General features: G+C 47.4%; 1 protein-coding gene across 1 annotated transcript; it reads left to right on the forward strand.

The window, feature by feature from the left end:
* The first annotated feature begins 3,022 nt into the window (after positions 1–3,022).
* Positions 3,023–57,094, forward strand: NTSR1 (neurotensin receptor 1). The gene is made up of 4 exons (XM_040080401.2): positions 3,023–3,731; positions 39,525–39,726; positions 49,800–49,890; positions 52,352–57,094. The coding sequence occupies exons 1-4, from the start codon at positions 3,063–3,065 to the stop codon at positions 52,599–52,601; spliced, it is 1,212 nt and encodes a 403-aa protein (XP_039936335.1). The 5' UTR covers positions 3,023–3,062; the 3' UTR covers positions 52,602–57,094.
* The last annotated feature ends 14,099 nt before the right edge of the window (positions 57,095–71,193 follow it).

The raw sequence follows: 71,193 nt of genomic DNA on the forward strand, positions 1-71,193 counted from the left end.
GAATCCTTCATGTGTGGCTGAGGCAGATTTGACAAGGAATTAATAGAATTGACTAAATTAATGGCTCATAGAAAGGCGCTGCTGAGGCCTCTCCTGATGGGAGTACTCAGCCCATTCTTGGGGTGGTCCTCACCAACTTTTGGGGTGGTACCTTCCCCATGCACTTTTAAACTGCACCAGCGCGTTGAAGCGTTGATTGTGGATCAACAGCCGCGTTATTTCCAGGTACCCGCTATTTCAGTTTGCAATTAAGATTATTTTTAAACGATATCTCTTGATATTCCCTGCCAGCACTTGACATGGAGGGAAAGTGGAGGAGGCAGCACATGGAGCGCTCAGGAAAAGCTGCTGGGGCAATTCTCCCCTTGTCGTCAGCTGTGCCTGTGTGCAGAATCATGAGGCAGCAAAACCCAGAGCAGAGCATTTCTGCAGACAGCTATTGATATAAACGTGCACACTCACACTGCAAAATTAGACCAGCAGATGGGTATCTTGTTTGTGGGAATAGCAACTGCTTTTCACAAGGCCAAAAACGAAGTTACAGCACCAGAAGGGACAATAACTCGTGGTTACAGATAAAGATCCCAAAGGAACTCACTCCCTGCATCTGTGGGAGAGCTGCTTTAGTCCAGAACTGTGTGTTTGTGATTAAATCGTGGGGCTCTGAGCTCCCCCCAGCCAGGGGGCTGAGGGCTGGGGACAGTGGGTAGCCAGGAGAAGATTTGCATCCCAGCTGCAGCTCACATCGGTACACCCCACCAACTCACCTCACGTTCCACTTTCCTTTTCCTGGAAAAATACTCTTCATCCATCCCAAGACCTTGTCCAAGGGTCAGCATCAATAGGGGAGACAGCTGGAAATGGCAACTCTGACAAACTCCTCTCAACTGATAGAAATTTCATGACAGAAGAGCTTAAATGGAAGGAACATGGGTGTTGAGAGATTATTAGTCATTCTATAAACTAGAGTGGGATGAGTGCCGGAAAATATTTCTCTCCAAATTGGTATGAATAACACGACTAAATAATTCTGATTTTGGTTAGTCTTCCACGGTGTTCTTATTGGATGGATGTAAGAGGAGCAAAACTGGGGGGAATATTGACTCTTGGTGAATGGCTGGGGAAAGTTTGCTGTTTGTATTCAAGAGATGATTTGACTGACTGAAGAATTAGACATCTTTCATCAGCTAAGTAAGCAGTCTGGGTGAACACCGAGCCCACTGGCTGTTGGAAATAAGGTACTCAGCATCTGTTAACGAACACGAAAAAAATATAGCTGTCTTTAGATAAACCGGTGATACCCTGAGTGGGATTTTCCTCCATCTCCTCTCCCAATTTTAAAAGATTTTTATCTCAAAGGTGATTGAGTGGACAAAGAGATTATCTCACCAGAGTTTCACAGGGTGGCTGAAAGAGTAACGCCATCACAGACCGCTCATGCTTGGGGAACCTTTCCCTGTGGAAGATCCATTTGTCACCTTCAGCATCACCACAACACCGCCACAGCCCCTGTCCCTGCAACAGGGAAGCTCACAGAGGAACCCACATCCCCAGATATGAAGATAGTAAGGGAAAAGTCCCTGATAGGGAGCAAAGCAAAGCAGCTGTGCCATGGCACTGAGGGTGCCCCAAGCAGATCAGGGCACAGGTAGGTATTTTACGTGCATTTTCCCCTTCATTTACACGCATTTATCCTAGCAGCAGCAAGGGCTGAGTGGATATTTGGGAATCAGTAGCACCTACAGAAGTACAAGAGTGTCAGAGCACCTCTGATACCTCTCCTCACCCTGTGGGGGATGAAGGAGGGGGCTCAGACCCACGAGCAGCCCCTCACCAGCCCCCAGCTTCCAGCCGTGCCTGTCTGACTTAGTGAGGGATGGAGAAGGTGTGGGGGGACTCTCGGTGGGGAATGGCAGCACAGCCCAGCCCGGGACCTTCTTCCTACCTCTCTCCCTACACGGGCCGCACTTTGGCAACCGAGCTGGGGCTGCAAAACCCCTCTGGCGGCGGGGCCGGGGGTGGTCTGCGGTGACCGGCGGGGAGGGCACGGGAGTGCGGGGCGGGCGGGTGTGTGTGTGTGTGTGTGCCTGTATCAGTGTGCGGGTGTGTGCCGGTGTGTGTGTGTGCGTGTACGGGTGTGTCCCGGTGTGTGTGTGTCCCGGTGTGTGTGTGTCCCGGTGCGTGCGTGCGTCTCCCGGTGTGTGTGTGCCTGTGTCGGTGTGTGTCCGTCCCGGTGTGTGTGTCCCAGTGTGTGTGCGCCTGTACCTGTGTGTGTGTGTGTGCGGGTGCGTGTGTTTATGGGTGTGTCCCGGTGCGCGTGTCCCGGTGTGTGTGTGCGGGTGTGTCCCGGTGTGTGTACGGCTGTGTCCCGGTGCGTGTGTACGGGTGTGTCCCGGTGTGTGTGTACGGGTGTGTCCCGGTGTGTGTGCGGGTGTGTCCCGGTGTGTGTGTGCGGGTGTGTCCCGGTGTGTGTACGGCTGTGTCCCGGTGCGTGTGTACGGGTGTGTCCCGGTGTGTGTGCGGGTGTGTCCCGGTGCGTGTGTGCGGGTGTGTCCCGGTGTGTGTGTACGGGTGTGTCCCGGTGTGTGTGTCCCGGTGTGTGTACGGGTGTGTCCCGATGTGTGTGCGGGTGTGTCCCTGTGTGTGTACGGGTGTGTGTCCCGGTGTGTCCCGGTGTGTGTGTCCCGGTGTGTGTACGGGTGTGTCCCAGTGTGTGTGCGGGTGTGTGTCCCGGTGTGTCCCGGTGTGTGTGTCCCGGTGTGTGTACGGGTGTGTCCCGGTGTGTGTGCGGGTGTGTGTCCCGGTGTGTCCCGGTGTGTGTGTCCCGGTGCGTGTGCGGCTGTGTCGCGGTGCGGCCGGGGCACATCTGTGTGCGCGGGGGAGCGCAGGGCGGGGGGAGCCGCAGCCGCGGCCGCGGGCGCTCGCTCGGAGCGGGGGGCGCGTCTCGCCCTCGCACACGCGCGGCAGCCCCGGGACCGCCGGCTCCTCCCGCCGCCTTAAAAGCGGCCAAGTTCCCCGCCGGGGGCAGCGGCGGGTCCGGGCGGTGCTGCCCGGCGCCGGGGATGCACCCCAACGCCACGGCCCCGGCCGTGCCCTCCGGGCCGCTGCCCCCGCACCCCAGCGGCTATGCCAACGCGTCCAACCGCTCCGACCTGCTCCCCAAAGTGCCCGACGAGGAGGACCTGGACGTCAACACCGACATCTACTCCAAAGTGATGGTGACCGTCATCTACCTGGCTCTCTTCCTGGTGGGAACGGTGGGCAACTCCATCACGGCGTACACGCTGGTGCGGAAGAAGTCGCTGCAGAACCTGCAGAGCACCGTGCATTACCACCTGGCCAGCCTCGCCTTCTCCGACCTCCTCATCTTCATCCTCTGCATGCCCATCGAGCTCTACAACTTCATCTGGGTCCATCACCCCTGGGCTTTCGGGGGGGCCGTTTGCAAGGGCTACTACTTCCTCCGGGACGCCTGCACCTATGCCACGGCGCTCAACATCGCCAGCCTCAGCGTGGAGCGCTACATGGCCATCTGCCACCCCTTCAAAGCCAAGAGCATCATGTCCCGCAGCCGCACCAAGAAGTTCATCAGCTGCATCTGGATCGCCTCCTTCCTGCTCGCCATCCCCATGATCTTCACCATGGGGCAGATCTACGGCAAGGACCAGGATCCCGACTCCCTCATCTGCACGGCCATCGTGGACACCTCCACGCTGAAGACGGTCATCCAGGTGAGGGGCCGGGGGAACGGGCAGCCGCCTCCTCCCCCGCCTGCCCAAACTTCGCGGAGCCGGGCGGGGTAGCAGGGGGAGGCTGGAGCGGGGCCCGGCTCGGCAGTGGGGATGTCCCGGGCAGCCCTGACGGGATGCACCGGCCCGGGGTGCGCTCCGGAGGGATTTGTGGATGTCTCGGCTCCTCTTGCTGCGCCCCTCCCCGCAGCCGCTCCTGCTCCCCCATGCCGAGCAGAGACCTTGCGGCGGGGTAAATCCTTCTCAGTGGTTAATCCGGGCCTGTGCAACCCTCCCCGGAGCCCCTCCCCGTGCCCGGAGCTCCCCTTGTCCCGGTCCGGAGCTCCCGGTGCCGCACAGCCCGGGACAGCCGGTGCCGCTCCGCCGTGTCGCGCCGAGGACTCTCGGGTCCCCCCCAAAAGGTGGCAGATCGTAGCCAGAAAGCCCCAAATCTCCACCCTTCCTCTGCATTTTCTTCATCTCCTTCGCTTCTGCTGGAAAGCGGCCAGCAAGTTCAGGGGAAATAAAACCATCCCCCCCCACTCCCAGCTCCTTGTGTTGATCCAGAGCTCTTTTCTCCAGTGTAGTGACAGCTCCTAATTTGAGAAAGTTTTGGACAGAGGGTGTAGCTTAGGCTTCAGAAAAGGAGCTGCATCGTGGAGGCCAGAGGCTGCTATTTTTTGCTGTTTTGGGGAAATCCGTAGCCGGTTTTAGCAGCCCCTCCTGACTTGAGCAGGGCTTTGCTGCTCTCCGCACAGTGCTAAATCCAACACGCCCATGCGTGGAACGGATTTCAGCATCAACACTTGCCGTGCTCCAGCGCTCTGGCGGGTTGAGGCGTTTGTTTACTGGAGCATTCAGCTTGAAAAATGTAAGAGACACGGAAGGAGGGACAGAAGAGAGCAAGACACCAGTCTCCATAGTCCCTTGGCTGCCAGCCTTGCGTGTGATAGCTGCTCAATTTTTTATTTGGAACATGAATTTCAGGTGGGGTTAATCAGCGGGCAGTTGGAATTTAAAGCTGCATGTCTACTGAAGTCTTTGGGATGTTCCCACACTTGAAGGGAGGGAACTTAAACGGAAATGGATCAGAACCATTCCTTCCCAGTGAGAGCAGGTGAGGGTATGTGCATTTAGATCTAAGACCAGAGTCGGTAAATGTTTAGACATAAATCCCCCAGTTTCCTCTCTGCACTGTTCCTGTAAACAAAAATCAAGCTGTGATAGAAGCTCTGGATTCCCTCTGCGTTCTGTCACGATCCCTAACTTCCATCTGAGGTGGTGAGGGCTGCATTTCTCCTGTAGATGCCTGGAAGGTTTTGTCAGCGGCAGCCCAGTGTACTTAACCCAAATTCTCTGCTCTCTGAGGAGATGTGAGCCATCTGATTTGAGAACAATGGGACTGAAATGCATTATTTCCACTCATCTTCCTTCTAGGATTAAACTGATGCTCACTGTTACCATGGTAGGGCTAAAACCAGAGGATTATTTCCTATCCATATCTTTGGAGATTACACTTTGAAGAATTCTCAGTGTACCTTATAGTCTTGCAATTATTCAGGCTATACCTTATCCCATTAGCCAAGCCAGGAGTAGGAAGACACAAATGTATTATGTATATGTGAGGTTCACCTATGGGCTTTTCCTCATATATATATTTAATCAACCAGTGGATTAATTTAAAAGCTGAAAGAAAGAGGCAGCTGTTGAGGGAGAAGGAAGGACCAAACCCCAAACCGTGTCAATCTGCTCCTTCTCAGGAGATCTGGCTGCAAAAGCGGCTTTGCCAAGACAGGAAGGTCGTTTCATGGTTTCACTCCATTCCTCTGGGCACAGGGAAGCATCACACAACGTGAGGCAGGGCCCTGGACCGGGGAGGGCTCTGGAGTGAATAAGCAAAGCAGCTGCGAGTCAGGTTTGGAGTGCGTTAATGGAAACCATGGCACAGCGTGTGAGCCAGCGCTCTCACGGCATAAACTGTGCAGAGGTTTAAAAAAAGACAAATGATGGAAGATCCGGGAGAGAAAGGGCAGTGCTGATGTGCACTGTGACGTGCAGAGGTCTTGCTGGGTGGCAATCTGGAGCCCTGGTCTTTCGTGGTGGGTTCAAGCTGCCTTAGAGCATCTCTGCATCTCTTTGCATTCATTTTCTGTCTTTAAATTCAGGAGAGCTGTGATGCACTTGCTCGAGCTGGCAAGTCACTCGTAATAAATCACTCAACATACTTCACTCCTATTCCTGCTTGGCAAACTGTCCAAAGCAAACTGGCAATTTTATTTTTTTTTTTTTTTTAAGCCATTAGTTGTCCAAGTGGTTTTATTTGTTGTCTGATTGAAAGAAGTTCAAGTTCTGTCCCAGAACAGGGTATTGCAACCATTTATAACCTCAGAGAGCAGTGTGAGCTCTGGTTTTGCTGGGATCATGGCAGGAGAATGATCCTCTCTGAACAGAAGAAAGTATTTCTCCAGTAAATATTTTTTCCTGGAAAAAGTATTTCACAGAATCACAGAATATTCTGAGTTGTAAGGGCCTATTTGATTGTTGTAATTTAACGTCTCTGATTTTGAAAAAGTTCCTCTGTATTTGCTTTGGGTATTGAAATTTTAATGGACATTCCTGAGTGAAATTAGACGGAATGTGAACAACCAGGATTCCATGTAATAATAATAAAAAAGTAATTATTCAAACAAAAATCAGGATATTTGGCTCTTGCACATATTAACTCACACCACTTAAGCTCCACAACAACTGTAAGAGCTAATTACTGATATTTTTTTTAGCAATTACAAATTGTTAGGGACAGCAAATAATCATGAAGAGCAGTAACTGGGATGTTCTGCAGGGTGACACAGGGTGTCCCCATGATCCTTACACCAGGCACATCTCACCTCTTGCCATCGAGGCATAAGCCCTGTGTGGCCTCTAACATGGAATTCTTAGAGCTATTTCCCAGCTTTGCTCATCACTGTCCTTGCAGCTGCTTAAATCAGCCTGTGGACCTGGTTTGTTACATCTTCTGCACTGCCAAGTTTTCATGTTGCTTCTGCCAGTCAGGGATGTCTGCTTTGGATTTTGGCATCCACGTGGGATCTGGTACCAGCAGTAAGTCCATTATAGCCACATTATTTAGGTCTAGTAAACTCTTTAGCTGGCAGACATCCTCTGAAAAGCACTGCTGCCAGTTTTAGGTTCTTCTTCCACGTAGATTAAACACCTCTTAAAGTAAATTAACTTACAAGTAAATTCATGTTGTCATGGCATTTCAGCTGGAGGAGGTTTTAAAGCTCCTCGTTGTGGCAGCAATAGATATCAGAGTTCTGGGGCAGGATGAGAGGTTTTCCCTGTTCACTGACGAGTCTGTGCCTGTGGGGTTGGCTCTGGAACCAGCTCCCTCAAAACAGGATCCCCCTGAGTGTGCTGATCTACCACGTGCTGTCCTGTGTGCCATTAACATCTCACAGTCTCAGCCCTGATTTTCAGAAAGCTCTGACTTTTGCTGGCCAGATGCAGTGCAAATTGATTTTCCTGCTTATTGCTTTCTTACCTTTATATCTGTTTTCTGGAGAGGGTCACAGCAGAACTTGGGGAAAGAGGGGAAGCTGAGGGAAATACCTGCAATCCTGGTGCTCCATCAGTCCCCACGCACAGAGCGGGCAGCTCCTCAAGCTGAAATCCCAGGATTTCATCTGAGCCTGGACTGGGCACAAGTGCAAGGGGAGCTGGGTGTGGGCAGCCCTGGCACCCCAAAATTCACACTGGGTGTGGCACAGCCTGCACTTGGACGGCTCTGCTGCAAAATGTCCCCCAAGATGCAGCAAGTGCCTGGGTAGAGTGTCTGACACATGCTAATGTTGTATTTGCGTGGACAGCTGGTGTGATCCCATTTATTAAAACACATGGCACCAGGCCCTGCTCCTCCAGAAACCGCCACGGCTCCAGCAGCTCCGAGTTGCTCATTTTTTAGGGCAGCGCTTGGGGAACTCCTCTGGACCTCCTCAGCCTTTTGCAGGACCTCTGTTCTGCTGTGGATCTGCTCTGCCTCAGCCCACCCTGCGTGGCTGCAGCTCACTCATCCCTCCAGAGCCCTCGTTTATTATGTTTTATGAAGCCTGCTCACAGTTTGGATGATTTGTAGAGTAAATAACGCTGCACATGAAAAAAACTGTTCACCCAGTGGCTCCTCAGCTTTATTTCTGCCTACAATTCTTCGTGCAATGCCTTTGAAGGACCTGCCAAAGAGCCTCAGGTGTGAAGGAGATGGAAAGGAAGGACCAGAACTCTTGACATCCATTACCATGCTGTCTGCACTCTTCCAAGGTCATCTATTCAATTTCCTTTGAGTCTGAGAGGCTCACAGAGTTATAACTCCCATGGATGATGTTGTAAACACTCTCTTACACTTTCCTCTGGTGATGAGCACCTTGGCAGGGTGGTGGGATGTGCTCAGTGCCCTGGTGCTGTGGAAGGCAGGGCCCTGCGCACCGTCAGATCCGTCATGCCAAGTAATGAACATGGCAAGCATTTCTCCATGTTACGTGAAAATAGCGAGCCATAAAACTCAGTGGCTGAATTCTCTCCAGGTTTGCTGGCAGATCCTGTCCAGGGTGTCAGTGGTTCAGGAATCCTCTGTTTTTGCTGGTATCGACAAGAGGAACTGAAGTTGATTTCTCCTCCTCCTGTGGTTTTAATAACAGCGCTGCTCTAAATCACTCACACCACCAGAGGAGTCCCGGGTGCCACTCACCCCTCTGATGGCACCACAAATGGCACCTCTGTGGCAGGACTGCGTCCCATCAGGTCACGGTGCTGCCACACCCTCAGGAAGACAAGAAAACGAAGCTATTGGGGTGTAAATGTGTCTGGATCCATCCCCACAGCCGTGGAGAGGGACCCCTGCTCCAGCAACGACGCCCATCTGCTGTGGTGGGAGCATCCCTAAAAAACTGCCTTTTTTTCCATGGGCTATTCAGGGAACCCAGGGCTTTAACTCAGCATATGCACGACAGCCCAGCCTGCCTAATCCCAGCCCGTTTACACTCTGCTCTGTCTCGCAGCTAGATCTAATTTAAATAAGCTCTTGTGTTCATTGCTTTACATAACCACTTGGCCTGCTGTGTTTTGCCGGTTCTTACATAATTTCTTCTCTTTTTCCCCCCCCCCAATTGATTTTAATTCACTTGATTTCTTTTTTCCCTCCCCCTTCCCAAGATGTCAGCTGGAGAGATAATAAAAAAACGAGGAAGTGTGGCCAATCAATTAAGCTCTTGGGTTTTCCTCTTACCAGCAGTTTGTAAAGGCAGAAGAGATGAAGGTAATCTCGTAGCTGCTTTTCCCGGAGAGAAAAAAAAAATCTAAAAGCCTTCATCTGCCTTTAATCTTTCAGATCATTTAAAACAGCTATTTAATTGTCATCTCCCTGCTTCCCCCTCCTTTCCCTTGAAGACTTTCACTCTTGTCTCTGTGCAGCATCTGCTCGAGACTCACAGATGGCACTTTTGCATCCTGACGTTTAGAAACGCTTCTGCGTCCTGCCCGAGGCAGGCAGGGTGGGCAGCATCCCCCTGTGGATGCCCAGGGGTGCCTGGCTGGGGGACAGAGGGGAATTTGGGCTTCCAGGGTGTCCACATTGCTTTTTCCCTGCTGTGAAATTGCCCCTTGCTGAGGGCCAAGGGACGGTGCGTGAACAGAGGTGACGGCAGCGGCTGGGGAACGTGGTGGGGCCCTGGGCTGAGCAGGTGGGGAGTCTGAGCCTTACAGCAGAGAAAATTAAATGCCAAACCCCTCATTCCCAGTGCTGACAGCCCTCCTTTCCCTCACAGACAGATCTGGGTTTTTACATTCCCAGTGTGTCTGGTTGCTCTTTGCCCTCCAGGACAGGCTGCTCTCACCGTGTGAAGATGGAGGTGCCCCCAAGGCCCAGCTCACTCACTGTGTTCCACTAACACCTCCCCCATGGATGCCATTTCTTCTATCCAATTTCAAAGTCTCTTAGGTGTGGGATTAAAAAAAAAACCAAAAAAACCCCCCCATATAATGATGATAAATCAGTTGGGCTGATGAGTTATTCGGGAAAAAAGTGCTGGGGTTTAGAAAAGGTGGTGATGGTGGAGTACTAACCCTGGGTGGGGAGAGCAAATTTCTGAGCTGACAGTTCATTCCCAGTATTTTTCTGCATTCACTCATTTTCTGTGGATGGGAGGAAAATATTAGTGAGGCAGATTTGTATCCCATTATTCAAGTGAGTCGTCTGTGGAGGTCCAACCTCCTCCTCCCTCCCTGGGGTACCAGAAACTCATCATCAGCCCTGCTCCTGCCAGGACAGAGGATGCCGTGGCACAGGGCTCTGCTGTGTGGCTCTCATTCTCTGCCTTTGGAGAGGATGCATCTGGTGGGCTGGAGGAGCTGCTCACCTGCAGGTGCTTTCAGCATGTGAGATTTGCTCCTCGTCTCCCGTGGCTTTTTCCCTTCAGTCATTCTCCGTGCAGAGTGCACGGCTGGGCACGGCTCCACGGGGGCTTTTCCTCTCCCAGGGAAAGAAAGGTAGAATGGACAAGGTCTTTGTAGCTGAGCTTTTTCCTTTGAGGAAAAGTTCAGTGAGGTTTCTTTGAAGCTTTTGTGTTCTCATGGGCTGGGGGCAATTGTCAGCTGAAGACAGGAATAGGAGATGAGATTTTCCTAGTAGAAATGGAAAAAACAAAACACAAACCACAAAACAAAACAGAACAAACAAACAAAACACACACACACACACACAAAAAAAAAAAAAAAAAAAAAAAAAACCACCAAGGAAAAAATGTAAACTTTCATAAAGCCTAGTATTTGAAAGGGGAGAAAAAACATCTACTATATGCAAAATTCTCATGGAAAAGCTGGAAATACCTTTGAACCAAAGAGTCATGGACGGAGCAGAAATCATATTTCAGAATCACTAAACCAGGGAGGCAAGGGAGGGGCAGCTGTGCCAGAGGCTGTGCCCTGGCCTGGGTGGCACTGCCCGCGGCTGTGCTGTCCCCTGCTGCCGGCGTGCATCCATGGATGTATCCATGGGCGTCCCTGCTGCCTTCCCCTGGGCAGCTCAGCCCTGCCAGGCTCAGCCTGAGGTGCTCCCTGCTGCCTTGGCTCTGCTCTCGGGGCTTTGGGAGGTGTCAGGCAGCCAGAGGAGAAATCTCACCCCTTAAGCGTCTCATTTGCTTCCTCCTTTAACCTTGAAAAAACGGGTTCTTCACTTTACCAGCTCCACCCGTCCCTGGGAGCAGGGACCTGCTGCAGATCTGCCACGAGCACTGGGATGCAGGATGACATCTGCCTCAGCAGACCCCTACTTTTGATCAGGAGCTAATTAATACAGTCATTGCAATGCCACATCGTATTCATTTTAACTTAATCAAGAACAAAGGATGTCTGCACTGCTGAACCAAGTAAATGTGGTCTTAATATGTGGCAGGACTTTTGTGCCACCTTGTTCCCTTGGAGAATTTGCTTAATAAGTCCATAACTATTTGAGTATGTTCAATAAGAAATTAACCCACTTTCCCCTCCTATTCAATGATTTTTTTCAAAACCATCTTATAAAAATGCAGCCCACACAGCTGCTGGGAAAGTTTAACTCATTGCTCGCATCACTATTGATTCCTCCTGCAAAGACCTCACATTTTATCCCCACGGGGGTAATTTATACATTTTAATATACCCATTTAATTCAAAAAAAGAAACTCAATCCTTTGAGTTCCCCGTGTTTCATTTCTTATTGCTGTCAGTCATGGGCTTGTGACACTGTCATACTTGTTCCTTAAATCCAAGTGTGTCAGGTTTGATAAAGCACTGTAGGCAGGAGAAGGATAGGTTTAGACTAACAAAGAGATTATTTGACCTCAAGGTACAATGATGGGGAGCTGTGCATGCCCCAAACACTTAATAGACTGCACTCACTAACCCGAGGAGCAAACTCTGCCTCAGGCTTCTCTCCCTCACAGCATTCAGGGGTTTCCTGGCCAATGCAGGAAGGAAAATCCCTTGAAAGGGAAACAAGAAAAGGCAGGAATTTGGCCAGTGAGTATCTCAGAGCGCAGCAGTCCAGAGGAGCCAGGCACATGGCCAGCCTGGCACTCTGAACACAACCTGGAGATCAAATTGTGCCAGCAAACAAATGTAATACCTGAGGCTGCACGAGGCTGAGAGGAGCTGCACAGAGAAAAACACTGGGAAAAGCAGCAATAAAGTAACCAAGAAGTTCACTTCTCCTTTGGGATAAGTCCTTTTCTTCTCCCTTGAAAGTCTAATTGAATTTTCTTTGCTCCCATCCTCAGCTGCCCAAGGGGAGGCTCCAGCACAGCCTCCTGCCTGCTCAGCCTTGATGGAGAAAATCCTGAAGCACAGTGTAGGGATGGGGAGAGGGAAGGAAAAGCCTCCACAATACTTCCAGCACTCACAGAGCTTGGGCTGACACCATTAACCTCACAAAACAGATTAATTTTGCCCCAAAAAACAATTTCTCAGGGCACCAATGATGGAACTTGCCACCACTTTTCCCTTCAGCAAGTCATGCAGATGAACAGAGCTGCACAGTCCGCTGTTAGCTGCTCTCACACTTGGGGCTGCAGTCAACAGGGGGACAGTGCTTGACTTAAATACGGCCTTTAATTTATTTATAACTGCATAACCACCACTGAGTATCATATTTAATGCAAATACCTTTCAAGTGAAATCCCCACTGAGAGGCACATTATGAAGATTAACAGCCTGGCTTTTCTATTACTCTGGTTTATACACTGTGGATTTGTGCCCTGTGCTTTGTAGGCAAGTGCTGGCAATATTTGAATCCAGAAATCTATATCTAAACTTGCTGTTCTGCAAAAATCAGTGCCCGAGAGCCTGCTTGTGATTCCACAGCCAAAGAAAAGGGCTGGAGGCATGAAAACCTCTGGGAGATGCTGACATCCAGGTAGGTGAGAACCTAGAAAGGCAATTTATGCTGATCACATGATTGGGCATTGGAGAGGGGTTTATTTCTTTTAATCATACAACCCACTTTTCTCTTAAACAGGCTGTCAGGAAAATTAATTTCACCAAGATTAAGACCACACTGAACATATTCTCGTGCCCTGAAATTATCTGGAGCTGGTTTATTCCTTTGGATCTTCGTGTGGTGAATTTGTCAGGTGTAATGCCACGGGCACTGCACCCCTTTATGAAATTTGCCAGTAGGTTTGCCTGGGTTTGTGTCTGTTTTGGGTCTGTTCCTCCCTCTGTTCACCTTTCACGGAGGAGAAATGTCACCAACATCACGCTGTAAATGTGGCCAGAGCTGTTTGTTGCCCAGCAGAGTGGTGCCGCTTGTTCCCTGTGCCATCACACAGATACTGGCTCTGCCACTGCTGCACTTGTTGATTGCTGAGAGCTTTTCTCTTGTGGCAAAGGGGAAGGGAAACCTCTCCCCTCCTTCCTCCACGAGGGAGTCAAGCAGTGATGAGACTCCCAAGGGCAGCTGTTTCTTGAGGACAGCGTTGGAGTATCAGAAGGGAACAACCAGCCCAGCTTGAGCTGGAGAGAGGTCAGTGCAATGGCAGCATGGCCACAGCCTCTGCCTGATCTGATGGTTGTTTTCCAAGAGCATCCTGGAGCCAAAGAAATGCCATTTATTCTGTAGTAGCTAGCAAGAAAGGGAGTCTGTTTGAAGACAGAGCACCAGCAGCTGCAATAACCATTTTTCTGAGTCAAAGGAAACAGCAGACGCCTATTAGACCTTGTGGCACTGCTGAATACTCTGCTTGGGAGCAGCAAAAAGCTCAGGGAATTTCCAACTGAGCTCCATTATGGGTGCATTTTCCCTGAGTTCATCACAAGCCAAAGTACGGGGGTGTCACCAACCGCGTGTGTCCCAGGGCAGTGCTTGCAGTGAGAACAAAACCACAATTACCCGAAGGAAAGGGCTTTTCCAAGGGGCCAGGGCAGAGGGGGGATAATAACAGCAAAACAGAGAGGCTGTGGCTCCCAGCACCCACTGCCGAGCTCCCAGCCACAACCCCCCCCTGCTCCTCCCTGATCCCATCAGGTCCCACTGCTGCTTCCTTTATTGTCCCGTTTCAGCAAGGGTTCAGCTTGGTGCGACCCCTTGCCAACCTGCTCTTCCAATTCCCCCGCTGCAGGGTGCTTCCCTCTGCATGAGGGGCAGGCTGGCACCTCCAGGAGATGGCTGGAAGCAAGAGGAGAGTTTCAGGCTAAAAGCAGGGATGGGGCTTTAGGATAGAGCTGTGCCTGAGGGAGCTGCTCTGCTTTTTTTGTAAGAAGGAACAAACCTCTTGCTCTGCAGTGATATTAATGTTAGGGGTCCTGCAGGAGAAGAGAAGGAAGATGGAGTGTGGCAGGAGCCATTTATTTTTGAGAATGAGATGCCAGCTGCATTACTGCTTCGCAGTTCTCTCTTCCCAGCAAATGAGTCTCCCACCCTGCTCCTCCCTGCCTTTTTCTCTGAAAAGGGGTTAGAGATGTGATCTGCAGGGAATGGCTTCATCAGGGGGAGATGGGGCAGAAGGTCTTCCCCTTTCATGATTGCTTTTATCTTCCTTCGTCCCCCTGTTATCGATGGAGTTGCAAGGAAGGCTGTTACAAATAAAGTGAGCAGCCTGAAATAAAGCTTGCTGGCGTCCTTATTACTTTCAGAAGAGTGTGTTTGGGAGAGGGAAGATCGCTGGTCATACCCCAGAGGTTTTCTCACATCATGTCGTGCTGTGCTAAACTTCATCCCTTAAATACTGCCCAGGCAAAAGTTGCTTTTCAGGGCCCTCAGGAGCTGCCCCCCTCATTACGAGGTTATGTCTCTCTGCCCTTGCATAAACCAAGTTCAAATAATGTTTTTATTTTCTGCTCCAAAAGGTTGCTGCTTTCCTCCCCACCTCCCACCATGAAATAATGGAAAAATTTGTCTTAACTTTAATTTAAACTCATCAACTATTTAGGGAAAAATACAATTTACTCAGTTTCATTTAGAAGAAAACACCCAAAACAATAAAAAACCCACTGGCTGCCTGTAAGAAGTAGCAGCAAAGAGGCAAGGGCAGAAACAGGGCAAGAAATGACAGTTTTATAAACCTCCTGCTGCGCAGGGATAGAAGAGGTCTTTGTGCCTGCAAAACAAAACTGTTTTTTCTTGAAAGCAACTATTGACTGGAGCTCCACAACTGCAGCTGGAGCTGTGCACGGCAGCCACACGCCTGCAAACAGACTGACTTCCTCCCTGCTGAATTCAGGAGAGACAGGCAACGCTTTCCCTTGCTGCTCTAAATCAGAGCTGCGCTCTTAAATCCAAGAAAACACCCCAAAGCATTCCAGGTGGTGTTTTTTTCAGGTTAGTTCAGGTGATTTCCAAGACTTCCTTCTTTCCCCCCCCCAGTTTCACAGGGCTGCAGCAGCGTGGCTGTGCCTGGTGCCTTTTGCTGGGGCTGTGTCTGTCAGGGTGCAGTGTTTGATTTTCCGTGTGGATTTGCAGTGACACCTTTCCTGAGCCAGCCTCATGGCAGCAGAGAGGAGCTTGCTTAAGAGGCCACGTGTATCGATCGGGCTGCAGAGATGATCCTGACTTGTGACCTGTGGGTGCTGTTGAGACAAGATTGAAACGCAGCTGAAAAGCTTCTGGGCATTAATTCCATCCCAGCACTGGGCTTCTTTCCTCTTTGGGAGGCTGGTGCACACCTCAGTTCCTTACACTTTTGAGGGTCAGCCTCTGCTCCCAGGCAGTGAGTGATAGGATGAGGTGAAACGGCCTCAAATTGCAGCAGGGGAGGGTCAGCTTGGATGTTAGGAAAAATTTCCATACTGAGTGGCTAAGCAACGATGATTCTATGCAAACCTTACTAGTTAGCAGCTTTACCTCTATTTCTGTCCTAAAAACTTCACAAATTTCTCAGCACACTTGGAAATCCTGCTCGTGCTCCATGGATCCATCACGTCGAGCGACCAGATCCTCCTCCCTTGATCCACATCCTCAGGAGCAGTGCTGCTCTCCTGCCAAGACCCAGCCTGGGGCCTCTCAGGTCAGCAGCTCAGCAGCAGGGAAACCACTCAGGTGGAGAAAGAGCCTTTCTGCCCGGCTGCCTTCGCTGCAAACAGACACCAGTCCCAGGTAGGGGGCTGGTGTTGAGGTGGGTGAAGCTGGTTTCCTCCCTCGGAGCTGAGGTGACGCCAGTGCCCAGGAATGGGTTTGGCAATCAAAGACCCCTTCACCAGTGGTGAATTATAGAATCACAGGATGGTTTTAGTCGGAGGGACCTAGGGACTATCTCATTCCAACCCCCTGCTGTGGGCAGGGACAACTTCCACTAGACCGAGTTGCTCCAAACCCTGTCCAACCTGGCCTTGGACAGGGTTGGGGAGAAAATCCCCCCAACTCTTTCTGGGAGTGAACTTGATGAAAATTATTACCAGTGAACATCAAGAAAGAAGCCATGAAATATTACTTTCCAGGCTGTGGCAGTGGTTGTTTTGACAGGGTTTTGATGCCTTCATTCGATATTCCATTGAAGCTTTGCTGGAGATAAGTGATCTCATAGAAAACAGGGCTTTTGTGTCTGGTCACAAAGAACGATTTGCAAAGACTGCTGAGGGAAGTAGAGTACTTATCCAGGGAGACAAGAATATCAGCTGAAAATAACCCTGGCTTTTTCATTTACAATTCTAGCTGTGACTTGTCGGAGATCTGCCTCCATCCCAGCTGATTGGGCTGGAAATGGGGCAAACCAGTGATAAAGTGTGGACTGGTCACCACTACGGAAACAGCTTGGTCCAAGACTTACTCACAAAATTCTTCCAGCTTCTCCTTCTGCTCACAACGTGGTGTGCACCAAAGCCTGGGATGTTTTTAGGAGCACGTGGTTAAGGTGGTAATGTAGATGTGGAGTTGCTGCCCTGCCAGCCTCTCAAAGCTGTTGGGTGAAGTTTTGTGCTTAAGTTGTTTTAAGGTGAACGAGACAAACGAGCACCAAGCCCAGCAAAAAAATGGACTGATTAAATAAACAGAGATTTCCCTGTTATTAAGGCTGTTTAGATAACTTTGAAATGCTTATTTTTCAAAGTAAATGAATTACATAACCCTTTCCCCTATTTTTGGCTCAAGAAGGAGTCAGTGAATTTTCTGTTTCAGATCAGAACATTTGTGCTTTTCACCATGATTCAGGGAGCAGTTTTTCAGTCTGAAACTGCTGTGTGGATGATTCACAGTGACACATTTTGTGTTGGCAGCAGGCCCCGCCTCGAAAGCCTCGATGCACCATGTGGTCTGGGCTGTGCCTCTCCAAAATTTGGGCTTGAAGCTGCACTGAGTCTGGGGGAATCAGGCTGATCCCTGGTGACCACACCAGAGTGCAAGCTGGTATCAGAACAGGTCTGTGACAATCTTTCTTGTCAGAGTACATCCTTATACTTGTGAAAAGTTTCATGCATTGTCTTACTTCCAGTTTTCCCTTTCTTTTGTTCTACTTTCCATCATGGTTTACATGTTCTTCATTTTTGATGCTTTCTGGGCATCTTTTGGTTTGGAGCTCTGAGGTTTTTTTTTTTTTTTTTTTTTTTTTTAAGCAAAACAAGCAAAAACGTGGGCTGGGTCTGCTTCCCTGAAGGCTGTCCTTGCTGCACTGGAAGGAAAATCATCTCCCACCTTAGCTGTCCCTGGCTTCCATCACAGAAAGGGAGAAGAGATGGTGCAAAAATTGTTATGGGAATTGTGCTGTTTAACTCTCCCTTTAGTGTGATCCATCAAAGTGATTACACACAGCTAAGGAACCTCAGACTGCAGCAACAACGGCATTCTCCTGTAGCTTTTCTATTTCCATCTAATTAAAATGTTATTGTTTCACTCGCGTTCGTTTGCATTTTAAGTAAGGAGATAGGGGCAGAGTGGCTGATTGGTAACTTATTCTCCGTGTGAGTAAAGATTAGCACTAATCACCCTGTCATACTCGTGCTTTCCTCTTCCTTATGCATCTCAGGCATCAAATTGCAAAAGAAGGGGAGAAAGGAGCTGGGGTTTGGTGATGCTGATTAATTTCCTCTGCTGTGTGTCAGGAGGGGAAGGTGGCATGCCCTTGCCCCACTGCCTGGGTAGTCAAAGTCTGCACAAGTTGCATTTTGAGGAGCAAAGGAATGTTCATCCCAAAACAAAGCTCTGCTTCGAAACTTCACGGGCTTCCATCTCCTCTTGGCCTTTAATTTTTTGCTGTGTCTTATCCCCTGCCTCTTCCCTGTGCCAAGAGAGGCCAGGGAGGAGAGCAAGGCAGGGCACGTGTGGAAACATCCCTGTTGGAAACATCGAAATAATCTCTGTTAAAACGTGGCGTGGCTCAGCAGCGCCTCAGAGCCATGATTTGCTCCCAAAACAGCCAGGATGCAGCAGGCACCATCCCCACCACCGCCCTGAGGAGGCTCAGCAGCTCAGGCTCCACAGCTCTCCCCACTCCGTGGCCACAAAGCCCCTCAGCCACGGGGACGATGCTCGGTGGAGGTTTGGGCACACGGGTTGGGAGCAGGGGTGTGAGACCCAGCCCAGCTGGGCATGGAGGGGGATGGAGCTGGAATCTGGCCATTTAAAACCTCCCCTGCTCCCAGGGTTTCTGCAGCCCTGCAGCACGTGTGCTTTTGGAGGGTATTTTTAGCAAAGCTTCGGTTTGCTGAGGGTCACAGGGAAGCAGAGCATCAGCATCTGGAGGAGCTGTCATTCCACTTCCAGTCTTGCAGGAGTAACACATTGACTTATTTATGAGAGCAGTCAGCTCCCCTCTCCCTGTGTGTAACAATCTGCTTCACCTCTCCCAGCTCAGAGAAATAATTTCATTGTCAACCACTCTGTGCCTTTAATAAAACCTTAAAACAAGTTTAGCGAGCTTTGAGGGAAATGGAAATGTTCTCAGATTTTATTTTATTTTATTTTTTCATTTTTTTGTAAAAGAACCCACTCTTTCACTGTCTAAACCAGTGAGCAGTAATCATTGCTCTGGCCAAAAGGAGGGGGAGGAAACTACTTACTTTACAAGACAACATCCAAATACTTTGTGCCCAGCAGGAGAAGCTTAATCTGTTAGCTGAAAAATGCCAGTGTCAAAAATGACTAATCTGAGACCAAATGATACCTGGAAAATGAAGATATTCAAGGCTCCCTGCAGAGAAAGATCCATCAAAATGAAAGGACAGGCTGTTTCCTCCTCCTTTGTTCCAGTCCAGAGGAACTTTCCTCATTTCTACACCCCTTTTTTCTGGATGGGGGCTAGAGAGGCAAAATACTCCGAAGGCTCTGGTAGTTCACGCTCCCAAACAAAGTTGCCTTGCTCTCACAACCTCTGCACCCAAATGCTGGACCTCACAAAGAAACTGATACTTCGGGAGAAACCTTGATCTTCCCTGCCGTGGCAGGAATCCAGAGAAATGTTGGGTGAGCGAGCCCCAGATGAGGTCAGGGCAGGTGGGTGATCCCCCAGGGCACGGCGCTCCTGGGCTCAGTCACTATTTCTCCTTCCTCCTCCCTTTCCACTGCAGATGTTCCTTCTGCACCTGGGAGAATGGTGGGGTTTGTGGTTTCATAGTGAAATCATTTGTTTTCGAAAGAGGAAAAGAAGCTTGGGTCAAAGCAAGAAGAATGAGTTAAGAAATTTATCGGGGATGAGTTAAACGAAGCAATTAATTCGGGGTTGACCTACAGCACTTTGTGTGCAAATTAAGCTTCTAGTTCGAGCTGAGGTGGATCACTTTGGGCTCATAACCCATCTTTTTCTTCTTTCTTCTTTAGCTTCGGACTATTCTGAAATGAAGCAGAAGTTCAGCATATTTTCTTATTTAATATTTTGAAATGAAATGTGTTTCCAGGGAGAAAACAAGTGTTTATTTGAAAACACTGAAATAGTTCAACATTTCCCCCTTTTTTGTCAGTACTGTATATTGAATTATTACAAGTAGCTTTTGGTTTCTTTCCAAAAATTCATTTTGCATCAAATTCACCAGTCTCTTAAGGAGATTATTTGTATAAAACTGCTGCACTCCTAAGCAAGAGCTGTGTCCTGACCCCCCAGGTTTATAACTCCCCATCCTTCTTCCTCAGCCTTCGTGGGGTTGAGCTGCTGGAGCTTGAGCCAGACACATCCAGAAGTACAAGCACAGGGTTTTATCCTCAATTGAGAGGCTTCATTCTGCAGGAGGGGCCCAAAAACACACTGCAAAAGCTGCTTAGAGCAGCTCTAAGTTATAGCAGATAGTCAGAGTACAGGAGGCTTCTAGGGCCACAGGATTTGCTTCCACTTTTTCATTCTATTAGTTTTCTTAATTGCCTTTTTTCTAACTGTCGCTGTGATGAGTCAAAGCACATTTGATTTGGCTTCATCACTCCCTGAGCCAGGTTCCACTTCTTTTAAGCATTTTAATTAATGCATAATAAATAAGCAAACTGATACTTAAGTTGTCCCCTAGAAGTTAGGCACAATCTTCTTGGCATTCTGTCTTGATTCATTTTGTTTGAAGTATCTGTCTTCAGTGTGTCCTTTTATTTATACATTTTTTAAATTTATTTTGCTTTTGCTCCTTTGCTGCCAAAGATCAAATGTTTTTCCTCGCATGTGTCAGGTATAGACCAGAGAGGTCCTGGGGGAAGAGTTTTTAATAAGGTCTCTAATTTGTTCTAAATACATTAATCCAAACAGCACTCAAGCGGCTGGCGCCTCTCCCTCTTTATGTTTGGTTTGTGCTTTTTATTTTGGTTCTCAGGTTGTGAGACTGGCTGGATCATTAAAGATCAGACCAGTCCCCTTTTTTCACCTGTATGATCTCTGCTTTACTAAAGGCTGTGCAGCAAAGCAGAATTTCTGAATGTGTATGCAGCAACAGAGAGGTCCTCTGTGGGTGCCCCACCCCTGGAAGTGTTCAAACCAGGCTGGACAGGGCTTGGAGCAGCCTGGGACAGTGGAAGGTGTCCCTGCCATGGCAGGGGTGGAATGAGATGGGTTTGAGTTCCCTTCCAACCCAAACCATTCTGTGAGTCTGATTCCCACCAGATTTACCTGCAGTTCTTTACCTTTCCCAGCATGAACTGCAGCATGCATGAAGGAGGCAGCAGTTGTCTCCTTACTAACATCTAGTTTTGAAACCAATTAAAAGACAGGGGACAATTAGAAGGAAAATGTGCCACGACTCTTCCTCGTTTGCCCACGTGCCGCCTTTGCTGAGCGCCGCTTGCCTGAGACTGAGTCATTGCTACACACAAGAGAGCTCAGAGTTCAGCGTGAAACCAGCACTTTTGTTCTTGCACACTCTTATTTAACATCCCTCCTCCTCCTCCAGCGCTTCCAGTGCCAGTGGGATAATTGAGAACATGGGTGTTTTAATTTCCATGACTCGGTTTCCGAGCTGGCAGCAGCCGGCAACAGAGGAGTCCAAGGTACTGCAAATTCCTTTAAACAGCCATGGCAAGGCCCAGCTCTCTCTGCAGCAAAGGCAAGTTTTTGCCCTGAAATCCAAATTTTGCTTCATTCATTTATAATATTCATGCACTCAGTCTGCCAGCCTGGCATTTCAGCTCCCCAGTGGATGTTTTTATTGCCTTTAGTCAAGGCGATATTGCGCAGGAGTTAGATTGAGGCATGGAAAGTCAGACTCTCCAGGGTCACTTGAAGGCTTCATTTATAAATAAACTTTGCTAGAAAACAGAGAAAATCACTGTGGAAATGCTTGGGAAGAAGAGGCTTAGGCCAGACCTAGTAATTTTCTGCCTCCGTCTATTTACCTCAAAACCAGGAATAATAAAAACTTTCTTGTACCCAGAAGGGAATGGATGGTTTTGATTAATGAATCACTTAATATCTTTGTCCATAAAATGATGCATAAATTCATCATACTTCCACCATTTCAGCTCTGTGTATGCTATTCTCTTTCCATGAAAATTCATTGCACTACCTGAATGCTGAGTGCTAATGAGAATTCTCTGCACTTAAAGGGCTGAAATTAAAATACTGCAATTACCAAAGTATCTTCCATTAGATGGAATTATTTATGAGAACTTGTCACTTAAAAGACTCTCAGATTTTACTGAACAAAGAATCAAGACGTTTCAGGCCATTGTCATGTCTTTTTTTCTACCAGAGTGTCACAGGACATCTCTTCTATATTGTCATGAGTTATTTGGGAGAACAAAGTCCGGGTTTTTTTAATGAGTCTTCTCTAACCATTGTGGGGTCTCTGCAAACCATTCAGAGTTGAATCACTTCATTTCACCAGTTTTGGTGCTCATCCTTCTGGTGTTTGGTCCTTCATGGAAAGTGAATCTGGAAAAGGTTTGTTGTCCTGAATCAAATTTTTAGGCACTGACCAGAGGGAACATCGCCCCACCAAATAATTAGATTTTTCAGGATTTTTTGGCAGAAACAGACTTGAAATTGTCAGCCCTAATCTTCTATGGTCCATCTCTTGTCTTCAAAGCTTGGAGTTTCTAAGGCTACACTCAGATCCCAGCTGAAGGGGGCTTTACTGCCAGCAATTCCTTTTCAAATGGAGTAGGTAAATAATGTCAGAAATGACCCTGTCATCCACCGTGAACTATTATTTCGTAGGCAGAGAAAATGCCTTTTATTAAAATAATGAACTGAAATGAAAAGCAAGCAAAGTAAAGACCTGGGTGAGTTCCTGGGAAAGCAGATCCTTCTTTGATCTCGGGCAGGAGCAGGCACCTGGGTTATGTATCAGAGAGTCAGACTCTCGGTGTAACTGTGGTGCAAAGATGCCCGCACAAGAAGCCAAGGACACTCCTGGCAGCTGCAGAGGTACTTTTGAGGTACATATTTATTGTCCCTGGGGTAGGGGTGAGCTGGGGGTATCTAACATGTCATAAAAGCAGTGTCATATTCCGTCTTGTGTTAGTTGAAGCACTGGCTCATCTCAGAAGTAGATGTTAATGCTTGAAATAAATTCCTTGGTTTAAGAGTGGAAACAGACACAATGTATCTTGATTTTTTATTAGCCTTTTGCAAATAGAAATTATTTTAAGAAATGAGTAGAGATGGTGTTGCTTCTCTGTCCCTGCCTTATTGTTGAAAGGAGAAAAAAACCTGGAGAAACTAATTACATTTGAAGTGTACCTGATATATTAAAAAAAAAAAAAAAAAAAAAAAAAGAAAATTAAGAAGTCATCAGTCACTGAAAAGAGGAGAATGTTTCATTATGAAGCCGATTTGCCCTTTATTGTGACTGATGTGTGCAGGTGTTTGCCTGCTGTATCCCTCAGAGCTGGGCTCTGAGGCTCTGAGCCCTCTGCTCAACGTATGAGCTGATCCTGTCCCTCCTCCCATCCCACACTGACCCATGTTCTCACAACATCCTGGAGAAGAAGATGGAGCATCTTTAGAACATTTTGAGACAGAAATCGGCCACCAGAGAGACCCACTCCAGCAAGGGCAGGGGCTGGAGCATCTCAGCTCTTCTGCTTCTCCCCTGGGTTTCTGCTCAGAGAAGGGGAAGGGAGTTTGGTGCATCACCCCTGAGATCTGTCAGTCCCCAGCACAACTTTCTCCTCGGCCACTGAAATTGAGCCAAAGCCTGAATGGATGTGGGGGCTGCACAAGAGCAGCAAGAAGACGCCTTGCTGCCACTGCCACGGGGGTCAGGGACCCTCCCACGGCCTGGAGGCTGCTGCCTCCACCTGGGCCAGCTGTGGCCAAGGTGCTTAGGGCTGGCACGCTGTCACGCCGCGCAGGGTCAGCGAGCGCGCAGGGTCTCAGCCGGGCAGCACCAAAAACACCTTCCCCCCCATCCCTGGGCATCCTTTTCGCAGGCATCTCCCCTGTGCCAAACTGGGCTTTGTCCCCACCGCGGCCACGCTCAGGGCTACTGGAGCTGCTGTGATTGTGAGGCTGTGAAAGCCAACACGCTCTGGCTGCCCGGGAGCTGAGGCCGGGCACGGCCGCGCACGTGGCACCCACCGTGCCAGCCTTGGGCTGCCCTGGCTTTGTCCCCGTGCGGGGCTGGACGTGGCACAGGCCAAAACGACAGCAGCGCTGGCCAGCAGCCCCACAGCAGCTTTCTGCCAGGAGATGGAAGGAAAAGGTTCAAAGGATGATTTCGCGGTCGAGTTTTGTTCGGCGGCGTCAAACAGAAGCTGCTGCTGCGTCGGTTCACTGTTAGGTAGCAGGGCCAGATGCTCCCCGTGCTTCAGATAAAATGGGCTTCATTTCGTTCCTCCAGCTCGCGCTGGAGATGGTTTTCAGTGGTGAATTAGAAATCTAAAAAAAAAAAAATTAAAGACTACATACTCGATTCTGGGCTATGAATATTTATGGTGGTATTGGAGTTGTAAATCAAAGGTAATTTAAATGTCAAAACCGGTGTAAAGTCTCTTCTTTGGAGGATAAGTCAGAAAATTAAACTTGATTACAAGCCATAACATTTGGAAATTAGCATCTTAGGGTATTGGTGATAAACACTTCTGTACATCCCCTTTTTAAGTACTACATTTTTGAAAGATGTGAATTAATTTTAATAAAAAAAATGGTCCCATAATTAACAGTGAGGCAATTAACAGGGAAATCCTGGTTGCGCTCACGGCGCTGTGATTACTTCATCTTGCTAAATCACTTCCTCTTTTGTGAGGAATCTGCCTCCACAACTGCTTGGACAGGAATGGTTCCTACCTGAGGCAGGCTCGTGTCTAGGCAGCCTGCCTTAGGGATAAAAGCAGCAATTTCTGCACTGAAATTTCTGTGCTTCAAAGAGGAAATTATTTTGGTTAATGCATAGCAAAATGTAAGTAAGTGCCAGCAACAGCAGCTGCAACGTCTCTGTGAGCAGAGTGGGATGTGACCAACAGCCACGCTCAGAGCCTTGAACAGCTCCCGTGAGTTCCTGGGTGCCTGCAGAGGTTCAGCTCCCCGTCCCTGCGCCGCACAAGTCAGGACGTTGGAAGCTGATGCCTGCTCCAGGTCAGCATTCTCAGCCATTCCGCCACGGAGCTCTGTGGTTTTGGGAAAGGCAAACCTGAAAAACAACCCTCCCTGTTAAGAGCCTGTGAATTGTGCTGCAGGAGTTTGAGCTGCCTGGGGGAAATGGTTGGAGATTCTTCCTGACCTGCGATCAGGATCTTGATTTGAGGAACAGCAATTTGTACCTTTGCTCCGTACAGAATCCAAGGAAAAGTTTAACACAGAATCTCAGGCTTCCCTTATCCATCAGATTTTCAGCCAGCCTCAAATGCTGGCTACAGCCAGGTGGTTACCCCTACCCTTTGGGGTAAGGTCCAGAGAAATTTATAACAGCAAAACATCCTTCTCATGCCAGTCATTAGCTGGCTGGATTTTGCTTTAGTGCAAAGCAGGTTACATAAAAGTCTCTACTCAGTAATGACTCTTCAGCAGAAACAAATCTGACATTTGGCCTATTAGCCTCATCCACAATCTGGTCCGATAGCATTTGGTCTCTCACATGTTCATTTTGTACTTTAATTCGGCAAAAAGAAAATCAATTTTGAGAAACGGGAAAGCATTCATGGCTTGCCTGTGCTGTGGTTTGAGGAGAGAGCCGTGACCTTCTCGATCTGTTCTGCCTTGGGTTCATTCTCTGAAAGACCATGTGGATTTGGGGTTACGGGGCCTTCCAGCTGCCCAGTCAGGCTTTGGACCCACAGCTCATTAGAACCTGACCTGTTCATTGCAGTGGCTTTGAAATGGCCAACAGAGACTTTGTCACCAGGGCCAGGTGGCTCGTATCTCCTTTCCTCCCTACCTGTGCTAGATTTAGGATTTCTCTGCGTGTCGCTTGATCCAACGTGTCCCTCCATACTGTCCCCACTATCTGAGCATTTCCCTGCTGATTTCTCTTAATGGCTCTGTGAGGGGGCAGGGCAGCAGCCTGGAACCAGGAGATCCTCTCAGCTCCATGGAGATGCCAGGTCTCTCTGCAGCCCCTTGTTTGTCTCGTCTCCCTGGCAAAATGGCTTTTCTCCAAAAACCTGCCCCCCACACACACCTCCTCAGGATGACACCTGTAATTCTACGGTAAGAGCAGCAGAGTGCATAGTATTACTGTAAAAATATTAAATAGGCCCCTTCAAGTAGTCTGAAAGCCTGTGCATGAATAATCACCCTGGTGTCTCCTCGGGAGCTCATGGCTTTCCACGCAATAATGTTTCCAGACCCCAGGTGATGTCTCCACAGCAGCCCTGAGTGCCCATTGCAGCACAGGTGGGCCCACCTGGAGAGTGCTATTGGCTGTGGGTGGAGATGTCCAGGATGACTTGTGTCCACTGGGGACCCTCTCAGAGCAGCTGTTTGCCCTGAAAGCCCCAAAACTGCAGTGCTGAGATACCCGAAGCATTGCTCGCCCTTGTGCCCCTCTGTGGCTCCAGTTCCCAGCTGGTTCAACCCTTGTGTCCACCTTGCAGAGAGAACGGCCTGTCCCATGCTTCAGGCATGGAAATGGCTCACTCAAATGGAAATGCACCATTTCATCCAGTTCTTAAGCTTCCTTTGAAAAAAAAAAAAAAAAAGAAAAGAGTTCTGAATGTCTTTGGCTATGAAGCTTTTATTTGCATTCCTTTCCACATTTATCTGAGCCATTTGTATTTCATCCTTACAACACAGAAGAAAAAAAAAAAAAAGTGATAGACACATTGACTGATAGTGAATGGGCTTTTTTTCCACCCTCTGGATTTATTCCTTTTTCTCCTCCAGCTCTTCACATCTTCAGTTCCCCAGCTCTCTTTTTCTGTAAATATCCTCAACAATGAATGGACTCATGAAATGTACTCAGGAACACACAGTTCTGTGGAGAAACCAAGAGCCACGCTCAGATCACACAGGCTGGGCCAAGAAAGCACCTAAAAATCATGCTGATTATTAAAGCTGCTTCCCAGGACGAGAAGCTGTTCAGGATGGAGGCTGTTTCATCTCCTGAGGGTGCTGGGGATGATGGGGCCAGGAGCAGGACCAAGCAGCAGCCACCAAATTCAGCGGGATCCCTGGGAAGTCAAGGGGGCACAGTTTCCTTCTGACTTCCCTGCCTTGCCCCAGGAACGCTCCCTGGATTTGACCACGACGTGCACAAACGTCCTGCTGCTCTGTTTTTCCATAGCAGCCACGGCACGTACCCTGCAGGAAAAGGAGCTCATTTCAGCAGCTCCCAAAGTCAGCAGGAGCAGACCTGGAAAACAATATAATGACAAGTCTGTTGATTTAAGTGGCAAGTACCCACACATTCCCGGGAGCACCAGAGGACCAAGTTGCTCCCATTTCACATTGTGTTCCTATTTTCTTCCCCCACTGGCATTCATCTTAAAAACTGGGGGATGCAATATAATTAATGGGTGATGCAGAGCTAATGTCTGATAAAGACAAATCTGGCTTTGTGTTCAGTTTATCTCTTGCCCACAGCAAGAGTGAAAAAAAAACCCCAAAGGATTTGGCCACTACAAAAGAGTGCTCCACGGAATACAAATGTGCTGTCTTGACTTCCAAAACGGAAAAAAATGCGGGGAAGTGACTGAAATTTTATCAGGTTAAGTGAGATCACAAAGAACCTGACACCTCCGTGAATAGTGCCTTGATGATAAGTCAGTAAAAGAAGTCTATAAACAAAATGTGCTTCTTGATTTGCCTTGGTCACACGGCTCAAGTGCAACAAAGGCAGGTAATTTTCATCTTCCTCAAGATGCTGCCTCGTCAATACCTTTCCTTGGTGGCTCATGCGACCACCCTGATTATGGGATGCTTTGAGGAGCAGCAGGGGAGGGAATCGGGGGAGGTGAGAGCAGCAGGCGCTGCTTGACCTCGACTCTCGGCCAGGCAGAACTGCTTCGAGGAGAGCTGGAGATCTCTCCAGCCCTCTTCAGAGCCTGACGTGGTGAGGGACAGACAGGGGAAGGACTGCCATGGAAATAGGGACGTCAAGAGGGTCCTACAGCATTTCCTGAGAGAAAGCTCAAACCTCACTCTGCTAAATGGCACTACTGTCCCAAAGTGTTTATGTCAACCAGGAGAGGTGCTGGTGGCTGGCCAAGCTGTGGAGCACAGCTTTAGGCTGCAATTAATTTGTGTAAACTGGGAAAAAAAAAAATTAAAAAAAAGCGGGGGGGGAACAAAACAAACGCCAAAGGAAATAAAAACAACCAAAGGAAATAAAAGTCCACGCTGCCACAGCTTAATAAAGCATCTTGGGGAGGAACTGTAGCATTTTCTCTGTAAATTGAGGTATGTTCCAAACTTCAGCTTTAAAGTTCAGACCCCCAGAGAGATTGTTAGATTTTAATTGCTACCTTAATCAACATTTATTAGTGCTAACCAAAGCTCCTCATGGATTTAAAATTCAACCCAATTGTCAACTACTAATTACTTTAAGCAGACAAGCTGTTATTTTACCAGCTGTATTAATGAGACTTTTCGGCATATGTGAAATATTACAAAAAGCTTCAGAAAAATTGATCCTGAAATGCAATTCAACAGATAATTTTTTTTTTTTTTGTCATGACATTACTTGTCTCTCAGACATTATAGCATCTCTTACCCTCCTCTACCTCCACCTCACCTGGCAGAAATGCAAAACCAGAATAGGGTCTGATGTATTTTTTCAGTAGGAGAATGATTTTTTTTTTTTTTTTTTTTGCTTTCCATTTGGGTTTTTGTTTAACCTAACTTTCCTTTGGATTGTTCTGAACTGGGTCTAACGTATTTTTCAATAGGAGAATGATTTGTTCTTTCCATCGCTTTGGGTTTTTTGTTTAAATTAACTTTCCTTTGTATCCTCCTGCAGTGTGTGCCTCGTATCAGGCTGAAGGCTGTAGTCCTTGGCTGGTTTATAACAAAGTCTTTATCTTAAATCTTAAGCATCATCCATGGGAATGGAGCTGATTTATTAATTACCCCGTGCTCTAATGAGTTTCTGCTCTCCTGTCAGCCAGCTGCTGGCTGCATCCTCTTTTTTTCCCCACAAAGGGCAGGGCAGAGGGGCGCTGCAGCTTTGCTGTCCCCAGGGAGGGACCTGGCTGGGACACGGGTGGCAGAGGGGAGCCCAGCACCCGACTGCTCCACACTCACGCACGTCCCAAGCGTGAAGCTGGGGTCTGGCAGGCACCACGTGAGCCAAACAGACCCACACTTTTCTCTGTCAGGATCCACCTACCAAGAGAGTGTGGGAAGAAACAAAGCACCACTCGATTCAACTGTTTGCTGCTCTTCTCAGGCAGAAATCTTCGCTTGTCATGCTCCTGTGCTTGTGTCTTTGGCTTGGTTTCCCTGCTGAAGCAGACTGTTTAGTTAGAATCCTGAAACAGTCACTGCAAGTGACTTCATACCCATGTGGGCAAAAGCCACCCATTTTGATGATGAGGGATGAGATGACTCAGTGTTGCCAGAACAAGAAAAGTTGGGGGATAATTGACTGTCACCAGGGTTTGAATATTTTTCTTTGGTGGAAATATCCAAGCACAACAATCTCATTCATGACAACAGCCGTCCCAAGCACGAGCCAAAGAAGAACGGAATAACAGCCACAGGTCAGAGGGGCGAGGATCTGGATGTTGGCTCACAAAATCAGCTGCTGTGAGTTGTTTACGTGCTGATAGTGCCCTCAGACACATGTGCAGCCTGTGCTCTCCTTAAGGCTGTGGTGGCTGCTCCTCCTGCAGCATCCCAGGCTGCAAAAGCCGCACAGGAGTGTCAGAGGTGCTGAGCACTTGTGGCCAAGAAGACAGGAAAGAGGCTGATTTCCTGGGGTTTGACAAGGGCATCACCAGCCATGCCCAACAGAGAGCATCGGTCTGCTCCAAAGGAAGCACCGTGGAGACACTTTCTTCGGATGGATGTCCACCACCTGAGCCCCCACAACTTGTGCAACCCGGCAGGAAGGAAGAACCAAAAGAGGAGAGACAGAAAATAACTGCAAAATCTGGATTAGGATTACTCGGCCGTCAGGAGCATTAGGCACTGTATGAACATTTATTAAATTATTTAGAGGGCTGACAAGCAGCAGAGCTGGAGAAACCCAAATATCTTGTGAAAGGCAATGGGCAATATCCCTTTGGCAAAAACCAGCAGGAGCCAAAATACCAGCAGACAGTGAGAACTTAAATCCAAATGCACTGGTAAATTATTTAAAGCGTATTTCCAATCTGTCATTTGACGTTGAAGTATTATTTCCCCTTCAGTAGAACATAGCTGCTGGGGAGGGTGAGGGGGAAATAGTAACAAAGGCCTGCGTGTTCAAAGAGAAAAACATGAACATCATTCACTGAGTTTTTGTTCAACCAAAAATATTGCCCTAAATAGTGCAATGGATCTGAGGAGCAAGGCTGAGGCCAGCAAACTGACAGCATATGAATTGACTTTATTCTTGTTTGCAAGCAAAATTGGGTAAATTGAATTAATTTACCTTGTAGCTCACTGTACCAGTCACAGGAAATGAAGAAGGAAGGAGCTGGACTCGATGATCCTTGCGGGTCCCTCCCAGCTCAGAATATTCTGTGACACTGATTTCCTGAAGGAGGAGGAGGGGAGGATTTGAAGCTTTTGAGTTAATGATGATGTGATGAAGGTCATCACTGCTGCACTGTCACTTCTGTCTTCCCTTACCTACAGGAAGGGAGCAGCTGTCCCATGACAAAACCCTTCCTTTTAAAATTCCACGTATTCCCCCTTAAATCAGTGGCAGGAGGCCCTAAATGAACTAAAATGAGATGTACACTGCCCCAAATTGCTCATCTTCATCAAGCTCAGTCCTAGAGAGAACTTGGGTTATTTGGTGTGGCTTTTTTTTTTTTTTTTTTTTTTTTTCCCTGTTACTCCTCCACTTTTCTAAATAAACATTTTTCCTTCAGTTTTACTAAGAGAAAAAGCTGAGGGTCCATGATAGACAAGACATTTCCAGTGCACAGTGATAAAGCTTAGAACCTCCAATGTGTCTGTACTCCAGTCCATTATTTCCAGGATTTCCTGAATTTTGCAGTTTTTCTTTCTCTTTGGAAGCTGGAATCAGCAGAGCCATTCAAGTTTGAGTTTGGTGGGCAAAGACCAGGAAAGGAGGCATTTTTCTCTTAAGAGCAGTTATAACGGAGTAGGTTCTCTGGCACTTGGGGAGGTAATGAAGAGCTCTGAGGCCCCCAAGGAGTTCAATATCTAGGTATTACCCTTGCATACAATTAGGAATAATAAGATTTATATGAAACACTTATGGATGAATCACATCTTTTGCTGTTACTTACAATAGATAAATAAATCTGAAAATAGTTCAGGTCACAGCATGGTAACCGTGCATGGAAATGAGGTTAAATGGTCCTTCAGGTATGCAGTCATGCTCAGGAATGTCACCATTATTCAGGGCTCTGACATCTTTCCCAACCCATCATGAGCAAGAGACCCATTTAAGTTGTTCTGCATCAGATGTTATTTTGTATGTACAAATCTTTTCTCCAAGGAGGGAAGTTTATGAATGGGAATGTTTTTGCCATAAATATGATGGATGCTTTTTGTCAGTGCGCAATTTATTTCCATCTGTTCTGTATCTGATTAACTCCTGCGGAGTATGTGATTAACTCAACTTCTCAACATCATTAGCTGCTCTGCATTCCCATTATAGTTCATCAGTGTGGGACCACACACAGGCTTGAAAATGGCACACGTTAGTTATTCTTAAAACCTTAATCCACACTGCCTGGTTATTCTCTGTGATGGCCACAGATCTACAGAGAGGAGCCAGGAAAACATCACTACCGTGGAGCAGGCACAAAATGCTAATGAAAACAGAGTTTAAGCAGATCCTCTTTCTGATCTCAATGCTAGAGCTAAATTAAGCCCTTTGGAAGAGCTCATGGCTGGTGTTATCCAGCTGGAGACAGCTCTGGTGGCGTCCAGCCAGCACAGAGAGAGGAGAGGAGAGGACCGCTGCCCTGTGCGTGGCCACGTCCTCCTGCTGTGCACCAGGTTGTAGGTACTGGCACCTTGGGGATCCCCAGGCACAGCACAGACTGCAGTCAGTGCACGCTGCCACCCCAAGCCTTGTATTATCACGGATTTTCTTCTGATATAAATATCTACCAATACAAAACCTGAAACTCCTCCACAGCGTCGAGCAGCCAGAGCTCAAGAACAAGTCTTTTGCATTATCCTCTGAGCTGTCTTTGGAGGGGTTTTCCCTCAATGACTAAAGCAAGTAAGTGGATGTGTCAGGAGCAGACGCTCACATGTCCTGGCTGTGCAATTAATCGAGCTCCAGCCTCACTGACACTATTGGCTGCAGGGCAGCAGCAGCATGGGGACAGGAGCCAGTCCAGTGACTCGAGAACATCCATCAGCTCCATCTGATAATTAATCTTCAGACTTATCTATTCTCCTTCTTCACCTCAGCAGCAGTACCTGCACTCCCCTGGTTCCAGACCACATCCAAAGCAGAGATGAAGCTGGGGCTCCTGCAGAGGTCTGAAATACAGAGTTTTGGCCAATTCCAGCTCCTGTGGATGATGCCACCTTAGGTCAACAAAACCTGCTGAGTTATTTAATCAGAAATGGATTGGACAGGATGAGTCTGTGTTCCAGGCTTTTCTTTGGGATTTTTTTTTCCCCTGGAGGAAAAACTCTGGATGTCCTGCTCCTGTCTGTGTTTAGATCGGGCTCACGCTCCCACCACTGCCCCAGCTCCTGAGGTTTAGCTGCCTGTGGGTGCCATCCACCCCCGTGCCCCCCCGCAGCTGTGTCCTGGCTCCAGGCTTTGCCTCTCTAACTCAGAGCTGATCATACATTTTGACATCAATACCTGTGACTGGGAGCAGCATTTTACATCATCGTAACCTTTCTTTGAAATGTCTGGGCTTGATATTCAGCGCTTTTGAAAAGGACTCCCTGAGGCAGAGGGAAGGTGCTCCTCAGGCTCCCTGAGCTCCTGCAGCTCCTGGGGGTGAGCCGGGGAGCTCTTTGGGATGAGATCAGAGCAATTCACGTGGCCACACTCTGTTACCTTGGATAATGTGTGTGGAATGTGTACTCACCTCGAGCTGGGTGGAAGAGCTACAGGGTATACCGGGAGGTAAGAACCAGAGGCTCTTGTGGCCAATTCTCAGGGTGCTTCAAAGAGCAGAACGCTAGCTGGGATTTACTGTCTTGTCTTTGATCATTCATTAAGCTAATGATGGGATATTATATCCTAGAGCTACACAGATATTTTCATCCTGTCCCTCTTTAGGAGTAAAGGGGAGGGTTATTTCACACAGCTGGGCTCAGTGGGGTCGGTGTCACTCTGGGGCTGTGAGGGGACCCTACAGGGATGCAGGATTCCACCCTACCCTCCTGCACCCTCCAAAAGTGTCTGCAGAGGGCACAGAGTGCCACCCAGGCACGTCAGCAGCCAGCCTCTGTCCGAGGGTGACAGCTGTGTCACCCCTGCCACGCTGTCGAGGCTGCTGGAGAGAGCAGCCGCCCGAAATGAAGCGTGACAGCCAAACCTGCCCCAGCTAAACCTGGCAGCGTGTAAAGGTCGAGCTCCTGCTCAAATGCACCGGTACAGCTCCAGATACGCACACAGGCTTTGGCACTTGGCCAAATATTTCCCTTTATCCCGGATTTGTGCTCCCATACCAGGATGACTTTATCCAAGGTAAGGACCAGACCCAATACTTGGCAGTGCTGGTCCCCTCAAAAAATTCCAGAAGAGATAAATTCCCTTACTAGGCTGTAGTTGTCCAGCTTCCATGTTTTGCCCTGTGCCAGTTACTGGCTCCAAAAGCAGGGGTTATTTTCTTCCATCACTCACAAAGACTAAACTCTCCTGCCCTGTTCCAGCTAAGGAATGGCATTTACCTGATAATCGTGAGATACTTGGCATGGAAAACTGGAGAGCTGTGTAAAGGTGGGGTTAATTAGATGGGAAATAATTTACCGTGGGGGGAAAAAAACCTGTGGATTCTTTTTCATCAGACGCATCCTGAGAGCATCAAACACGAGTGCCATTGCCAAGTGCTCCCTTTGGCATCCCAACACGATGTACCTTCCCCATTCCTGCTTTGTCTTGCAGGGATTGCTGTATCCTGGAATGCGGTGCTGTGCTTATTAACGGCTGAAATTATCCACTGGCTGGTTAAAAAAATGCCAATTCTGGCTACCGAGTGAGATAACCAGTAATTTTGTGAAGTACGTTTAGCCAAATAAGATTTTTTGGCAGCCAAATGTTGTTGTAGCAGAATGTGCTTCCCTGATTGACATATGCTAACAATACTGCCTCCACAGTCAGGGGGAGTATAATTTACTTTCCAGTTCCATTGGAAGTGAGGTGAACCAGAATGTGGTATATTGTTAAAATGTAGCTCTGTGGTTTAATAGATTTGCTCAAAACAACAAATCAAACGACGCGCTGTATCCTCAGTCCTCTCCGTCATCAATTCCAGTAACCCAGCAAGGACACGTCCCCTCCTGAGTCACTTTTCAGCTCTTTTGGGGTTTCTCACCCGTTTCCCCAGGTATGTCCCCAGGAGTCTCTGCACTGAGAATCCTCCCCAGCAAAAAACAGGGATTCTGCAGCCACCTCACAGCATTCCCCAGGTGTGCCCAGGGAAACGAGCTAACAGAAAATTAGTGGGTGCAGATGAGGTTTTACCAGCTCATCATCATCCACACTTCTCTCCATTTCCATTGTCCTTCCCACAGCCCTGAAAAGAGTGGGAGAAAAATCGCTCTGGGCATCCCAGCTCGCTGCTGGAAGGGGCTGTGTCCCTGGAGAGGCTGTGCTGGCAGAGACCAAGGATCTGGCTCTGCTGTCACCTCGTTTATCAGGCTACAGGGGAACATTTCTGACCCCTGACACAAAATCCTTGTCATAACCCAGGGTTAAAATTATCCCTTCGTCTCAGCTGCCCCCATGTCCAGTCCAGGGGCCTTGCTCCTGCTGGCAGAGCATCCCAGCTGCTGCTCCATGGGCTGCACCTCACTGTGCTGCTGCTCTGACCAGCATTTCATGCTCCATTGGCTTTGGGGGATTTTATTTACTTACCTAGGAAAAAAAGCACGAGGGAAAACACAAGACCCGTGTTTAAAAATCTTTTATGTTCTCAGTATTGGAACATTTTCTATATTCTCATCAAAACTGTTTCAATTAAAATGCTTTGAGTAGTTCTGATGCTTGGCTGTTTTTATCATAAATGCTTTTAGGGTTGAATTTGCCACTGTATCTCCAGAAGAGCCTTTAGCCTAACGTTTTTACTTTCCGCCACTTAAGCTCTCAAGACCTCACTCATTCTTTTCTGTGCCTCTCCAAAATCGTGTTCTAATGGATCATGGGAACAGTCTGCTGCAGGTGGCCCAGGTGATGGAGTTTTGCTGGGGGCAAAGGTGACCCATAAACAAGTGTAATACTCATAATTTTTTCCCTCCTTGCCTTCAGATATATCTAACAAAAAAAGTCTTGGCTTGCAGCAGGGCTCCAAACCCCATCTATTTCCAAAGTGACCTTTGAGCCTGTGTTCCTCCAGCAGTCGCCTTGGGACACAAAAGAATAAATCTTTGCAAGCCCTCTGATTTACAGGACTTTATTGAAGCCCTCTGGGGAGTTCCTGTGTGGAGTTCCATGCTCATCTTCTCCATCACAGCGAGCTGATGGCAGCTTTTAGTGGTAACCCAGGGAAACCACGCAGTCAAATAATTGGAGGGACGGCTTGGCAAAAGCGAATCACGTCAGCAGGAAGCTCGGCAGAGCCAGGGGAGAAATTTTCCATGCAAAAGATTTAGGAAGAGTCACAAACCTGAGAACTGGGTTCTGCTTTTTTGTCCCTCTGTTTTGCTGTCCCTTCCCCTGTGTCCATCCCACACTCTCGTTCGGAAGGAAGCAGCAAACTCACAAGGCTGAATTCTCTGTCTCACACAAAGTCTGATTTTTGTTGAGCCAGCTGTGAGTGAAGCTGATAGCTGCATCATTTTCCCTTCTAGAAGTTTGTTTCCCCCAAATTTCCATGTCCTCAGCTTTGCTCCATCTCCTGTGTCCTGCAAACCCCTGTGTAATTGTAATGACTCCTGTTTCACATGAAAATCATCTTGGCAGTGGATAGCCAGGAGAAAGGTGGGATGAGCATTATCATTAGAGAGCCAGGAAGGCTCAGTGCTGGGGCAGGGCAGGACCCCAAGACCTGCCGGCCTCGATGGAGCTGGGAAGGTCATTGTCACCACCCTGGGGACAATGAAGGTGTGGCACCTCTGAGGATCACAGAGGTGTCTCTGCCGTGTCCTGGCATCCATCAAGTGATGGGATGCCTCAGACGTGCCTGTGGGGGTTCAGGGTCTCAGCAGAGGTTTCTGCTGGGAGCTCTCCCTCAGGTGACATCGGTGCTGTCATTGTCCTGCTCAGCACAGCCAGAGGAGAGGGATCTGGGTCTCTGGCTGTCGCTGCTCAGGCAGGGCTGGAAGGGAAGGTTGTTGTTCTGTATGAGACAAAGCACGATTTGGTCCTGAGGATTAATCCCATCCCACGGATGCTGCCAGCCTGGTGCTCGAGCAGCGTTTAGGATTGCGCTGATTCCAGCGGTGACAGCAGCATGGAACTGGGTTAGTGTTTCATTCTGTCCTGCCACTGGCAAACATCGCAATATTGGATTTTCTTTTCTTTTTTTTTTTTTTTTTTTTTTTTAGTGAGGATTTAACACGCAGTCACGGGTTTTGTGGTGTTGTGTTTGTGTGGGTTTTTCAGCCTAGAGAGCAGCCAGGGCTGAGCCTTTCCATGCACAGCTTTGGGCTCCTGCACCGAGCTCATTCTGCCCATCGTGGTGCTGGGCTCTGGGGGGTTCACTTTGGTGCAATCACATCAGTTTTGAGGGAGAGGAGAATCAGACTAAACCACACCTGGTGAGAGCAGAGATGAGGCCAGACCCCTGTGTGTGTGCACCCACAAACAACCCTGAACTCAGGATTAGCGCAGATCCAGCATCACACGGACTGTGCCTGCCATGGTGAGCCAACAAAAATCGGAGACTTTCAGGTCAAAAATGAGCCTGCACGCTCTCTAAACCCTGCTTCCTGGGGCCAGAGTAGGCTGTAAAGATCTGTAAAGCTCCAAAGGCTCCCATGGGTGTTCGCTGACAGCTGTAGCCACTTTAGCCCACTGATGTTAGGAGGCACTGTAAAAAATCGCATTAAACACCTCTACAAATCTTCCTGCTCCTGAACTTTTGAATATGTAGTCCTGGGATCCCAGACCAGCTCCTCTTGAGCAAGTGGGAAATTTTCCACTGACTTTGAAGAGTTGTTGGAGGCAGCAGCTCCAGTGGTGTGCAAAGTCACCTGAAAATGAAGTGTTGCTGCACTGATGTGCACAGTGTGCTGGGCTCCCAGCAAGCAGCTCAGCAGAAAAACAGAGAATGTAAAGGGTTTGCTCAGGAAAATTGACTTTTCTAGCCCTTATGTACTTCAGGACTTTGTGTTTGCAAATAATTCATTATTCTTCCAACAAATTAAAACATTCTGGTACTGGGGAAAATATTGATTTTTTTTTTTTTTTTTTTTTTTTTTTTTTTTTTTTAATTCATTAGAATTTTGCTACAAATCAAGCCAGGGGAAAAAAATCTTTAAATATAGTCTTTGATGAAAAATATGCAATATTCCCACTTTTACCATAACAATTCCTAAAAAGGAAAGTCAATGCAATTCTAGCCAATTTCTTAAGCTCTTTAAAAGACTTCACAATGCAATTATGGAATGGATTGACGCTTTCAAGAAAGCTTGGAAAAGACTTTTAGAGTTCTGCAAAATTATATCAAACGAGTCTAATTTCCAGCTAGGGCAAAATTTTAGAACGAAAACCAATAAATGCTGATTCTCAGGTGATGGAGTGAAACACTTCCAGAGCTGAGTGCTGCGCTTTGCAGATGTGCAGACATTGTTCAGCAGTGGGAAAGAAGAGCATTCTGCAGCTAAAGCCACAGAAATTGGAGTGAGGAGCTACAGGGCTCGTTTCTTAGTCTGACCCTGTAAATCTGAGCAATCATTTCACCCCTGTGCCCACCGGCTCAGCCCGGCTGCAGAGCGAAGGTTAAATAGTTGGGTTTTACCGCTTAATGATCTGTCTTAGCCTGTAGAGCCAACTCCAAGAGATAACTCTTTTTATAGAGGAGGCTGTGAGGTATTTTAGACGCGTAGAAAACCGCTTTATACTTAACAAAAGAGGCCATTAGCAGCATCAGTAGTGGTGGGGTGTATCTAGGAATTCACTCAGCCCGCAGAGGAGCTCTGTTATTATTACCAACATAAACAGGAGAGGATGTTCTCACCATGCGGGCGAGAGACAAAACCCAGCTGGTGCTGCTGCTTAACACGTTGAGCTCCGGAGCACAAAGTTATGCGGAGGTTTGGTTCATCCAAAGAAAACCCGGGCAACAACAACAGCGCCCGTCTTCACCCAAAAAAGGATTTTCTGCTTCAGATTTACGGGCAAAGAAAGCGAAGTGCTTCTGACGTGCCTCTGCTCCCGTGTGCTTATGTGCTGCTCATTTCTTTTACGGATGCCCTGCAGCATCTTGGGGATGAGGTTGGGCGATTCCCACTCACCTCCAGCATTTCTGAATCCCTCCAGGGCACAGAGCCCGCAAATCTGCACCAGGCACGGTGCACAGAGAACCTTGTCCACGGTGGTGATGGTCCAGCAGGGGTGGCTGGGTGGAGAGGGGATATTTCCATCCCAGCAGATGGAGCACCTGTCTCTAGATGAGGTTTTGAAATCTGCAGAGGGACCTGGCACTGGTTTGGAGTGCCGGGTTTTTCTGTGTCGTACATCCCTGAGGTGAAAGACAAGTCTCCGTCTGGGGAAGAAGTCAGCCTGCCTTGGAGCCCTCCCACTGAGCAAATTCCCTCCTGAGTTTTGTAGTTTCATCTTTTTGTCATTTCGTCGCTTCTAATACAATTGCTTTCACAGCGATTTGCAACACTGCTTAATTCTTGTCAATATTTTGAAACTCTAAAAGCTTGAAGGGCTTTTGATTTGTTCCACGCTCACCTGAGTGACGTGCTGAGTCTCCTCCTGTGCCATCCAGCAGAGAGGATGAGCCCTTGGGCTTAGCAGAGCAGCTCCCCATGCCACCTTGGCAGCTTTGCAGATGTGCAGGCAAACTCAACACGTGCCTCTGTTTCCCTGGGCTGCCCTTTGCAAAGCTCAGTTCCACTGAGGTTTCTAAACAGCCCAAAAGCTTTCCTGCATTTGACATAAACTGTGACTTCTACTTAATTCAATCACCGCTTAATTTGATTCTCCATTTAATTTTATCAAAACCATAGTAATCAAATAATTTGTACTAAAAACATTATGATTTCCACTTGTTTATTCTGATCAGTTTTAATCTTTGAAGGCACAAGGTTTATTTAACTTAGTTATGAGGTAACAAAACGCTGTCATTAAATCAACAAGGAAAGGGCACATAACCAAAAAAAAACAGTTAAAAAGATCCCAAGGAGTACTCATAATGCAGGAAAAAGACAATAGCACACTGTTATTTAGAAGTCACTCTACGCATGATGAAAACTAAGCAGCACCCTGCTGGCTGTGAGATGAAAAGATCAATGGCATGTTTCAGTCGAGACATTTCTGGCAATGAACTGCGCTGAAAAGGGGAAAAGAATGCAATTAGATATGAATGATTTTGCCTTTTTTGGGGTTGACCGACATGAATGAACCTGCGTCAGCAGTGTTTGTGTCCTCCCTCTGTACAACAAAACCAGCCGAGTAAGAGGAGGGAAAGATTTCCACTGCAGGCTGTCCCTCTGTTGCTTGGAGAAATAAAACCTAATCCCCTGCTCCCGATCCCATCCCTGACTGTGCCCCATCTCTCCCCTGCAGGTCAACAGCTTCATCTCCTTCGTGTTCCCCATGGTGGTCATTTCCGTGCTCAACACCATCATCGCCAACCAGCTGCTGGTGATGTTCAAGCAGGCGGCCCAGGAGAACCAGGTGTGCACCATTGGCGGGCAGCAGACCATGCTCAGCATGTCCATGGAGCCCAGCAGAGTGCAAGCCCTCAAGCACGGCGTGAGGGTCCTGCGTGAGTATCGCCTTCCCCTCGGCGTGCGGATGGCTGGAGGTGTCTAAACGAACATCGCCCGAAGAGTAACGGGCGGGAATTGGAAAACTCTTTCACCCAAAGCACCCTCTCCTTTTCCTCCTTGCTTTTTGGTTTGCAAAGCTAAGGAGCAGACCTGCTCACTCTGGAAAAGTGAAACCGGTTTAAGCCTTGCTCGTGTTGTTTCATTACTTCCCTTTCTCTGCAGAGCTTTGGTTCAGGCAGAGCTTAAATAAAAGTTCCTGCACTCAGGAATTGAGCTGCACTGCAGAACAGTGGATGTCTTGATTAAATTAACTGAGGAAAAGACCAAACAATCTGGTAGCTTAACCTTACAGAGGATAAAGCAAAAGCTGTTCAAAAATAGTACCCAAAAATAGCTAACAGAGTGTGTCCATGGTGGTTTTAAACATTAGATGGGGAGAATTTGTTAGCAGAAAGCTTTCTGATGTTCTGGAGTTTTTAGAAGGGTTTGGGTTGGCAGGGACCTTAAAGTTCACCTCATCCCAAACCCCTGCCATGGGCAGGGACACCTTCCACTAGGGCAGGCTGCCTCAAGCCCCGTCCAACCTGGCCTTGGACACTTCCAGGGATCCAGGGGCATCTTGGTATTTGAAGTGCTTTGGCCCAGACCATGTTTCCAACGAGAGAAATCCCTAGAGAAGGCACCAGGAGCCTCCATGACATTTTCCCAGCTGTTTTTCCCATGCAGCTCTCCTTGCCCATGCCATAGGTGAGCTGCTGTGCACATCCCAGCTTCCGACCGGGAAACGCCTCCTGAGAAAAAGGAAAGGAAAACACAGGGGTCATTAAATTCCCCACAATGATCTTGTTGGGCTGTGTTTGTTTACTGTCTGGGCACCCCTATGAACTGATATCCACAGGTGGGTGAGGAGGGAGCCTTGCTTCCCCACAGAGCCTACAAGGACACTGCTCCTTGCTATCCTTTTCTGTTTTTTAACACTTCTGCCTGCTGCCATGAGGTGAGATGCTGCCTTTTCTCACTCGTGCTGCACCACCTCACACCTCTCTCTCCCCTTTTAGTATTGCATCCTCTTTGATCATCAAGAAGAGAGAGCTCTTCATGAATAATAGCAGAGAAACCTAAACCCACACCGGGCATCCCTCAGCACTGGAGGAAGTGCACCCCTCACCCACAGGTCCACATCTCCTCTGAGGCACTGAAAAACAGCCCTTCACTCTCTGAACAATCAGCAAAATTTTCTTTTTCATCTTCTTCTGCTTCCTCTTTTGCTTCTCCAGGCAATTTTTTGGGGGTTTACTGTGTACTGCAAAAGCTGAGAATATTTAGCAAAAGTGAGGGTTTCAGTCTGCAGCCTGAGATGGTTCAAAGGTGGGTCAGATGTGGCACCACGGGCCCCCCTGTGCAGCAATGCCCAGGTATCTCCTCAGGGCAGCAGGACTGGGCTCCTCTCCCTGCTGGGAAGGCAAAGAGAGGGCAGCTGCTTGCTGCATTTCTGTGCCGAGGAAGATCCAGCAAATTTAAAAATCCTCCCTCACTTTTGCCTGTGATTCACTCCACCATGCAGAAATGCTTTATCTAGCAAATGGGAGTGAAATCTTGCTGCACTTCTGTTTTTCTGATGCACTTGATTACTGGAGGTGCTTGATTCACACTCACATTTGTCGCCTGCTCCTCGTGAGTTATGTTTTAATAACCCAGGTCTCTGAGCTGTCTGAAAAGTAGCAAAAAATACACAAGGATGCACATGATTTATCCTGGCATCCATGACAGCCAAAATCATGAACAGGATCTGGGCTCATTTACGGAAGAGGGTGGGAAAAGAAAAATTACACTTGTCCCTCCTTATAAAACTGTTGGCAGAGTATCAGAGCTTCATGGGGGTAAAAGTATTTTCCATTTCCGAGAGTGAACTTTGGCCCGTAGTACAGAGGAGGTTGATTTGGGTTTAAGGGTGAAATGTTTCAGAACTTGTAAAAGAAGTGCTTAGAAACTAATTTTTGTGGTTCATGGTGTGCAGAGCTGCTGGACAAGACCAAAGCAGAAAAAAACAAAAAAAATCTTCCTTGCTCCAAATGTACTGAGATTAAGTATTTGTTTACATTGAAATGAGAGCTAAAAGTGGCCAGGCTAACAGCCTCATTCAAAACATCCACAACAGTGTTTTCCTTCTTTTTGGTAACATTTGTGTATTTTCTTGGCCCTGTCTGGCTTTGGTCATATACAAAATGATGAGGGTGATCAGAATCAGGGAATGTGTCAGGCTTGTTGCCTGGGAGCCACCTCATTAAGTCAGTAAGCATGAGATTCCTGATTGTAATTCCTTCTCTGCTGCCAGAGTTCACCAGGTGTGAGGATTCAAATTCAGAGGGCTCCAGGCACTTGCAGCTTCCCAGATTTTTTTTTTTTTTTCCTGAGGATAACAGTGCGACCAGTTCTGCTGTTAAAAATACCTTCCACTGAGGGATTTCATACCCTCCTTCATCCTACAAATTCCTTCCATTAACTTCAATTTCTGTTGCTATTCCTTGGCTATTTTGGGGCCCTGGAATGCTGAGTCTCCCAAAGCCGTGTGATGCCTCAGAGATGTGTGGACATTCTCTGACTGCACAGCCTGACAGGCCAATCTCTTGATAAAATTCTAAACGATCCTTAAATACTCACATGCACACAAACACATGCCAGAACAATCATGGGATGGTTTGGGTTGGAAGAGACCTTAAAACTCATCTCATTCCACCCCTTCCATGGGCTGGGACACCTTCCACTGTCCCAGGTGGCTCCAAGCCCTGTCCAACCTGGCCTTGGACATTTCCAGGGATGGAGCAGCCACAGCTGCTCTGGGCACCCTGTGCCAGGGCCTCACCATTCTCACAGGGAAGGATTTCTTTTTAATATCCAGTCTCACCCCTCCTTCTTTCACTTTAAAGCCATTCCCCTTGTCCTGTAACTCCAAACCCCTGTCCCAAGTCTTCTTGGAGCTCCTTTAGGCACTGAAAGGCTGCAACAATTCCTTCCTGTAGTCTTCTCCAGGCTGAACAAACCCAATTATCACTGCTGCTCAAAAATCAGGGTGTATTTGGAAGAAATACAGGAAGGGATTCAGGAAGAAAGCTCTGTTTCAGGATGAAAGCTCTATTCAGCCAAAATGTCTTCTGGAAAGGGGACAATTTTGCGGCACGGACTGACACCCCCACCAACACACCTGCCTGCAGCCCCTTCTCCTCCCGGCAGCCCTCAGCAGCTCCTGGCTGCCTCTCACAGCTGTCCCCACGTGGATGGGAGGGAGGCAGGAGCTACTGAACGGCACAGCTGAGCCCTGAAAACGACATTGGGACAAACTGATGGGCATCAAGGGGAGCCTTTGCAAGGGGACGTTGGCTGAGCCTATTAAAATGTAATCGGTTCCAGGTAGCGTTTGCTCTGTTGCTGAAGCTGCTCAGTGAAAGCAATTATGGAGCACTTATAGGTTTAACCAATTAAAAGAATATCCTTCAGTCTCCCACAGCTGGCTGGGTGATGCCTCAGTAAATACTCTTTAGCAGATGAGGTCAAGCCGCATTTTTTACTGAATGTCTGTGAATTTTTAAATTATGATTTTGAGGCCTCCGCATTTTGTCAAGTAGTACAAGACAAAGGCCAAGAATTAATGATGTCTCCATGTATTTCATTAATTTGTGCATTAATAATTCTCCTTCTGAACAAATACTTTGAGGAGCCCATTCATTTCTCCTCGCCAATGCTCCAAGTCTGAGTTATTCATTTCAGGAGGAGAATATTGCCATGAGATTTAGTGTAACCAGCCTACAGACAGGAAGAGTAAATAGCTCATGCTTGCAACCACAATACACAGAAGAGCATCAGTCTAAAACTCCTTAAACAGTTGCATTTCATAATTCCTATATTCTAAGGAAGGCAGATTTATTTGTTCATGAATAATTTCTTTTCAAGAAAGGAACAAAATGCGTGGCAGTTTGTATCTCTAATAAAAAGTCTGAGCAGCTCCAAGTGGAATTCAGCAAAACCTCTGTGGCATTAAGCTTGAGTGGAGGCTGATTTTAACAGCTGAAGTGTCACACTGAAATTTGGGAGAATAAATTACCTATTTAACAGTTGTATATATTTCCCAGAGATGTTTGCAGTTGTAGGTTTACTTTGCAGCCTGACAAGTGAGATGAAACGAGCAGCATCGGAGCGCTCTATAAACACTCTCGGAGGAACAAAAACCAGGGGTGGCTGCACCTCCTGGGGCAGGGAGACTCTTCTTTCCCCTCTCCCAAGATGTGTCCCTTTGCTGGCACCACAGCTCAGCCTGGCACAGCATTCCTGCAGGAATTGCAGGCTCTTGTGACTGCAGAAACCCCCAGGATTTGCCATGCCCCGAAAGCAGATTTTCCAGGTGTTGAGCTGTGACAATGTGAGTGTTTAAAAAGTTAACTGATGTGATTCTAAACATGAAGTCCGGCCAGGGCTTTAGTCACTGTAGAAGCATGCAGTGCATACAGCTCCAGGGTCCCTCTGATGAGCAGAAACCACTCTGGGAGGAACAAAGGATGTGTGAAACTCAAAACTGGAGGGGAAAGAAGAAAGGAAGCCGAGGAAGCCAGTTCGGGTTACACCTGATCTCACCAAACAGAAAGAGGCTTGAACCTGGTGAGGATAAGATGGGATCCCTTCTCGACTTTTCAAAGGGGAAATTCTCTTCCTTTCTTCTTCCCTCTCCTCCAAACGTCCAGACATCCCCAGGGGGAAAGATATGGATGAAGTTTAAATGGAATCAAGCAACCTCTTATCTAACTTCCAAAAGAATAATTACCTTAGAAGGAAACATGGGAAGAGACCCCAGCTTGCACTGGGACAGCAGAGATGTGCTGCTTGCTAGTGCCTGTTCCTGGGCCAGCTTTAATCTCTATTTTCTTCCTTGCTGCTTATGGATGAAACTGCTGCCAGGGAATGATTTAACCACTGGGGTGAGCTGGGGCAGGAATTCACATCTATTATGAAGCCGTTAAAAATCAGGACTGGATAATATAATCTGAGTGAAATATGTTGATTTTGAATGCCAAAAGGTTTTTCCATTCACTGTGCTCTCTCACTTGCATTAATAAAGAAGAATTTAGTTTTTATTCAGTAATACTTTGAAGAGCATTAAGGGATTGTATCCAGCAAATGCTGTGTGTTTTCAGTGGTGTCTAAAGGAGCTGAGGACTTCCCAAGCCCATTGTTACTCCCAGTTTCTTCTTTGCTCTCCTGAGTACTCCTGGTTCATGCTGGTGGTCCCCAATCCCTGCTGATTGTTATTGACTTTTATGGAAATGCTTTATTCCACAGCCTTATGACCCAAATACCAGCATAAATAGTTTCAATTTTACTGGGCTCATACCTACCCTGGCAGCTCCTGCAATCCCTACTTTGGGACCTGCTGATATAAACATTGCCAGCAGCCTGTCCGGTAGAACATCATGTTAATATAAACAGCACCTCGAGGTTTAACGAGGCAGTACCAGCTGTGCCTGCACTTGGCCCAGCTTTCAGCACCTCTCATATCAAACAGCATTTTGTGAGAAGGTTCTGCTGTAAGGCCATCAACTAAATAAGTGTATAAACTGCAGGAGCTTGAGGTATACAAGGATTGTTTGTACAAAAATCATCATTACCCTTGACACGAGCCTGATAACCTTTTGTACACTTCATTAGTACCAGCTGCTGCATGTGCACCCCTTGGGCAGCGTTGGGGAAGAGTCTGAAACACAGAAAAGGCTGAGAGCTGCTGTTCAGGGAGGTAAATGCCTCCAGAAACAGCTCCTGCCTTTGCTCAGAAATTCCACCGTGCTGTTCCACATCTGTACGTGGCTCAGCTCCCCTCAAATGCAGAGAAAAAGAAATAAATGGGCTGAAATAGCCTGGACAGAACTATCGAGGGAAGATGGATCTGAGCCTCTCTGGAGGCCTGAGCAGCAGCAGAGGTGGCTGTAAGGAGGAGCAGCATCCCTTCCCTGCCTGTCCTGGAGAGACAGGGGGACAGGACAGAGGGACACCCTCACCCAGGGCCACCCCGGGCTGCAGGGCTCAGCGCTCCCAGAGGGGCTGCAGGAGATGAAGTGAGGAGGAGAACAGCAGCACTTTGCGCTGCAGCAGCTCCCCGGGCGCCCGTGTGAGTCAGAGGCTCCTCACCCATGGCTGTCCCGGGGCTCTGAGTCACTCCCAACCTCACACGGACCCACCAAGGGATGGGGGCTGGAGACTCCTCCTGAGCATCGCTCCTGAGCTCAGCCAAACCAGCCAAACTGCGGCCCTCTTGCTCACGGTGCCCTGCCCCGTGCACGTGCTGACCCTGAGGTGGTCCTGCAGCAGGGCAGGGACCAGCCTCAGCCCAGGACACACACAGAGCAAAATAAATAAAATAAAATAAAATAAAATAAAATAAAATAAAATAAAATAAAATAAAATAAAATAAAATAAAATAAAATAAAATAAAATAAAATAAAATAAAATAAAATAAATAAAATAAAATAAAATAAAATAAAGTAAAGTAAAATAAAATAAAGTAAAGTAAAATAAAATAAAATAAAATAAAGTAAAATAAAATACCCGGCGTGATCGAATGGAATTTAGCTTCCAGGATTGCTCCTACATCCAGTTGAGTCTGAGAATCGAGACTGGCACAGTTTAAATCTCCTGTGCAATGAAAAAGATGACAGTCGGAGTTGATGTTTCTCTCTGCAGGACTTCCTGAAGGAAAAACAAACCAGGGCTCATGCTCTGCCTCTCCTCCTTCCTCCTCCCTTCTTCCCTGGCATGCAGTTCAAACAGGCAGAGAAAAGAGCCATTATAAGACAAAACAGAAAGACACAGGATGCAATAATTCAGGGTTTGATACAAATTTAAATTGGGAGTTTGATTTAGAAGGGAAATGAGGGCATTCATTGGTGGGAGGATCATTCTCTGCCATCCCTGGCACACTGGGGTCATCCTGCTGGGGTCCCACATCCCCTCCTCAGCCTTGAGGTCTGGCACCTCATTTGCTCAAAAATGGGAAATATCAGAAGCTCACGGAGCAGCTCTGCTCCCATTAGAACCTTATTGAATTCATTAGGAGTGAGGGATGTGTCTGGTTTATTTTTAGTTCGAAAAATAGAGGCAGGAAATCTCCAACCTCACAAACACCATCCTGGAGAGTCACCCATCACACACTGAGTCAAACCCTGCCCCTGCAGCGCTCAGCTCCAGCAGGCTGACCTGCTCCTTCTCACTCCATCAAAGGAACCCACGTGACAAGCTTTTGATGATGAAGAACACATCCTAGCAGCTCATAACAACAATAAAAAATCATTTTGGCAGACAGCTAGCCCAGGATTTGTCTTACAGCTCAACCGTTTTGACAGGCAGGTGCTCAGGAAGAACAAAACAGCAGGAAAAGGAACCAGGTATCTGGGAGAAAGGGATATTTTCATTCTGTATTAGGTGAAAGTTAACACAGTCTTGTGTTTCATATTCCTCCCAGGGGAGAGGACCCAAGAGTGCAGGATTGCCACCCTAAATCTGCTTGATCCCATGTGTGATAAAGTGAAAACACACAGGTTGAGGGTGACAAATTCAGGTCGGGATCTCCTAATCTGTGCAGCACAGAACTGCACAGTTGTCACCCAGCTGGGACTTCCAAATCAGGCCATAAGTGTCTCCAGTGCACTTCACATGTTTAATAGAGTTTTAATTGCGGAGTGATTGCATGTGATATTACAGAATTACCACAGATTACTTAATTGCTGATGTTAAGCAGATACTTCTCTCAATATGTGTGTTTGTTACTATAGATCCATATCGCTTGGCACAGCATTGCCTGAGCAGCAGAAGCAGGGATCATTTACCAGGAGAAAAACCACTTTCATTTAACGTGTTGGTAAATTTAACAAGCAGATGTGTGAGATTCTTATAATTGGCTGTCGAAAGGATCTGGATCCCGCCGCTCCTAAAGAGCCGCACACGGGGCTGAGCAGCTGAGAAGTGCCAGCGCGTGGAGGTTTCTGCAAAAACTGTGATGTGCCTGGATGAACCTGCGTTTGGAGCCATTTGGGAAGCTGCTTTTGCAGCCTGAAAATCCAGCTAACCCTGTGCAGGCGCTGGGAGAGCAGATGGGCTGGAGCCGTGATGTTGGCTCGCTCCCGTTGGCTGACGGATGGAGGAGGAGAGGTTGGGGAATGTTGCTTCTCCTGCAGCCCCTGGCAGGGATCTCCTGGAGAATCATGGAGGGACTGCTCCATCCAGGGCAAACCACAGGCCTGTCCCACAGAGAAATGAATTTCTGGAGGTGAACAGAAGTGGGCGCTCAGAAACGTGAAGGAGCAAGGCAGGTGTCACACCGAGCTTCCCAGGGGATGTTCCCACCTCTCCTGTGCCAAACCTCGTGCAGGAGCTCTTCTGTCAAAGTCCCATCAAAGCTCCGTGGGGATGGATCAGACGTGGGTCGCATTCATTCACTCGATGGCATCTGAAGGGCTGCAGGCTGTCTGGGGATGAATTACAAATTACATCTGTGATCACTGTGGCCAGAGAGCAGCCAAAACACAGTTTGAAAAAATGAATTCACTTGGACAAGAGAACAAAAACAGACCCTCCAGCCTTCTCTGCAAAACATGTCCCTTCAGTTGCTTAAATCTTTATTGGATAAATGGCTTTTGCAGCATTTCTGGAAGATGCTGTCATGCATCATGGAATAGAACCTTCTCCATTGTTAGCTGCGTGTTTAATGAGAGAGGGAGCTCGTGGAGTTGGAGTGGGGTGTGAGTATGGAGCTACGGACACCAGGGATTATTTAATTTCTGCTCTCCTGTGCCTCCTGGCTAAGCATCAGTGATGGGGAGAGGCAGCCACAGCCCAACTTGTTCCTCCTGGACTGCCGTATCCAAGGGAAACACATCTTCTGCACATCTCCTTGAGCTACAACATGGTCCCTGTGGGATGACAGCATCTGGGTTTGGGACATACCCACATAAATATCTTCAATCCCAAGGCAGAAAAAAATCCCAGCTCCACGTGCCAAATCCACATTGCACTTGTGGTACCTCACTCTGGAGCAGAGCTTAGCTGCTTCCCAGCTCCTCACAGGTCACATAAAGGACAAGAGTGATGTGTCCCTTGTTGTCTGTAGAGCAAATTTGGAACCAAAAATTAACTTAATTATTTTATTTAGCCTTTATTTTCTTCTTGCCTTTTATTGTGTTATGTTTTAACTGAGATTTCTTTATTTCCTGCTAGGATTCTGCTTGAATCCTGCTGTTCCATAAAGAGATTGAAATGCATACAACAAAAGGAAACAAATCTTTCTCTTGATTGCCTGATAGATCGACTTTTTAATCCAGACTGATAAATGTACTCTATCAACAGCACTTTTATGCCTCATAGTTGTTGCATTTTATTCTCCATTGGTTGGCATCCCTTGGAGTGTGGAAAGGGAAAAAAAAAAGCCATAATGTCTTTCTCTGCTTACCCTTTAAGTGATCATTTTTATTGTGGCAAAGTCCAGGCCCAAGCACATTGTAATCTCAGGTATGGCACAAATGTAGAAGGAAAGGATGAGCCCTGCCACTAGAAAGAGCAGTTTGATGCTGCTCAGCGCTGTGGGGACCGTGGCCAGCGGCTCCATGTAACAGACTAATGGGATTAGAGTGGCCCTGGCTCCCTGTCTACCTGGATGAAAAACATCCATCAGCTGTCACTGTGAATACTCTGGATGAGATTCCCAGTGCCACAGGGGCGTGGAACACAGATGCAAACAGGGTTTCCTTCAAGCCAGTGTCTGAATTAGGCATCACCAGTCCTTCATCTGCACCTTCTGCTGCTCCTAATGCCCCAGTGCTTAGTGCTGCTCTCTGTTACTTCTGTTTTGCTTGTTTTTACAGACTTTTGCAGGCTGGTCGTCTCTCAGGGTTATTAATTCTTTGCACTACAGCAATACGAGAGCAAGCGAGGCTGCAGGAAAACAGAGCAATTAAACCCGAGCAGACAGGTCCCATTTTCACCCTGATGGAGAATTGCTCACCAAGTTTAAAGGTTTTTTTTCCCTGCCTTGCAGGTGCTGTGGTGATCGCCTTCGTGGTCTGCTGGCTCCCTTACCACATACGGCGCCTGATGTTCTGCTACGTCCCCTCCAGCCAGTGGACAGAGTGAGTCACAACGAGGGGGACACGGTGTCCCCACGCCAGGACACAGGGGGGCTCAGGCTGGGGGTGCCAGGGCACCCACCGGTGTGGAGACGGAGGCGGGGAGCTGGGAACAAAGGTGTTCTCCAGACGACGGGTTAAAGTCTCAAACTCCTAATTGTTGTATTGTTTGGGGTGGTTTGTTGTTTTTGTTTGTTGTTTGTTTGTTTGTTTGTTGTTTTTTTGTTTTTTTTCCCCTTTGGTGGTTGTGGGGTTTTTTTGTTTGTTTGTTTTTTTGTTCGTGTTTTTTTGTTTGTTTGTTTTTGTTTGTTTGTTTGGGTTTTTTGTTGTTGTTTTTTGTTTTTGGTTTTTTTTTCTTTTGGATGTCTCAGTGCTTGCCAGGCAAATTAAGAGACTTTGCTTAACCTAAATCCCCCAGACACGGTGTAGGAAGCATGATCTTGAACCAAAATGCATCATCAACCCCTCCTCCTCCTCCTCCCCCCCGTGCTGGCAGCAGCCATGAGGCTTCACTCTGGCAGCCCCTGATGAAATGATGTTTGGACAGTGGGGTTGGTACATCCAGAGTGGATCTCAGTCTCCATGCTGGAGATATTGATCCCCAGCCCTAGGATGCGGCAGCTCCTGTCAGCACAGAGTTCAGCTCCACGAGGCCACCTTTGCTCTGTGACAGGGGAGATGACACAGGTGGGGAGATGACACCTGAGCCTGGCCAGGTTATTTACTGGGGCTTGCAGGGAGTGGGTCAAAATGGAATGCCAGCAGCTGCTGCTGATCAGGAAGTGCCCAGATTGTCAGAGAATTCCAGGATATTTGCACAAACACCCGTGTGCTGCTCACAGGTGTGCAAAGGCACCCCAGGAGCTCCCTGCTCCTTTCTGAGGCACCAGGACAGGTTCTTCAGCAAAGCAGCCACCAAACGAATTACTGTTTCTAAATATGTCATTAAGAGCTAATGCTGTCTGGGGACACACACAGAGGAAGGCTGAGCTGCCAAGGGATGCACTCTTGTGTCTCCTCCCATGGTGTTCCATCCCAGTTCTCCCTGAGACCAGGGCTGATTCTTTCAAGGGAAAGAAAAAAGCATCTACAATACCAAAAAGCAGAACAACAACAAAAAGCTAAAATTTCATCAACTCCAAACACAAAATATAATAAATTAGGATATAACAGTCTACTGAATGAGACTATGGATCCAGCCATTGTAAACCCCAAAATCCATCTTCAGTCATGAAAACAGAGCTCTAGGCACACACTGGGACAAACTCTTGTTTCTCCTTTGCTTTCCTATATGAAAAGCACCTAAGGTACTGTTCAATTATGTAATAACTGCATTTGCTTTGAGCAAGAGGGGTAGAGAAATCTGTCTGCAGTTAGTGGGAATTTACACATTGTGGCTGCATTCACATAATATTCTATTTTTCTTTTTAAAACCATGAGTGATTTTAGGAAAACACTGAATTTACAGAATGATAGTGAACTATCAGTCTCGTGGCTAACCAAGAGTTTGCAGCAGCTTGGCGTGTTCATTTATAAACACATGTGCCTTGCCCCAGAAGAAGAGGATTTTTTCCGAGATTAATTCTTCACAACTACACAGAGAAACTCTTCCTGTAAGAACTGGATGGGCCATGCTGTCCTTGGCAGTGCTGAGGGGGTGTAGAGGGATGGGCAATGTAGTCCAGCACTCCTCTATTTATCTTTTGTTAGACACTGCTCAGACTAGAAAAAAGGTCTGAAATTTTCACAAAGATGAATGATTCTGAGGAACATCCTCCTGAAAATGAGACCCGTGGTGTTTATAAATGCTTTACCAGCCCAGGGCTGTTGTTCTCAGTTGGCCCAAGGAAAAATATTTCCAAAAGTATAAAAGATAATAAAACATTTTCAACCAGTTCTAGTTGAAAACATTAAATGGTGGTGGTCAGGATGTGTTTCAGAAGCACGCTATCATCAGCTTGCCCCAGAGCAGGAAATGCTGTCCCACATTATGAACAAGTCCCAACCCAGGGACCCATTGAATGAGCTGACGCTGCTCTCACTGCCAGAGGGAGGAGAGAGCTGCATCTGTTACTGGAGTTTGGCTCTTCTGCAACCTCTGTAGATCAGAGCTGCAGCCAAAAAAGTCAAGCTAATGTGTATGTATGACACAGAAGCAAAATTCCATCTTTCCATCTGGCTTTTCGGTTTCCAGAATGACTACTTCCAAAAAAAAAAAAAAAAAAAATGCACGAGGTAAACATCTGGTGTCTGACCCCAGGGCTTAAATTAGTCTCTAACTGCTGGTGAGTGGGACAATATCTTCACAGAGGCATCTGCTCCATGTTTGATCAGTTCCAGTTGAAGATGTAGGTGTGTTGTGGTCCCCAAGCACCACTGGTTAAGTTCAGGTTTGCAGCCTTGTGACCTTGTGACTTCTGAGTTCTTCGCACTCAGACTTTTTGTCTTTCATCTGTTCTTCCAGTTTCCTTTACAACTTCTACCACTACTTCTACATGCTGACAAATGTCCTCTTCTACGTCAGCTCAGCAATCAACCCCATCCTCTACAACCTGGTGTCGGCAAACTTCCGCCAGATCTTCCTCTCCACGCTCACCATCCTGTGCCTGCCATGGAGGAAGAAGAAGAAACGACTGGCCTTCACCAGGAAATCCAACAGCATCTCCAGCAACCACACATTTTCCAGCCAGGTCACAAGGGAAACCACATACTGAAGCCAAAGGAGGAGGAGGAACGCGATTCATCGTGGAGTCAAAACTTGAGAGAGGCCTCTGTGACTTTTCATGCACGGTCTCCAAATTCACGTAACACAAATGTGTTTAGCAAAGTCATTTTTGTTGGAAAAAAATAGGCTTTGTTCTGCCAGTAACTTTGAGGTTATTTTCGAGCATTGGCCTTGCCTCTTGTGAGTAATGTCTACGTGTATTGTAACTTCAGTCTGGCATAAATCCAGATGTGGTGTTAACTGGGAAGCCAAAATGTGTTCAACTTAGGCAAAACCGTTCTGCATTCCATCCTTTTCTCAGTGCAGAGATGCCGTGTTCACACCCAAGGGTTTGAGATCACGTCTCCTGGTGGCACCGAGCAGAGGGGTTGATCAGGAGAAAGAAGCTTTGACCAGAAAGGGATGTTCTCGGAGAATGGATATGCTCCTCTGTGGGATGTTCAATGAACGAGGAGTGAAAACTCAGGGAGCCAGGTGGTTATTTCAGAAATGTATCTCCATTGTGAGTAATATGACCGAGGTGCTCAAGAGAGCCGCTCTGGCTCCTTGAAATTAAATAAGAACAGATGATGCCTTACCTAGGCTGGGGTGGCTGTGGCAGTGGGGTCACCTTTGGCTTTAGGGCATCCACAGTGCCTGGCTTTGGTACCACTGCAGAGATAGCAGCAGAGCCTCTGGCAAAGTCAAGAATGCAGAGGCTGTGCCCAGATGGAGCGCTGAAAATGAACAGAAATGGAAATTCTTCATTTTGCCATACAGCCACATCCTATTTTTCACTAGTGAGAACAGTTCGCTGGCTTGCATTAAGAGATGAGAAAACTCTGAGCTCATGAGGGCTCCAGGCTGCTGAGATCAGAGCAATCTGCCCCAGTTCTGTGGGACCTTCATATTTTTCCCATTCTTATTCCAGTTTTACTTGTTTTCTCGCCATTTCCACAAGGCTGACATCTCAGTATATAGCAGTTGGAGGCAGCAATCCTCTTGTTTTACCTTTTCATTTACTTTTTGCTACCAGAACTGTTGGCACACTTATCTGCACCCCCAGTATTCTGATAGTTCAGATGCAGAGCATAAGAAAGTCTAAACTGGGGAGTGTCTGCTCTAAACCCACTTCCTTTTAACAAGCCAGAGGAACAGAAACAAGACCTGAAAATTCTCTTTGAAATTTCCCAGCTGGTGAGGAGAGGTAGCATGAGTTTTTCTCCCATATGGTTGCACCTCTAACGGCCCCTTATATGGTACAACAAATTGCTCCAGAGTCTTTAATACAGAAATAACGGGGCTCTGGGACAAGCTAAAGGGCTTTCTCCCCAGATGGTGACCTGCACAAACCTGGAACTGACCAGTCACCCTGTGCAGCCTTTGCTGGTGGTGACCTGGTGTCCCCTTTCACACCACACGTCACCAGGAGAGCAGGACTTGCCTCTGGAAGGTGACAAAGCAGAAGAGTCGGCTCAGTTTGGCTTTCTGGGCTTTGCCCAGCCCGTGTCACCCTTCAGCTAATGAGCACCCGTAGTCCCTAAGTGGAGCCACAGTGCTGGAGGGGTGGATTGGCCCAAGTGAGGGTCACCCAGTGATGGAGACCATCACTGAACCACTGGGGACATCTGCTACAGATGTTGCATCACAGAATCATGCAATAGGTCAAGTTGGAAGGGACTCACAGGGATCATTGAGTCTGACTCCCTGGACTTGTGGTTTGGGTCCTGTTGAGCTCAGCACAAAGAGGAATCACCCACCTGGGGGCATTTTCTGGGAGTTGTTGGTGATGAGTGGCTGCTTTTGGGGCATTTATAACCCAAACCCAGCCCATCAGCCACTCCTGCCAGGGGTGGGGGGTGATTTTAATGCCTAGCACAGAACCCCAGCAAAAGAAAGGGCTCAAAATAAAAGTCAGTGGGGCTTTAGTTTCTGATTCAGCCAAACTGCAAGCTCTGTTCTGTCATGCCTTCTTGTGATTTCTTGCCCCGGTTGTACAAAGCAGAAGGCAGAGATTATATTTGACTGAGTATTTTTGTTGCTCATGGACTGTTGGCTCCTCTTTGACAAAGAAAACAGGTAGTGGCACACAAATAAACAAATTGAAACAAAGGCAAAAGGGAGACTGATCTCTTCAGAAGGAAACCTGTGAGAAACAAGCAAGTATTTTCTGTGTGTGGTGTGTATGAAATGGCTTGGGCAGGTTGGAAGAAGAACTGCCCATCCTGCCCAGTGGGAAAATCCAGGTAAAACCATGAACAGGAGAGGGGAAAGATCTGCCCTGAGAGGAAGAGGAGTCTTGATGCCACATATTTAACATTGGCCTTCCAGGCAAGACATTTCAAATGTTTCCGGAGGACCCAATTTTTTTCACTTCACCTCTACATACAGTCAGCAGCTGGGAGGAGCTTTCTGAAGCCTCCCAGGGAAGCTGTAACTGCATTGCTTTGACTTTCATCATGATTTAACACCCTGCATGTCTCATTTACTTTTGAAATATTAAACATTATCACTACACTTGTTCAACAACAACCTGCTGAAATGTGCTTGATTATCTTAGAAAACACTGTACAAAAATTGTTGTTCACATAAGATGCTTGGTTTAGATTTTCACTACTGAGATACACGGGCAGTTTACAGAATATTTGATCACAGCTCAGAGAAACTGGCAGGTTTATTTTTGGTTTGACACGACAGTGGGAAAAAGCTGGAGTAAAAGTGAACTTGTCATAAACTCTTTCCACAGTGTTTGTTGGGCCACTCGAGTGCTGAGGAGTTGGGGGAATTTGGGGGATTTATCCAAGTGGTTTGCTGACTTCTACAGCTCTGTTCTCGCAGTTTAACAGGAAAGCAGACCTGGGTCCATGGCCTTAATCTGAGATTGCAGCTCGGAGCTACCTCTTCCACTGGCCAAATCTGACAGCCTTGAGCTGAGCAGTGCAAGTTACAGCTGCTTTCATCCCCTCTTCCCTCCTCACCTAATTTTGCTAATAATCAGCTTAGAGACGTGGTTCCCTTGAGCTCAAAGAAGCGAGGATAACTGACTGCAAACCCCCGTGCTTTCCAGAGAATAACTGGACAGTTTGGGTTGGAAGGGACCCTAGAGACCATGCAGTTCCAAACCCTGCCCCGGGCAGGGACACCTTTCCCTAGAGCAGGTTGTTCCAACGCCCTCCAACCTTGGCCGTGTAAAGGAAAGCTGATACAGGAGAGAAGAAAAAGGTACAAACCGCCCAGTATTTACCAGAGAAATGGTTCTTTGCATGCCTTTTAGCAGTGATTGAACTGCTAACACAACAAGGTTTTCAATTTCAATCTGGTGTGAATGGCTTTTGCCATTAGACAGAACAAAAACTCCCATCCATTGTGTCCCTGTCCTGGCTGCACTCTCCATTAAGCAGAGGTGAGTGTTGGGGCATCATCTATGCAAATTACCTGTGTTTGGAACTGTTTGTTTCGACTAAAAAAAAAGAATAAAACCCGTGGAACCCGCAGATGTGAAGTGCTGCCAGATGGATTCTGAGAAATTCCATTCTGAAGAGAGTCTATCAAGCGACCTCTTCAAACGTTACTTTGAGGTTCTGTTTCTGTTCACACTGCCCTTGCCAGAGCCATCCGTTTGGCAGAGTGTGAAATCAGGTTTCTGAAGTCATTTTTCTATTCAGAAATTTCCCCCAGACAGGACACTCCCACCACAGGCACAGTCCATCCGCGTTGGAATGCTCTGCTGAGCTTGTCCTTTTTTGTAAGGTGCATGAGACCACACCTCAGCGAGCTTTCCAGGAGAAAACTCAATGGAAAATCAGCGAGGAGGGTCAGCAGGGCACGACAATGGCAGGGCCGTTTCTAGCATGCAGAGTGTGCTGCTGCTGCAGACAGCCCGTGCTGCAGGTTTTTACCCAGCAGCTGTGCAGCTGCATTGCTCCTGCCCTTGGGCAGGGACAGCAAACACCCACAGGGCGTGGGAGCACTTCCCCGTGTCAGTCCCTGTCCTCCTGGCGGTGTTGTTCGGTGACTCTTTAACCAAAGCCGTGTCTGCTGGAGCTCTGTCTGGTTCTTCACATCGCAGCTCAACCACTCTTCCTGCTCTCAGTCTGGGTTTGCTCAGCACGAAAGCAGAAATTGCTGATGCAGAATTTCGTGATGCTGTGTCCTGGTTTGTGATCCAGAGTCCTTCCCCAGCTGTGCCACCTGATAGTCCTGCACATGTTGTATTTATGGCAAATATTTTTAAAGTGCACCTTTTTCTTTTTTATTTCATTCTGAAGTACAATATGTTGATGTGCTTTATTTTCTGTGGCCTGTTGCTCAATGGGGAAAAAAAATGAATGTTAAAAGTGTGTCAGTGTCTACTTTGTAATATTTTCTGTGACAAAGGGAAAGAAGAGGTTGTGGAATCCTTCTGTGTGGCAATGGGAAACACTCTTTTCAGTGTTAAACGCTATTATTGATACTGTATTTACGGATCAAAGTGTAATGAAATGGTTAATTCCTCATATAGCCTTTGTACTGTATGGTATTTTATTTTGTCATTTATTGATCCTAAGAAATAAATATCCAAATTTAAGGCTTGGGCTGCTTTTGCTTGAAGTGGCAGGTGTGTGTGTGTGTCACACAGCCTGGGTATCAGCACAGGCGCCCTGGCTGGGGTCTGGACTGGTGAAATCCCACTGGCCTTGAACTGGGACTTGCAGCTCCTCTGCAGCAGGGCCCCCAGTGCTCCTGTCCCTGCCCTCTGCAGCACAAACAGCATCCAAACATCAGCTGCAGCTTCTGTCTTCAGGTCAGCAAACAAACAGGGGGAAAGACCAGCAAGGTTTGACATTGGCCCTGAAAATCCTCCCGGAGGTCTGTCAAAAATACCAGAGCCGTGCTGTCCTGCTCTGCTGTTGGGCAGAGCAATTGAGAGCATCCAGCCCACCCACTCCCACTTTTCCCCTTCTATCTTCCCATCTTTAGCGTGATCCTCTTCCTCCCTGGCATTTATTTTTCCAACACAAATGTAGTTTTGTGGGCACAGAATGCTTGGGTATTACCCATGATATTAAAGAGTCCTTACACTAAATGAGCAAAAATCAGTCACCTCCATCCTCCCCGCAGCTCCTGGTTAATGTTCTGTTGTGCAATATCTGAGCTGAGCCATAAAATCTTCATCATTTTTAACCATTCAACCCTTTTGTTTTGATTTCTGGTAAGAGGGAAAGGTCGCTTGGAAAGCAACAAGAGAACAAAATTTAAATATTTGGGATCGTTCATGCCTGGAAAATCCATCATCTAAAACCTAGCTTCAATGCACTGCCTCTCCAAAGGCTTTTTGGTGCTGCTTCCAGATGAGAAGAGCAGGAGCCTCTATTGTTCCTACACCATCAAGCATTAAAGGATCAAAAACATTTATTTTACGGATCCTTTTATTTGGTATTCATCCCTGCTCTGCTCCAAGGTGTATTTTCACGTCTCCAGCAGTGGAAATCCACAGCACGTGGCAGCATCCTCGTTTCTACAGGCTGCAGGAGCTTTCTGTGCTGGGCACGGTGCTCCCAGTGGAGCTGATGCAAAAATCCAGCCCAGGTTCAAGCTGGAGTGAAAAATGTTGCTTGTCTAGCTGAGGGCTGGCTCCTTGAAAAAGCCAAATCCTGGGGAGCAGAGCTTCCCATTCCTCCCAAGCCCCCCTCCCTCCCCGTGCCACGCAATCGTGCACCACGTCACGCCCCGCGAATGCGAAGGGAAACAGAAGATGAGAGCAGTCAAATAATTCTTTTTTTTTTTTTTCCTTCAGAAAGGCACAAGGACTGTGCCTCGAGCCATGAGAGATGCTTTCAGCTTGGCCCTTATTTCTCATTTCAATTATAAAAGCAATTTCCATCGTTCACGAGGGGAAAATTTCAGGCACCTTTCGGGGGAAAAAAATGTTACGTTTTAGTAAATGGCTTCATAAAACTTAATAAACATCCATGCAGAAGTTAATTTATTTAAAATTTCTTTAAATCTTGCTCTGCCTTATTGAATTTGTTTGAACTGTAGCTCAGGCTGGAGTATATTCATGAGGGCATTTAAGCAATAAGGCAGCACATCACAGTTATTATTCCAGGCCTCCTGTGGGCTGGGAAGCACAAAGCAGAACCTGAAGCGATTTTGGGCGCTCAGGTGCAAAACCCCTCCAGAAGCACAGGCACAGGCATGGCCTGAGTGCAGCAGGGTGGCCAAACCAAGCTGCTGGGGTGCTTTTCTGGGAACAAAAACATGCCAGGGGAGCCCAGAGCAGCCAGCCCAGCATCCAAGGGCTGCCAGCCTCATCCTGGGCACGCTCAGCCAAATGCCAGTGGGAAAGGATCATAGAATCCTGGAATCACAGGATGGGTTTGGGTTGCAAGGAACCTAAAAGCTCATCTTATTCCAACCCCCTGCCATGGGCAGGGACACCTCCCACTGTTACAGGTTGCTCCAAGCCCTGTCCAGCCTGGCCTCGGACACTTCCAGGGATCCAGGGGCAGCCACAGCTTCTCTGGGCACCTGTGCCAGAGCCTCAGCACACTCAAGGAATTTTTTGCTAACATCTAATCTAAATAGAGAAGCAGGAAAGTTAATTAAACACCGTATCACTGGTGGTACAAACCAGCCAAGCCAGCCAGGACTTTCAAGAGGAAGAGAAAGTCCAAAAATTTGTAGTGAGTGTTGAAGAGCATGTGTGGGTGCTGCAGCCACACCTGGGATGAGGTTTTGCCCAGGGTTGTTCAGCCTGGAGGAAAGAAAGCTCCAGGGAGACCTTAGAACTCCTTTCAATACCTACAAAGGCTTCAAGAGAGCTGGAAAGGGAATTTTTCCAGGAACCTGGAGTGACAGGACAAGGGGAATTAGCCTTAAGCTGAAGGAGGGTAGATTTAGATCTCGCCAGCACCCCGAAGTTTCACAAACATAATGGAGACGCAGTAGCCATTGTTACCAAGATTTAACAGCATTAGCACACTTCCAACAGCCCAGCACGCTCCATCCCTTTGTCACTGCAACGCAGCTCTCATTTCAGGGATGGATTTCAGGCACAGGAACTTCTGGGATTCACCCAAGGGCCGCAATGAAATCTTGTCGACCAGAGCCTCAAACCCCAGTGTTCCCAGCAGCCAAGCCTGCTTCGTCTTTCCCTTCACTCAGCACCAGCAGGTACCTCATGAGCTATATTAAGCCTCCATTCCAAGACACGTATCAGCAAAACACGCCAACACCCAAGCATTAGAAAGCAGCTCCTCGCTGGCTGTCAGCGACAGCAACAACCTTGTCACAGCACCTGGCAGCTCCCCGAGCGTTCCTGGCGGCGCGGCCGTCCTTGGCGCCTGCACATCGCCGGGAAGCGCTGAGCGCTGAACTTCAAAAACACCCAAACAGCAACAAGCTCCACGAAACGGGAGTGACCTCAGCAGTGCCACGGGGAGCTGTAATGAAATCTGTGACACCTGACATCTTCCACGTTTTTAGTTATTCTGTCCGGCTGAAAAGCAGCGACGGCTGCCCACAGCATTGTTAGTACAGCTCCCACACAAAGCGGGAATTCTTACAAAGTTTTGCATTACTGCAGTAAATCATTTTTTGCTCTTCCTTCAGACCGGCAGTTGGAATAAGATTAATTTCTCTTTGCCATCAACACAAGCGTGAATTATCATTTTTCGTGCCCAGTCCAGGGAAACGCCTTATGTCGCCGTTGGTGTTTTCTGACTCAGAACTTGAGACTTAATTCCCCTCCTTCCTCTGGGTCTGAGCCAGACCAGAGCAAGAAAATGGTACAGGGATTTTAAAGGTGATACCACAACCAGCCAGACTGGCTAATCCTCTTGCCCACAGAAGTGAGAATCCTTCAGGAGGCTGATCTAGGAAAACATGTAAACACAAATCTACAGGTTTGGAAATGAAAGAAAACACAAATTTGTGGAAAATTTCTGAGCCTTGATGAATGCCCATCTGTACAACTGGTATAAATCTGTTTGCATCTGCAAATAAACCAAGTTTGTGTTTGTAAGTGACCCAATCTAGCTCTGTTTATCTTTTCTGAAGCTTTTTTTTTTTTTTTTTTAATATCATTTAGCAGGGGAAAATGATGCTGTTTGCTCTCTTCACAGCTACAGTCTTAAATGCCAGAGGTGCTGATCAGATTAAAACAGGAATCAGAGTTCATAGATTGTGTCTGGAAGGAATAAAGGCTCTGGCGTTATTTTTTATTGAATGCAGGACAATATCTCTTGCTTATTGTATATATTACAATGGCGAGGGGGAGAGCTTTTATCACAGCATGGCTCAATGCTTTTTAATATGTTCTTCATCATTTGGAGCTCACTGGCATTTGCTTGCAGATTTCACTTTGTATCTTAAAAAGTTTTCATGGAATTTTGGAGAGGGGGAAAAATACATTCTGCCCTGCTGCCAGTCTCATTCCATGGACACACCACTGCAATCAGCTCCTCATGACCAAATCCCAGAATGGTTTGGGCTGGAAGGGACATTAAAAATCATCTCATTCCAATCCTCTGCCACGGACCTTCCACTAAATCAGGTTGCTCCAAGCCCTATACAAACTGTCTACCAAAAAAAAAATCTTCATGAAGAGCCTTGGAGAGCAATGTCTTTGTCTTAGAATGGCTGACTGGTAAAAATTCCTCTCCCCTTGCCCTAGGGTGATATGATCTCTGGGAGATCAGCCACGTTGTTAACACTCCATCCCTGGGGAAGATTCTTCTGGAAAGAACATTTCATCAATAAGTTTAACGAAGAGTCAGTGTGTGAGTGGCAGCTTTATTCTTGTGGTGAACAGGAAAGCCAAAGCTATGCTTAGGTGAACATTAAAATAAAAATTGGGGAGGGCTATTTCTGCTCCACTCCTCCAAAAATGCAAAATTAATGAACCTCTGTACAGGGAGATAGAGGCAGGAAAGGTTTCTTCAGAGAGCCAATCTCACTTTGGTTTCCCCCAGCCCAAAAACTCTGACTTTTCAGAGCTCAGCTTTGAGGGAGATTGTGCCATATCAGCTTAGGGTGTAGGATAAAAGGAACAAAGGATTTCAAATGTCTTCAGGAAGTGTGGGCACCGTCAGTGCACAATGACAATCCTATTTGCTCTCTGTGTTTCTCTATACATCACGTCATCAAAAGGATTCCCAGACTTTTCCCAGGGAGAGTACAGTTGTGTCAGTAACATCAGCATGCAACAGCAACAACAAAAACCCACTGGAAAATAGAAAAGGGGGGGGAAAAAAGAGAATACATTCTGCTGCTGTCTGACTTCTGCATCTTCATAGATCAGTCAAAAGCTCTTCTCTTGAACTGAAATGTCACTTCCACTTGTTTACAACAATTCATCCCCAAGTGCTGTTCCTTTTCCTGGGAGATCAGCTCCAGGGCTCAGGATCTGCTCGTGTTTCATATCCATCTGTCCAGAAGGCACCACAGGGTTTGAAGATTGGTTGTCTTCATCAGGAGGAAAAGCCTGTTTTCTGTAAGAAGGGGCCATGAGTCACAGCACGAGTTTGATGAAACCAATAGGCTTCCTTAGAGGCTGGCACCAGAGTGCTGGAGAATTAGGAGCTGTAGGACCAAAATGAAAAAATAAATCAGAGGATGTGATGAGAAAGGTGTTTCGTTGGAATTTTTTAAAACTGAGGGTAAGGCATTGAAATCGAACCTATTTCTTGTGATGCAAAAATCAAGTTTCCCAGGAAGGTTTTTTAACTGTGCACAGAGAAATACAGAATAGTGTTGTGATAAAAATGAGGGGAACCAGGGCTGGTCAGATGATCACCCAGTGCAGTGGGATGAAGCAAGGGCACAGGTACAACCCTGTCAACCTGCTCAGTAAATCATCCCCTCACCAAGCATCAGAGTAAAGCAGAGAAGCAAAGAGTTAACTTTGCTCACATCTCCCAGCAAAAGCCTGTTCCCACAATCACTGTCTCTTTTTGGCCAGAGTCCTGTATTTTTTTAGCTGTTCTCAACTCTCTTGTAGAGCAATTATTCCTAAGTGCAACTGAGGACATTTTCCCTTCCGCTCAGATGAAATTTACTTCAATTCAGTTTGGTAGTAGCTCCTCAGAGCACCTAAGAAAATCTCCTGTCTTTAGAGTCTTCCTTGTAGCCACCCAACACTGGAAAAGCTGCTAAAACACTTGGGAGGAGAGAGCAGAAGGGGAGAAATAGGATCAGAGCTGAGGAATGGGACACTCACCTGGCTTGCAGGAGAAAGAGAGAAGCGGGATAGCTGGGAGGGAGATAAACACTCAAATCTGGGAAGGTTTTCAGGATTTCCTCCTGCCAAATCCAGCTCCAGAGCATGTTAATCTGCATCTTTGCCAGTACCCACCTTCCCACATTCATATTTTTAACTACGGATGTTTTCAGAGTCATCCCTACTCTCCAACATTAAATCTGGGAAAAATGTTCAGTCACGGACCCTCAAAATTAGGGTGTCTTTGGTTTGATTGATTTCATCTCCGGTGCAAATATTCATGACTTTCCTTTTATTTAGGATTAACAAGTAGAAGTTTCACTTGAGCAGCTGTAGTTCCACCTCATGAATGTTTAAATTGAGGATAATTTCTGTTTCTGTTCATATCAAAGTATCTGCTCTGTAAAATAGCTTGGGTCAACTCTACATTTTTTACAATTTATGAGCAGAAATATTTCTGGCTTATTGGTAGTGTGGACAGCTTTGTTCCTTGCTCTGTTTTATTTAGTAAGACTGTAACTTTAGAAAGATTTTAATACTGAGACTTAAGCTACACAAACTCCAAATAAATTTGTTCACTGATCAAGGCACAAAAGAGAAAATATTTTAATAAATTGAATATTGCCTTCTGTCTCCTGTTCTCCCAGCAATAATGACTTGCAGTCAAAAATACAATTCAACTCTAGCCATAAATATTCATAGCCAAGAGTCCTTATTTTCCTTTAAACCGTTCTGTGCTATTGGATAGTCTAATGCTTCAAAAGTCAAACACCGAGACCTCGCCATAACCAGACGTACCCAGAAAAACCGTGATGCAGAAATGTGGATTTCATTTCAGCTAAAGCATGAGCCGCGGCGGGAACAGCGCTGTGTTCTGATGCACCACATCCCCATGGGTGCAGAGACATCACCCCACGGCCGGCGAAACTGGGATTGCACACGCAGGTGTGGGATGTGAGACGGCGCAGCCCCATCCCGGGGACTGTGCAGCCACCTTGGGATCCCACCTGAAGGAAAGCTGTCTGGTAAGAAGAGACCAGCTCCTTTCCAAGCATCACTTTGGAAAGGCCAGCTCCAGCTCTGGGTGTCAGCCCTGTAACTCTTCAGGAGGTCACCGGGTGCAAGGACATTTCCTTCCTCCCACGTTCTCTCCTCCCTGCTCCCGACCCCTCGGCTGGGGATCACGGCTCCTTCTGAGCCACGCCAGGAGCTTACAGTTCTCATCCCAGGGAGCAGGTGGAGACCAGGACACCTCTGACCGAGGCTCCTACCCTCAGATGCAGAGCCAGAGGCACTCTGGGCTGTTTGCTCGGTGTTCATGCACGCAGTGGCACAGGCAGGGGAGAGGAAGAAAGGGTGTCTCATAAACCCCGTGAGAAGTGGGAAAACAAGTGAAATTCAATTTTGCCGTGCAATGATGTTACCAAAAAGGATGAGGAACTTAAGAAGATAATTGTTTATCCTTTGTTTTCATTGTTGATTCAAAACTAATACAATTACATGTGCAGGTGATGTCTCAGTTCTGATTCACAGGGCGGAGACAGCATTTCTTGTGCTCTGTGAGCCACTAATTCAGCATGACGGGCTTGACCTGAGGACACTAATAATGCTGGCATCTCAGCTGTCCGATGGCACAAAGCTGAACTGATCCCTTCTGTCCCAGAGGCTCAGGGAATTCTGTGAATTTGGTGGAAGTGGAAATCTCTCGGGTGACAAGTGTGCACAAGGGGAGTTTCTGTCCTTTCCCCCCCCATAAATCATAGCCATGGTCTTCTTACACTTTGGTTTCACCACCCAAGTCTTTCCTACATTCCAGCTCCAGTAAGGGAGGGGATGTGAGCAGGGAAGTCTCCTCAGAGTGGGCTTTGGAGCACAGGTAGACAGCATGGCTGTGGCTGGGCTGTTCACCGCTCTGCCTCTGTCTCCTACTGCCAGCAGAAGAGAACTGCTCCCTTTCTCCCCTCCTTCTCCCTGTCCCTCTGGCAAAATCCTCACTCGTGCCTGCCACTTGCTCCTTGCCATGGGAAGAGGCTGGGCTTGTGCCAGGGACACTCCTCTTTGAGCAGTCCCAGTTTAAGCTCCCCAACACTCCCACACAGCCCCTCAGGTCCCTCTGTGCCCAAGCAGCAGCCCAGGCTCAGCCACCCGTGGGACCTGCTGCCAGTGTCGTGGCACCTGGACTTTCCGAAGAGGGACAGATGCCCCCAGCCCTGTGCAGAGCTGCCAGGCTGTTGTTAAAGCACCTGCACATCTCAGGGCTGGGGAGCAGATCACAGCAGAGCCTCAACAGCACCCAAAGGAAATGATTCCCAAACAAAGACCAGACACAAAATATCAGCCAGGAGCCAGAGCTGTGGGATGCCTCTTCTCACAGCCTCCTCCCCTCCTGCTGACAGAAATAAACCTGCTCAGCTGTCGCTTTGGAGCTGGAGATGGGCCACGGGGAGGCAGGACGCGTGGGGGTGGATGAGGGGGAAGGATTTCTTTCCCTGTGAAAACATCCAGTTTCACCACTGACAAGTCTGACAGGTGGAAACCAATTTAAAAAAAAAAAAAAAAATCCTACTCACAAGTAGGATTCTTTGGAGAAGTTCCTCAGTTTTGCCCACTCCTCTGTGGTAAGGGCTGGGTGCTGACACAGGGCAAGCCTCGTCCCCTTGGTGGCACTGCCCTCCTGCTGAAACGGGCTGGGCTGGGGTCTTTGGCAGGTGAGGGGTGATGTGGTCACCGTCCCTCGTCTGCACATTTCTGTGGGCTCGCACAAGAGCCGCCCTGTCTGGAGCGATGCTGCAGAAACGTTGACTGCAGCCTTTTGCTCCCATTTCCCCGTTGGATACCGGCAAAGTGTCTCAGGAAGGCATCAGCTATTCCAGTCTGATGCTTGGCAGGGCAAGGACAAGGATTAGCCTATCTTCAACGTTCCGTTTTCTACCACACACTCAAAAGGATCTAAATGAAAGTATCTGTAAGGCAGGTCCTGCCAATTCATCATCACTCGGGCTTGATGCAAGTGCAGAAAATTAGCTCTTCCCCTCCTAGGGTCAAGTTGGAATTTAAACACAAATATTCCTGGGGATCTGCATCAGAGATGCTGAACACCTCATAACAGAAGAAGCAGGATGGCAAAACAACGTTGTTAGTCAGCTACATTTGCAAAATTCCCATGCAAAATAAATGTGCATTAGATGACTGCTGCGGCATCTCTGAATCAGCGGCACTTCAATGTTTTAAAATTCCCCCATGAGCTTTGCTCTGCCAGCTACTGAGCAAGTTTCCCCCTGTACCCTGAAGAAAGTAAGTGTGGAGAGCTGCCAACACTTTGTAGGGTAAAGCTTTTCCCGAGAAAAGCTTTTCCAGAAAATCAGCTTGCTTTTTGTCACTTCAGAAAAGCCCCAGGAGATCGGAACCCTGCAGGCCTAGACAGAAGCAGTCTGGGTTTAATGTTCCAAGAAGAGATCAGACACCAAGAGCATCAGCTCCTCCTCAGCTCTGCAGGTTTGGGAAACATCACCACGGGCTCCCTGGTTGTGCTGCGTTTCCAAGCCAGGCTGAGCAGTGAAACCCAAAAACCACCTACCCCCTTCGCAGGGATTCTCCTCACAAACAGGGTAAAAATTCAAAATGAACACCTGGGTAACCTCAGCATACATGGTCAAGAGCAAAGGGTTTGGGTTTTTCAGTAATTATCAGGATGGGCTTTAATGTCAGGAGAAATAAAGCCACTGTTTTGATTTCTCCTGGCTTCAGGACAGGTAGGACAACAGCCTTTTGTGACAGCAGCAACAACACTGAGTTTCTCCTTCTTAAATTGGAGTATTAAATTTAAAAGTATTAAATTAGCTGCGGAGATCCTACTAAGAGCAAGCAGAGCAAGCAGCCCCTGGCTTTCCCTGGCTGACAGCAGAGATGCCACCACAGTGGTGCAGTCTCAGCTCAAGCAGAGGAGCCTCTTTCTCTCCCTCCAATGCTCTCATCACAAGCTCCTTTTTCTGCAGTGTTTGTTCACCTCTCAGGATTCTGCCCACTCATGTGAATTCATTACAGATCTCACGCTTTGGAGCCTTTTAAAACATTTCCCCTTTCAGGAGTGCCACTTCTCTTCAAGGAGCCACCGTGGCCTGGTGAGCAAAGTCAACATCCACCATCGGCCAGAGCTGCAGGGTTGCATAACCCAGCTCACTGCAGTGCAAGGATCATTGACAACCTGCCCTCACCACCAGTCCTTACCTGAGGGCATCTGGGGCTGCTTGGCAAATCACACAGCCAGGCCCCATAACCCCAGCTTACCCACTCCTGCCCTAAAAAAAGTATCTGTGGGGTGATGACTGACAGAAGGTCTGATTTGCCAAAGTCTCCTACCCTGCACTCATGAATTTTCATCCCAACGCCTTCCTCACAGGACTTCCCGAGAGCCAGACGGATTTTATTGAATGTGACAGGAGATAACAGCGCCTTATAATAATTGTGCTTTTTTTTCCATCGTGAAAACTCTATAATGCAACAACCTCCAGCTCACTGATGAGCAGAGGGACACCTGCCTAAGCCAAAGGCTGTGATGTGGGCAGGAGAGCTCTGCTCGCCCTCATTCCATCCCACAGAAAGAGGATGACCCAGGAGGCTGGAGCTGACATCCAAAGCATCTCATGACTCACTTAGTCCTGTCATGGGCAGCCAAGAAGAAATTAGAATGGGAGCAGAAACTCACTGGAGTGCTCCTCTCTTCTGAGGGACATCCTGCTAAGTGAGGGAATTAACAAAATGGTTTGCCCTCCCTTGTTATTTTAATTTATTCCTACAGACAGACAGCTAAGAACTGCGTAATTCCAACAAGGGAATCTTCTTCCATCGGCAAGAAAAAAATCTTGCCTTCATTTGTGAGGCTCAAAGGAATTGATGGCTGAAAAGTTCTCCAAAACCAAAGGGAAGATTTCTGCCCACATCTGTCTCTGACATGGGCATCACCACCATGTGTTAAAAGGACAGGAGGTGCAACAGGTTGGACCCCGGAAGTCTCGAGAGGACAGGAATGGGACCCACGTGTGTTTGAGGATGTGTTGTCCCATGTGCTGGCTTCACAGTGGCTCCCAGCAGAGGCTGTGATTCAGGCTGTAAGCACAGAAAAAAAACAGCTGAACATTTTCTAATAGAAATTCAGGAAGTTTGGTGAAGGTCAGAGCCAGAGCAGGAAGCAAAACTGCTCCGAATTCTGCTTTTTGCAGAAAACCTCCAGTACAGAAATATCAGTATCCTAAAGGAATGCTTACGTATTTCATTTCTTCCTTTCAGCTCCATCGTTCTCCAGTGACTTTCAGTTTGCTCCACTTGTAATAATTTTTCTCTGACAATAATGAAATTTATGCTCTTTCCACTAGCCCTCAATTTCCTGCACATGCTAAGTAACACTCCTGGAAAATGATACAGGGAGTGTGTTGCTGTCACTTGAAAGCAAGAATTAATTAAGGTGCCTACAGCCATCCCTCGGGTGCAGTCCTTGGCTGAGCACAGCCAAAATGAGACAGTGGAAGGATTCCATCTGCAAAAGGGAACATGGATATCACTCCTACAACCTCCAGCACCAAAAAGAACATGCACACATACTGAAACATGCCCCACATGTTGCACAGGCATGAGATCATGGGGAGGACTACTCATAAAAACCCCATGGATTCTTGCAAAGGCACACGGCTCTTTCTGATTTGTTGCCCAACCCAGAGTTTTGGTCTCTTTGCTTTTCTCACTTTCCCATTCTTTGCCTGATGTGGTGGAATTTCACCTTGATCTCAGGAAGGACTGAGGAGCTTTGATGCTTTTCCGTCATAGCAGCTCTCTGCAGCAGCCTGCCAGCAATAAGGCAGAGCACAAGACGTCAAGTTTCTGATTTTAAGGAAGATTTCAGACTCAAAGCTGATTCTTGGTGCACTGATAGCAAAACATTATGATGCTGCATGTGAAGGACATTGTGTGAAATTACTGTCGTACATTTAATTAACTCTCTGTCCCCTTTTCAGGTCTGTTACACATATATTTCCTTTCTTCCTGTTCAATTAGTCTACACTGCTCTCTTTCAACTTCTGTTTTCATTTAGCAGTGTAGCTGATTCTGTAGCTGGTTGTTTACTCAGGAAAGTAGAACTGAGGCAATCTGTACAGGGAAAAAAAAAGCCCTTCTCTCCTACCATACGATTTCTAGTGGCAGTCACAGACACAGACTCTTTCTCCTTCAAACCCCAAATGGCTGAAATTGCCCCTGACTGCACTGTGTGGGGCAGGGCTGCAGCCCAGTTCAGGTCTGTGCCATTCCTACCTCCCTGGCAGCAGTTCAAAAGCTGGAGGAGCCAAAGTCCACGGCCCTCTATCAAAGCCGTACATCTGTCCACCTTTGGGTTGAGAATATGTTCTGGTTCATTTGCCACTCAATACCATATGCAGCAGAGCTCTGTTGATCCAACTGTTTGGACACTGTGCCCTGGTTTGGATTAGCAGAAATTCCTATTTCTCTGTTGGAATGATAATATTCTCAATACTCGTTTTTCAGTGGTGTTTTTCACTGAACAGGAAGACACCTTGGCAGAAGCAAAAGCAGACACAAATATAAGCATTAACATAAACATAGCACATCCACAAGGTGATGCAGAAACTGCTGGCAGCAGAAGGATCAGAGGAGCGTTAATCCAGAGAGCATCACTCAGGAGGGGCTGGGAGGAGCTGGAAGGTGGCTGAGGGATGATGTGTGCTGTGCAAGCAAGGACAATCACACACTAATTTTTACCATCACTGGTTAGCAAAGCATATCCCTGTGGCTTTTCTTACAGCCCTTGAGGCAGCCCAACCTGCAACCACCACCACTGGATGATGGTTATTTTGTAATATAAACTGATGGCGAGGAAATCTATGCACATTTGGTTTTCCTCCACAGAGAAGCAGAGATCTGGTCCTCTCAAAGCCCTCGGTCATTGAGAAAAGAATTTGATGGACTTTGCCTATTCCTCCCTTCTCTGAGTTTTGCTAGGATTTCCTTGAGATGTAGATTCAACAGCCAAAGCAGCTCTCAGAGAGCTCAGATGTAAAGCCAGGCTTCCAAAGTTGGAATTTATACACAAAGGAATGAGTATTAATAGTTACTTTTGCCAGGATCTTTGCACAAACCCTGAGTGTATTTGTTGGTGAGGAAGAGAAGTGAGTCGAGGTAGCAGTACATGAAATTGCATTAATGCTCTCTCTTCTTTGCCAACGAGAATTAAAGCTTGGGGCCAAAGGTCTATCCTTCACCTGATTTTATTATCTAGCCTGGATTAAATTGTGAACATCCATTATCAGCTCTGTTCATTCTCTTCATCAGGCTTAACACACACACTCACACACAAAAGCCTTCCCCTGCTATTCCAGCTGTCTCCAAAGCACCAGTTTTCAGGGCAGCATCAGTGGATCCTGGAATGCCAGAGGGCAGCCTCAATGAAGGTGGACAAAAACATCCAGCCAGTTAAAAACCTGCCACATTAGAGCCACATAAATAAATGTTGATGTGGCTGGAAAGGAGAATGTGTCCTGACATCAGGGTTTAGAACAGAGAGGGTTAGAAAAACACGAGGAAAGGATCAGTTACTGAAAAGCCAGCCTGGGGAAATGATCACCTTTTTGGTTTACACAGGTTTGTCTGTAGGTCTATTTTTTTTTTCATTGTTTATTTATCACTCAGCTCCATTATGTACTTCCTTCCCCATCCCTGGAAGTGTCCAAAGCCAGGTTGGATGGGGTTTTGTAGCAACCTGGGACAGTGGAGGGTGTCCCCGTCCATGGCACTTGAATTTTAAGGTCCTCTCCAACCCAAACCTTTCCATGATTCTCTGAGTAGTCCTGCTGCCTAAACAAAACCCATTTGTTTTGGGTTTTTCCCTCTCTGTTCCCTCACAACCCACTTTCTGAAGTTTCCATCACAGGCTGGGACCAAATGATGGTGAAAATGTGATTTTGTAGCGTGAAATTTCATAATGAGCCCCTTTTCACACACCCTTCCAAGAACATGAATTCAGCAGTGGCAGCCTCAAAACAGCACCTCTGCCACAAGTTGGTACTGAAAACTGAGGCCAAAGAGTCTTTATTTATGATTCCCAGCAAGTGTTAGTAAGCACAGCCTAAACTCCACATCCAGACTATAAGGAAAGTATTTGGAATGCATAAATACCCCTGGTCAGTGGCACTGCCTGTGGTACAAGTGTGCCTGCAAGAGACCAGCTTGTAAATCTGGGCCAGAGCCAGCTGAATTCAAAGGATGATTTCCTATCATCTCTGATAGGCTTTGGGATCAGGCCCAGCTTGCCTTAAATCAGGCATCTGGCACTTAAATAAACTAAAAGGTTTCTTAGTTTGTGGTTCTCAGTCAGGCTAGCGGCAATATGTTGTGC

Source organism: Hirundo rustica, chromosome 16, assembly GCF_015227805.2.
Source record: "Hirundo rustica isolate bHirRus1 chromosome 16, bHirRus1.pri.v3, whole genome shotgun sequence".
NCBI lineage: Eukaryota > Metazoa > Chordata > Aves > Passeriformes > Hirundinidae > Hirundo > Hirundo rustica.

What these genes read in the sequence shown, in the direction of transcription:
- NTSR1 (XM_040080401.2), top strand. Translation starts at nt 3,063, where the DNA reads ATGCACCCCAACGCCACGGCCCCGGCCGTGCCCTCCGGGCCGCTGCCC. An exon ending in CGCTGAAGACGGTCATCCAG is followed by an intron (nt 3,732 to 39,524) that starts GTGAGGGGCCGG and finishes TCTCCCCTGCAG; the next exon opens with GTCAACAGCTTCATCTCCTT. An exon ending in CCCTCCAGCCAGTGGACAGA is followed by an intron (nt 49,891 to 52,351) that starts GTGAGTCACAAC and finishes CTGTTCTTCCAG; the next exon opens with TTTCCTTTACAACTTCTACC.